Source organism: Triturus cristatus, chromosome 10, assembly GCF_964204655.1.
Source record: "Triturus cristatus chromosome 10, aTriCri1.1, whole genome shotgun sequence".
Lineage (NCBI taxonomy): Eukaryota > Metazoa > Chordata > Amphibia > Caudata > Salamandridae > Triturus > Triturus cristatus.
In genome coordinates, this window is record NC_140593.1 from 471,170,048 (window position 1) to 471,242,136 (window position 72,089).

A 72,089-nucleotide genomic window follows, 5' to 3' on the forward strand; every position below is an offset into this window, starting at 1 on the left:
TTAATCCTCAGTGCACCAGTTAGATAGGCCTCGAGGGAGTACTCGTAGTATTGTTTTGTCCTTTTTTTCCCCCCTGCTCCCTGGCCTAAAAGTAACATTTTAGAGGGGGTCCCCCATTCATGCAGTAGCAAACCCCCCCACCTGGGCCAGTGCAAGACAGGCCTGGAGCAGGAAGGGGGGGAATTGAGAACCGGGAGCAACATTTTGGGTGAAATGAGAGGTTCGGAGGCGCGGCTTGTGGTCAACATTAGAGTGTATGTTAGGTTTCCCTAACAACCTCCCGCCCCCCAAAACAAAATCGAAAAAAAACCACATAGCACACTATGGTCCCCACGCAGGATGTTTGCTTTCCACTGTCCCACAAGTAGCACAAATAACCTTTTGAAGTTGCACTGTTTTCGGTGACCCTACGTGCTTTTCTACCAATGAAGAAAGAAACCCGCAATCTACTCTAAGTAGGTGTCAACCTGTGTCACTGTCGGTGCCTGAAAAGAGAGTCAATCCTGGCATCACCGCGGCCAAACGGTGATATCCTGCGCACCTGACTCCGCCGTGAAATGCTCGGGGATTCTGTTGCCCAACTACAAAAAACTGCCGCAAATTCAGCCATACGGTAAAGCGAAGCAGATATCTGATATACGCATCTCAGCTCGTCAGTTCGCCCTCCCTATGCACTTTAGCACAAGAATCCTAGTGACAGGAAAGGGCTCTGGTGCTCGCTCTATGGTGACCTTGCTATGTACAAATCTGAGTTCTAATCCTGGCTCCAATACTTGTGCAAGACTGTGTGATTCTGAGCAGCTCTCTAAAGCAGCGTGCATCAAGTGACTTAAAAAGAGGGGCGTGGTCCATGTTTCTGTAATCGGTTCTCTGCTGGCCATCCCGCTGTTCTGTGGACAGCGCAACCCCCCGTGTTCAGCTACCCCTAGCAACAGCCGGATGCGCCAGGCCTCTCCCTGGGGAAACTGTAGCCTGCTTCACCGGACAAGACAGACAGACAAGAAACAAAATGTTTTTCCGACTGTATTTATCTGTTAAAACAGTATAAACGGAAAGAGGCAGCCTCAATCACAATGCCCCTAAGCCCTCCATTGACTGCTGTATTACGCAAGACTATTTCTCAATAATAATTACTTCCTGCTTCCCAAGCTGCGGTTTCTGCCCTTAGGCCTTTGTCCTTCAGTTCTTGCATTGGGCAACAGAGGGGTTGTTAATTTTAGTGGCCTCGCCCAAGATCACACCTTTCAGTGGCAAGGGGAGCCAGGACCGGATTCTTTCTCCGACCTGAAGTATAACCAGGACTTTCCACTAGGCATTTCACATTTGACATCCCACATTTTTTCCCCCCCAGACATTGGGTTCTTTGACCGATTTAAAAGGATGAGAGAGTTGTTTGAGTGACATGCGCAGTCTGTCGCCGGATCTCCCCTTTCTGCCCTGGGACTTGAACCAAATCTGCAGACTGCAAGCATCCCGCAAAAGTTGCTACACCAGCTCACCCTCTGCAGAAACTATTGGGGTAGCCCATGTTTAAAAAAATAAGCACACGTCAGGCGGTGAAATCTTGTGCAAAGCAATATCTGTCCAGTATTGAGCATTACTAGCTGTTCCCTTGGGTAGGATGCAAACCACTTTGCCTTTAGGCGCTTTAGGCGCTCTATGTGCTATGAAATCATTCCACCAAAAACATCTGGGAAGCAGAGATAACACAGAAGGCCCTTTAACCCCAGATGGCAACGGAACAAGTTTTACAACAGCTAAGAGGGCGGAGGATGTGGTGTTACAACCCCAGCTGCCGACCCCGGAACAGGGGAAGCAGGTTCGAGTCTTGGCGTCGGCTCAATAACCTGTGATTCTAGACAAATCACTTAATCTCCCGTGCCTCGCCCCCCGCAAAAAAAACAAGCATTAAAAAATGCAATAGGTCCGCCTTCCATTAAGTTGAAGCCATTTGCTTTGTTATACAATACCATTAGCAAAGCAAATGGCTTTAACCTAATCAAATGCGAGACCTATTGCATTATCAATGCTTGTTTAAGTTTGGCAATGAATCATGTCGACTTCGACAGCTTGCCTTATTTATTTAAATGTGATCAGCATATACCTAAAGCAGCTTTTTGGCAGATGAGAAGATTGAGGGTGTTTGAATATAGCTCTCTGTGCCTTGCCTCTCTCCTATGGCTTTCATTGATCGCCCCATTCATTTGAGATCATTGTGCGCTGTGCAGGAAGCTTTCTTAAGAAGGGGGCCACCGTTCCTCAGTGGCAGGTTTTACCACTATAAACCTGTGAGGCAGATGGGCTCCTCTTAGTGCTTCTATCACTGGCTTCAGAAAAGTCAGGTACACTGGAAGGTTCAATCTGTTGTTACCACCTCTCTTTGGTACCTTCTCTCTCATAATTCTTATTTTTTCAGAACTATTCATTGGTTATATATGACCTTTCAGCCAAGGCTTTTTTTGTGGTTAGAGACCTTCAAGTCTACCCATGTTGAACTCAAACATGGCTTGTTTGAGAAGAAGTATAACCAAGCGATGCATTTCCCTGTGGCACTGACATTGACCTTGTATTTCTGTTTTATGATCTATTTTCTAACTTTAACATAATTTGCAAATACTCAGCAGCTAGTTTATTTTGGCTACTTCAGAATTATCCAAGTTACGCATGCACACTTGTGGCTTATATTTTATACAGTGATTATTTAGAATCTTCTGTACATTTAAGGGGCCCCATTATTTGCTTATATATTATATGTACTCATGGCTGGTTGTAAAGGTAGTTTTGCACACCACCTATTTTCTATGTATATGATTGATTTCGCTGTACAGCTCTATGGCGCCCTCAAGTCCTGGGCCACTCTATCAAAACATTTAAATAAAAAAAATGTATATATATATATAAATACTTTTTACATAACATTCCAGCATTTTATACTCACTAACGCCTGTTGGTGGTAATACAGTATCAATCAACTAAGTGGCGGTGAAATGAGAGACACTGCGATTTGCACCTGCCAGAGTGAAAGTACATAAATTACCCTATGCAAGGTAGGAGTTAACTTAAAACTCACCTTTTCAGTGTGATGAGAAAACGCAGAAACACCTGATAAATCATGCCAAAATATGTCAGTTGAATGAATAAGTGGTTAGCATGCTGTCATGTAATTGCTGCGTAGTTCTCCATGGCAAACACACATTTCCAAGAATTCATTTTCCTTTAATTGTTTAGAGAACCGTCTCACTGCACATTGCGTCCTCACACAGCACTGCTGCATGGCAATTGAATAGCAAAGCCCAAGGATAACATGTCAAATCTCTCGAGTAAGATGACATCTCAGTTTGCAAAGGTTTTCGAAGGCACAGTACAAATGAACTGGGGAGCATATTATCAATCTCATCAAAAATACTGCTAGAAAAATAGGGTCTAAGGGAAGAATGTTTATAGACCTGCCCAAATTCTAATCCCCATAACTGAACTATACACACACACAAGAACTGGGGGTCTAATAACAGGCAGCACAGAAGAAAAGAAAGAAGGAAATTGGTGCATGAAATCAATCAAACCCGAACATTCCTAGAGCAGAGCGTGGATTACCATCAACCTCACTCATAGGATGGAGCATGTAATGAGAACAGGGTAGCTCTCTCGATCATTTATATCATCTTGTCATCCAACTTTTTGCAGAGGTGCGTCTCTTGATCATGGAGACTGTCTCGCTAGTTTGAAGCTCTATTGCTCATTCGGGCTGATGAATGTTAGCCAAAAGACAAGTGAAAAAACTGTGGTATCTAGGAAAAGTAATCCTCTAAAGTGCAGTGCAAAGAAAACAGTGAAATCTAAAAAAGGTTGTGTAGAGGGAAAGATCCTAAATATTCAATTCACTCCGCACACCTTGATTAAAAAAGTGTAACAAAATTATAGCAGTACTACCTAGTGGCTGCTATATATAGGTCGACATGTTTCAGCCATCCGGGAATACTACCCACGGCTTTCTTCAGGACCTGTATTTCTCTAGACCATGCTACTGCAATCAATTAGTACACTTCCATTAGTGAAACGTGCCCAATATATGTGAAAATAAACAAGGTTGAAATTAATACGACCTCAAAAAAGTCCTAATCCTCTGAATACCAGGGTGCAATCGTCACCCCACGTGATCCGGGATTGCACCTCACCTACCCTGGAACATGGCTCAGGTGAAGGAGGCCCCGCTCTGTCCGTCGTTGCCCCAAGTCTTACCGAGCAGGGTGGGAGGCCTAACTATTCAGAGGATTAGGACTTTTTTGAGGTCGTATTAATTTCAACCTTGTTTATTTTCACATATATTGGGCACGTTTCACTAATGGAAGTGTACTAATTGATTGCAGTAGCATGGTCTAGAGAAATACAGGTCCTGAAGAAAGCCGTGGGTAGTATTCCCGGATGGCTGAAACATGTCGACCTAGGGTAGTACTGCTATAATTTTGTTACACTTTTTTAATCAACGTGTGCGGAGTGAATTGAATATTTAGGATCTTTCCCTCTACACAACCTTTTTTAGATTTCACTGTTTTCTTTGCACTGCACTTTAGAGGATTACTTTTCCTAGATACCACAGTTTTTTCACTTGTCTTTTGGCTAACATTCATCAGCCCGAATGAGCAATAGAGCTTCAAACTAGCGAGGCAGTCTCCATGATCAAGAGACACACCTCAGCCAAAAGTTGGATGAGCAGATGATATAAATGATCGAGAGAGTTACCCTGTTCTCACTACATGCTCCATCCTATGAGTGAGGTTGATGGTAATCCACGCTCTGCTCTAGGAATGTTCGGGTTTGATTGATTTCATGCACCAATTTCCTTCTTTCTTTTCTTCTGTGCTGCCTGTTATTAGACCCCCAGTTCTTGTGTGTGTGTATAGGGCATATTATCAAGCCAGGCGATAACATTATCGCCGCCTTAGCGGCAGAAAACAGCCGCTAAAATGGCGATAATGGGCTTGATAATATGCTCTATGGAATTCCAATTGAAGCCCATGTTAGATGTGAAGGACGTCTTTACCTATACGCCCTTATGTCCTCGTCCCATTCATTACTCATGATGGGAATCCAACTCCCCGGGACAAACAAAACTGGAAATGCTTGAAAAAAGCGTCCATCCCCATAGGCCATAGCCTATAAGGCTACACTTTAGACTGCATTCCTCCTGTTACGAGTAGTAAGTAAATCTTTATTTACTGATTAATTAAAATCATTGCAAAAAATAAATACATTAATCAGTACAAAATCTTTTTTTTAAAAGTCTACATGAGACCTAGCAAATAAAACACAATTCCATTTATACGGTGTGCATGTAAATAAAGGTTGAACAGTAAAAGGAGAGATGCCCTTGTTGGGGCTAAAGGTCCCCACAGGACTATTGGGCAATAAAATGTCTACTAGCAAAGGTGCTATGTGGCCAAGGCATGGGGTGCGGTACCGTCGACTAGTCTGAGCATCACTAGTCCCACACGGTGTCCCTGCTTCACGGATAGCAGTCTTTTTACTTGTAGTAACATCTTTGTTGCCTGCAGGAGTGCTGGAGTTGATGGATATTCAATAGAGTCATCACAGAGGGGCGACAGGATCTTAACTGGAGGACCCGAAAGACTTGGCCTAGGAGGTTCCGTCTGAGCTGACTGACGGTAAGAGTAATACACTTTCCTCGAAACGTCCAAATAACGGAAGTAAGCGAATGACCAGGTTTGTTTCCAGGCTGGCACCTGTTTTTTGACGGAAAGGCTCCCAGTCAGATTAAAAGCAAGAGGTGCTGAATCAATGGGGCTATGTGACTTGTAAGATAGGGTTGTGGTCCCCACTTGTAGGTTTGAACTGCTTGTTAAGTGCCATCTCCGCTTTATCTCTTGCCCAGGCTTGTAGTTTGGTGGCTATGATAACTATTTTTTTCAATGCTGTGAAACTGATACTTATGCCCCACACTTCGGACAGATCGAGAGTGGTCAGTGCCTGCTGAAGCGCAGCTAGCCGTTTGTCAATTGTTTTTATGATTAAGCTGGCTTTTCATTTCTGTCCAGCACGAGTTGGCCAGTGAATCAGGTAAAGCAGATCTAATTTTCTAGCATAATTTAATGAGTATGGACATCCTTATTGGGGATTGATGGAATAGCCCAAATTCGAGCCAGACACGTGCTTGGGGAATATGAATATAAAAAATGTTTAATTAAGACGGGATGCAATCGATTTAAGGTGGTTGCATCCTTTCCATTTTAAGTGAGTGAGGGAAGAACCTTGGCTCCTATTACATTCCTCCTGTTCTTTTATCTGTTTCTCTTGAGATGGGGACTGAGGACGATCGGCACCCATCGTTTTTGTAGAAAACTCACCAAATGGTGGCCTCTTCCTGGATTAGGCGCCGTAGGTGTGGAATTCAGGATTCAGCATCTCAGGAAACTTTTCATAGGCATAGGGCCTCGCTGGGTGATTGAAGATGGAGCTTCATGGAGAATGCAGAAGAAGCCGGGCTTCTTCAGGTGATTTTCCATGCATGTGCAGACCCTGGGACACAATTGCGTAGGAACATGGCTTCCCTCTCAGGAATCGGGGCAGAGAGAGCATTTCAAGCAGCTGGTCAAGATAAGTCTGCATAGCGGTTTTGTGGATATCTGTTAAGCTGTGGTAAGATATTTTTTGGATTCTCTGTGTTTGGACAGATCATCGATTTCTGCTCTGTGTTCAGGGCAATCTTACTCCCTGAAATGGGTAAGCATTCCCATAAGAGGAGGTTTGTGGATTTCTCCTCCACCAGTAAATAATTGGACTCTCCTCCCCCAAAGCGGACTGCTAGGCAGGGGGAGGATGAGTGTCTCAGGAGGCTTATTATAAAGACACTCTGTTAGCTAAATGTGGCAAAGGTCTCTATTTTGGGGAACGTTCATCTGATGTGTCTTGTCTTTCTGATGAGGAGCAGCCTGCTGTTGTGGGTGAGCTTTATATTAGTGAGGACTTGCTACCCGAGCTGATGGTGCATGTAAAGCAAAATTTGGAGTTTTAGGCAGTGGAGACCCCTGATTCTTCTTCTTCTGGGTGGCCTTTTGCAGAAGTTTCAGCAGTCAGCCCAGATGTATTTCCCAGTGCATATTATGGGGGTTTTGCAGAGAGAATAGAAGGACCAAGATAGGATTTTCAATGCCAGATCCATGGCAAAATTGTATCCCATTACAGATATGACTTGCCAGGTTCAATTTCGAATGACTCTTTTGTTGCCAGTCAGGGGATTACTTCACTGATTGAAGACTCTGTTATTTGTGATCAGACAGATAAGAAAGTTGATTCCACCCCAAAAAAGTATACTCTGGAGCCCGTTTGGCCTTGACTGCCTGCATCTATGGCACTTATGTGTCACAGTCCTTGATCTCTGATTTAAGCAACTTTTTAAGGCAGTGGAAGAGGGGACAGAATGTTCTTCCTTGCTAGAAGGCATTGAACGACAGGTTAAATACATGTCAGACATTTCTTCTGCTGTGGTCCAGCCACTGCTCTATCAGGTGGGGCTTCATTTGTGGCCCACCACAACTTAGTTCTCAAAGATTTGTGCAAAGATGCAGGCCAGAAGTCCTCTGTGCTGTACTTGTCTTTTGAGTGTTCTCACCTGTTTAGAGCAGAATTGGAGGTCAAGTTGCATAAGCTCTTTAATGAGAAAAAGCAGTCCTCTTCTTTCAAGCAGCCATCTTTTCCTCCTCCTGCTAAGTTTTTTTCTCTTTGTCAACCATCTCATCTCCAGTTTGAAGGCCAGCATGGAAGGGTTTGCCCTAGGAAGGAGCAGGAGAAAAAAGCTTAAGCTCCAAAGGAGCAGCGCTCCTAACTATGTGAGGTGTAGCCTTCCCTGTGTGGTCGTAGGCAAGCTGCACTTTTTTCCTGACAACATGGATCAAATCCACTGCAGACTCTTGGGTGCTCCAAAGTCTTTACAGGCAATACAGGGTAGGGTTTGTGACTCTTCCATGAGAGTTGAGAATGAGACCAACCACATAACTGTGCCACAATTCAGCAGAGGGTGCAGCCCAGCGGCAGGAGAATATTTTGGAGGTTGCCCTGATGTCCACAGGTCAGGATTTCTATTCCATAATTTTTCTGGTACAGAAAACCACGGGAGGTTCCTGGATGGTGACAGACCTCAAACATCTGACAACATTTGTACAGACTGTTCCGTTCAAGATGGAGACTCTGTAAAGTATTATTCCATTGGCATGCAGGGATAATTGGATAGTCACCTTGGACCTTCCGGACCCCCACTTCCATGTGCCTATTGGCCCGATCCACCACAAATATCTGTATCTGATTCTGTATCTGTATCAATAACCTTCACTACCAATTCAATGTTCTTCCATTCGGTCTGAAGTCAACTCCTCAGGTGTTCACCAAGGTTGTGGCTGCTCTGGTGGCATCTTGCCATCTACAAGGTATCAGCCTGTATCCCTATTATTAGAAATTTGGTTTCTGTTTGGCAGAGGTATGCACGCTGTCCAAGAAGTAACCACAATCTTAGTCAGGGTAATTCCGAAACACACATTAAATTAACCTCTCCTCACCCTCTGGTAGCTTGTCACAAACCAGTCAGGCTTAACTTAAGAGGCAATGTGTAAAGGATTTGTGCAACACTTCACACAGAAACAAAGTGAAAATACCCCCATAACACTCCACACCAGTTTAGAAAGCATATCTTATATTTGTATGAGTAAAACAAGACCCAAATGACAAACATCCAATTAGTAGAAGTAAAGATATGAATTTTTAAAGTCCTTAGAAACAAATACCGCCAAGCAGGGCTACTTGGTTGCGCTTGACCCGGTCAAATCCAAAGATATGGCTGACCACGATGGTGCGCAGGCCGGAGACAGAGGTCAGCCTTGACAGCTGAACAGTACCTTGGATGCATCAATGTTGAGGGCGATGTGGGGACCAAGGAAGGTGAAGCATTGTAGCAGATGTAGGCGATGTGTCAGTTCCAAGCTGCACACACTTGAGGATGTGTCGAGAGTCAAGATGCAAAGAACACTGGGGTGACTCATCGTTCTTGAACCACTGAGATGAAGGCGATGCGATCAGCATGAAGTGATGCATTGGAGCTGAGCTGTGCAAGATATGAGATGTGTCGGAAACTGTCGAAGCGTTGCACAGAGGCAGCAATGCATCGAAGGAGATGCACCAGTTTTGGTCAGTGCAACATTGTCGATGCATGGGTTTTCAAAGTGTTACTGTTTAAAGTGTTGCACAAATGCTTTACACATTGCCCCTTAATTTAAGCCTGGCTACTCTGTGCCAAGCTACCAGAGGGTGAGCACAGGTTAATTTAAAGAGTGTTTTTTTACTTCCCCTGATTTGGATTATGGTTCCTGCTTGGACAGGGTGCATACCTCTGCCAACCAGAAACCAAGCGCATATTTATGAACGCCTTGTGCCTCCATAGTGTCACTTTTTGCAACGCTCCTGCAGGGCAAATCACAAAATCGTGTTTATGAAGCCACACAAAGCCACTTTGCATGGTTTTGAATGACCTCATAGATATGGAGCAAGGCATGGCAGTGCAAATCACTACATTGCCTTACTCTGGTCTAGCAAGGTGTTCCATGGGCGTTGTGGGGGTTGATCCCACACAATACCCATGGATTTTGATGCTTCCCTAGATTCACATGACCATGTAAACCTGGGAATGTGCCAAAATATTATGCCTCCTGGAAGGAGGCGCAACTAGGAGGGATACATGTATTTCTCCTCATTTTTTCTTCTTTCAATGTACACATTATTTTGCTGCACACATAGAAAAATGAAAAAGCCACCCAGGATTGTTTTTGTGCAGGAAGGGGTCTTTTCTACACAAAAATAATCTTGCAGACAACACAGGCACCCTTGCACCATGGTGCAAGGATGTCTGCATTGGCGCTAGCCTGCCAAAATGGCACAAGCACAGTGGGATAGGACAGGAATGCACCATATAAGATAAATACTTGCCCTATGCCAAATCCCAATAAATCTGCCTTCCAATTATTAACATTGGTGCTCAGTGGTGAGGATCGTACTTGTATTTGATCCCAAAATAATGTGTCTGACTGGAGGATTCGCATCTGCACCTGCAAAAATGGATTTTGAGCTTACCAAACTCGAGCGTTATACTGTGGCCCAGCTCAAAATTTCTGCAAGGAGATAGAGCTTTCTATAAAGAGTTTCACCAGGAAGGTGGAGCTGAAAAAGGCGCTAAGGGCATTGGCAGAAGCTTGTGACACAGTAACTGTTACCCAAGAGGAGGATGAGGAACTGGATGATAATGAGGAGCTAGACCAGGGAGAATCTGGGACTGCCTGTGGGACAGAGGGCCAACATTCTGCCAGGAGCAGTGGTTCCCACCAGGGCAAGGAGCAGTACATCATAAAGAGGACTGTCCCCAGAGGAGCTGGAGGAGGAGGGAAGAGCGAAAGTTAAAATTGGAGATGGCTAAGCTCAAATTGGAGAAAGAAAAAGCTTTGGAGGAGAAAAATTGACCTTAGGAGACAGTAAAATAATGTTGACTTAGTAGCTGAGCCTGAAAGAGCAGGGCAGAAGGCCAGGAGGGCTGAGCCTTGCCAAGATGGTGGCAGCATTTCTTCAGTGTCCTCTTAAAAGATAGTACATATACTCAAGAGTCCAGTGCCTGTCTATTGAGTGAGAGATGACATAGATAGGTTGTTTTAGTCAATGTGATTGATTTACAGATCCCTGAGGAGGATTAGGGAGCAAGTCTTTGGAAGCATATCCCTACTGAGGGTAGGAACACTTTTAGTCCCAGATGGGAATGACAAGATGAAGTATCCTTCCATGAAGAAAGCCCTGATCAGAAACTATATAGAACCCCATAGACGTACAGGCAGAAGCTCAGTGACAGTCTGAAACTATCCCCACAGATGGATTTTGTTGATTGTTTATGCAAGCCACTAGATGTATGGGTTAAGGACAGTGATGTTAAGGATTATCAGGGGCTATATATACTTTGATTGCAAAAGAGCAATTGTTTAGACTTTGTTTTCCAGATCTGCACCAGCACTAAGCTCTCTGACCCCAGGAAGCTTGCTAAGGAGGGGGGCCGCTGGGTCAGCACCAGGATCCACAAGACTTTATCTGGAGATGATCACCTACAGGGTGGACAGGGTCCTCACCAGAAGAAGGAGGGGGGGTACAAAAACAAAAGCCGGGAGTTCTCTAAAGGGCCCCAAACTAGTACTTTGGGTCAGGACTCCCATCCTCCTGCTGAGAAGAAAAATAAATGGTTCCCTGATAGTAAGTCTGCAGGGAAGGCACTCCCTAAGTGTTATGATTGTCACAGGAAGGACACTACAAATGGGACGCCAAGTGTCTCAAGCAGGCACAGCCCTCTACCAGTGGACAGCCACTATGTCTGCCTAGTATAGTGATGGTGAGGAGGTTGCCCCAGCTAGTGGTGGGGTCAGAGTTAAGGTTACCCTAGTGTCCCTGTGTGAAATAGAGATGGTTTAGTGAACCCACATGTCTAGTAATACTATGAAGGACAGGCAGTGGGTCACCCTTAATGGGCAGAGGGTGGAGGCTCTAAGAGACTCAGGATCCAGCATGACTACCACCCGGTGCCATCTGGTGTCTTCAGAGCAGGCAGTTCCTAATGTGTTCAACCATGTTGTTGCAGCTGACCATAAGAGCTACCACCCAGTAGTTTGAGTGAGGGGGGGTCCCAGATTCCCTGAAGGTAGCTGTGAGTCCATCCATGCTTGTGGATTGTCTGCTTGGTAATGACCTGGAGCATACTGCTCGCAAGGAGGTTGAGCTCATGTCACACTTGGAGATGCTAGGTTTGCCAGAGTGGTTGTGCCTGAACACAGCCCATAGATGCCTGAGAGGGTGATTAAGAGGACCTGGAGCCTAGAAGAGTGACCTGGGTGCCTGCCAAAAAGAAAAAGGGTTATGGGTGTGGGAAACACGCTCCTGAAACTCCCTAGGTCCAGGAGGAGGCTGACCATGAGGGGGACACCACAGAACCTACAGGGGAGGTTGTGGCCAAACTGGGGAACCTGCCTGAGTTGTCCAACTGGCAGCAGTGAGGGAGACCCTCATTTGCTATTGTCAAACACCAGATTAACTGGGAGATTGGTCTCCTGTAAAGTGAGCCTAAGGGTCCTGAGTCTTGTGAAACATCTGTGTTGTTGATACCCCAGTGCTTCGGGCCGTTCTACTGGGGCTGGCTCCTGATGTGCCACTGATGGGTGATTAAGAGGACCTGGAGCCTAGAAGAGTGACCTGGGTGCCTGCCAAAAAGAAAAAGGGTTATGGGTGTGGGAAACACGCTCCTGAAACTCCCTAGGTCCAGGAGGAGGCTGACCATGAGGGGGACACCACAGAACCTACTGGGGAGGTTGTGGCCAAACTGGGGAACCTGCCTGAGTTGTCCAACTGGCAGCAGTGAGGGAGACCCTAATTTGCTATTGTCAAACACCAGATTAACTGGGAGATTGGTCTCCTGTAAAGTGAGCCTAAGGGTCCTGAGTCTTGTGAAACATCTGTGTTGTTGATACCCCAGTGCTTCGGGCCTTTCTACTGGGGCTAGCTCCTGATGTGCCACTGATGGGTCATTTTGGGGCAAGACAAGCCCTTTGATAGGCTTGCCACCCACTTTTATTGGCCTCAAATGAGGAAGGCCTCAGATGTGTTCTGTAGATCCTATCCTACCTGTCTGGTGAGTGGCAAGTCATGGGGGAAAGGCCCCCCTGCAACGTTTTCCTATCATTAGCACCCCTTTTGAGAGAGGTCCTTTGTACCACAAGACAACCATGAGCAATAGACTTGTTCTGGTCTTGGTGGACCATGCCAACCGGAACTCAGAAAATATCTCTCTAAGAACTGTGACTGCGCCTACCGTGGCCACTACCGGGGATCTTTACCTGCATGAGTTTTCCCAAGAAGGAAGTATCTGACAGGGGCACCAACTTCATGTCTGGGTACATGAAGGCCATGTGGAAGAAGTGTGGGGTAACCTACAAGTTCTCCACTGCTTACCACACCCAAACCAATGGGTTGGTTGAAAGGTTCAAGCAAGTCCAAAAAGGGCATGATTATTAGTCTTCCAGAACCCATGAGACATAAGTAGGACCTATTTTGTTTACCAACAGGGAGGTACTACAGAAGGCGGTTGGTGTGAACCCCTTTGAACTTCTGCATGGGTACCCTATTAGAGGACCTAAACTCTGTTTAGAGAAGGAAGGCTGGGAGCAAGCTCCCAAGAAACCACTCCAGGATGGAGCTAGCTAAATGCTGCCATTCCACAACCACACAGTGTGCTTCCGGAAATTTGCACAAGAGAATCTGGGAGCCATCCAAGGGCACACGTAACACTGTTATGATCAGTATACTACTCTGATTGAGTTTCAGACTGACCAAAAAGTGTGGGTGATGGAGCCCGTGGAACCCAGGGCCCAGCAAGACAGCTGGTCTGGGCCTTATGAGGTGAAGGAGTGCTAACGTGATGTCACCTATGTGGTGGAACGCAAGACTCCCAGGAACCCTTTAAGGGTCCTTCATGTCAATCGACTCAAGTCCAACTTCGAGAGGTCTGAGAATACCATGCTCTTGGTTCCTGTTGATGGGATGGAAGAGGAGAGTGAACCTCTTCTCAACCTCCTTTCTTCCAAGGAGCAGGATGGGTCAGCGGAGGGTGTCAGCCTCTACCCTACACTGACCCTTGATCAACAGAGAGACTGCCACCAGTTGCTGAGACCGTTTGCATCTGAATTCTCACTTACTTAGGGATCACTACATGGTTTACCCATGATGCTGATACTGGAGACAGCATTCCTGTGAAGAATAAAATGTACAGGCTATCTGATGAGGTGAGAGCCCGAATCAAAAAGGAGGTCCCTAGATGCTGGTGTTAGGGGTTATTGAGCCCCCAAACAGCCCTTGTTCTATCCCAGTGGTGTTGGTTCCCAAGGCTGCCCCTCCAGGTGTCAAACCTAAAGTCTGGTTCTGTGTGGACTCAATGCGGTCACCAAGACTGATGCACTGCCCATCCCCAGAGCTGATGAGCTCATAGATCTGCTTGGAGCTGTCAAGTTCCTCAGCACTTTTGACGTAACGTCTGGGCACTGGTAGATTGCCCAGAGGGAGGATGCTAAAGAGAGGTCTGCATTCTCTTCACCGGAAGGATATTTCCATTTCTGTGTCATGCGCTGTGGGTTGAAGAACACCCCTGCTACCTTTCAGAGTTTGGTCAACCAAGTCCTAATTTGGGTAAAGAACATCAGTGCTGCCTACTTAGATGACATTGCAGTCTCCAGCTCTGACTGGGAGGACCACCTGTGCCACCTTCAGGTAGTGCTTCAGGCACTGTAGACTGCTGGCCTGATTATCAAGTCCAGAAAGTGCCACAGAAGGCAGGGCTTAGTGGTCTACTTGGGGTACCAAGTAGGAGGTGGCAAAGTGCAGCACCTCCAGGCCAAAATTGTAACCATTCTGGCTAGGGAACCCCCCTCCCACCAAGTCCCAGAAAGAAGTGAGAGTCTTCTAAGGCCTCACTGGTTATTAGAGGAGATTTGTCAAGGAGTATTGCAACATCGTTGCCCCCTTGAAAGAGCTGACTTCTAAGAAGCAGCCACGTCAAGTGATCTGGACAGAAGTGTGCTAGAAAGAGTTTGACACCCTGGAGGAAGCCTTACGCACCACACCTGTGTTCAAGGCATCTAACTTCTCCCGAGCATTCATTGTTCAGACAGATGCTTCAGAGCATGGCATAGGAGCTGTGCTCTCACAGCTAAATGAAGAGGGCCTGGATCAACCTGTGGCCTTCATCAGTTGGAGGTTACTTCCCAGGGAACAGAGGTGGAGCGCAATAAAGAGGGAAGTTTTTGCTGTGGTCTGGGTATTGAAGAAGTGTAGGCCATACATGTTTGGTAATCACTTCTGGGTTCAGACAGACCACAGACCCCACAGATGGTTAATGCAAATGAGGGGTGAGAATCCCAAACTGTTGAGGTGGTCCTTCTCCCTGCAGGGAATGAGCTTTATGTTGGAACACTGTCCTTGAACAGACCATGCAATGCTGAAGGTCTCTCCAGGTTCCTTCACCTTAGAGAAGAGAACTCTAAAGGGGTCAGGTAGCTCTCCCCACTTTCTACTGGGGGACACACGCATTAGACCTGGTATACTTGGCGTGATGTCCCCTGACTTTTTGCCTTCTGACCTCCTATTTTGCTGATTTTGTTTTTGATGGCTTTAGTACACTGCAGTTTACCAGTGCTAAAATGTATACACTTTCCACTACAAACATAGAAACACGAGCATCTCCACAATTGGCATATTTAATTAACTTCTACGTCCCTAAAAAAGTGCACTAAAGGTGCCCAGGGCGTGTAAATTAAATGCTGCTATTGGGCCTGCAACACAGATTGTGCCACCCACTTATATAGGCCTTTTAACATGTCTCAGTCTTGCCGTTGCAGAGCCTGTGTGTGCAGTTTTAAACTGCCATGTCGACCAGGCAAGTTAACCCTCTTGCCATGCTCAAACCTTCCTTTTTAATACATATATGTCAGCCCTAACGTAGGCCCTAGACAGCCCAAGGATAGGGTGCAGTGCACTTAAAAATTAGGACATGTACTTTTAAGTTTTATATGTCCTGGTAGTGAAAAACTCTTACCTTTGTGTTTCACTACTGCAATGCCTATCTCTCCCTTAGATTAACATTGGAATTACCTTATTACAGTTTATAAGTGCAATTTCTAGTTTGCATTCTGCTTAACCCTAATTTTTTCATGCATTTCCAGTTCTCTTTTCTGTCTTGGGGGGGGTGGATTCATCTAATGAGAAATTAATGGGACAGGAACAAACAGGATGAGGAGTAACGAAGATTGCTGGTAAGAAAATGAACTGTTTCTTAAAAGCAAGTCTCAAGCCTTCCTTATTTTCTTATTGAAGTAAAGAGGTGCAGACACTGGAGGCGTGGCCAAGAAGGCAGATGGAGCAGACATGCATTGAACAGCTCCACCGCGGCCTGCTAAATAATCCTGCAATTGACCCAACCACAGCAACCTTGCACATTGTAACGTATCCTGTTCCTTGGTGGGGGCTCTGCGGACCTGCCAAGCAGCCTGAAGACTAGCAGAAGCATCTCTCTGACGCCTGACATAACTCGCTCCAATAGGAGGCAGCTTCAGGAGCCAGGGGAGCGGCGTGTCGTGCCCGGCAGGGGGACCCTGAGGCCTTGGGCCACCAAGGCAAAATGTGACCGGGGTAGAGTGGACACCAATGGCGGAGCCCTGACCTGGCTGGCTCTCTGAAGATTTAGCCGGTGCACCGGTATCCCGACTGGAAGAGGAGCCGCTGGAACTCGAGGTAAGCCGCCGACATCAGCAGGCCCGAAGACTGCAGACCTGTGCGCGGCCTCACAGACATCTGGCGCCATATTACTGAACTGCTCCAAGCCCTGGACGGTGTCGCTCCTCTCCGTCCCCCCTCAGGGAACTGCGGGAGCCTCCTCTGGGTGGAAAAGCCACAGGCAGGCCTTTGTACCACCCAACAACTAAGCGCATCAAATTGGAAGAGAGAGAAATCCCTCCACTATGAACTGTGCAGTGGTAGAACTGTCACCGTGTGAAGTGGGGGCCCAACTGGGGGCTGGGGGGGAATCCCTTCACAATTCCATGTGCTTGCCTCATGAAGGACGGTGTGGACCACTCTTGCTGAGACACCACGGCTTCATCGCTAAAGTGAACGGCACTCCATGCTCTCAAGACTGACATCTGCGTGCTCAGTACAATAGCACCACTCAAATTTATATACTGCCATACAAACTAAGGGGGAAAAGGTGGAAAACCGGGGGTGGGAAAAAGGAAAAAGAATGAGAGCGTAATAAACCCAAAACCCGCAACAGAAGTCGTGAGAGAACAGAATGTGAAAAACGCTTTCCAATTTCCAGCCGCCAAAAGGATACAACATGAAGGAAAAACTACATTCTGCACCACTATGGAGACAGCGAAGGATTGGATAGAACAGAATGGCCAGGCCTCCAGCAGCAACACAATGTCTGCACCTCAACAAAACAAAGGTGGCAGACACAAATATGCCCCGTACAGCGGAACAGAAATTACAGGGACCCACCAAGGACCAACCAGCGAGAAAGAGGGCTCAAGCAGTGAGAAATGCTGAAAAAACATGTGGCATCTCGCCCTCCTTCATTATACGGGTCGGAGGTAGAGAACCAGAAAGAGAGCACCCCATCACTGACGGACTCACAATGAGCAGTGGTGATGGAACGAGGTACCACCATCACCCCACCGACTTCTGATGATCTGATGTGATATATCTGATGCAGGTCAGCCGCAAAATTCCATCACAATGTGAGTACAAAATAGGTTGGCTACGGCGCCCCCATCTGAACACTATCGTCTGAGTCGATCCAGGGCCACAAACACTACAGCACACAAACGGGCACTCTGTGATCGCCACACAGCCTTCGCTCCCCACTCACACAGAGTGACTGTTACAGAATTGTTCATTAATATATTTTCTGTGTTTTCTTTTCTACCTTTCTCTTTTCATTTATAAGTATAATCGCATTGCATTATTTTATTTACTGCCCCAAACCCCACTGGTGGATGTGGAGGAGAGGAGTTAACGGGCATGCAATCCATCGGAGATCTCTTGAAGGAGGAGACTACAGCTCCCTTTGCCCCTTGCGCACAGGTCGTGCATAAAGCAGCACCCCCGACCCGCGGCGCAGAATGCGTGTGGGGGCGCACCCAGGCAGCGCCCGGCAAAGCCAGGGCCAAGGGTGGGCCCGTCCATGCCTGTCGGAGCCTGGAGGAGACTGGGCTGGGCCCCCCTCTAACAACTGCGTCTTCAACAAGGTATTGTGCCCAGTCATTTTATTTTTGTCATTACACCTAATCCCAGAGTCCTCTTGACGATAAGCAAACGCAAGGGTCAGAGTGACCAGTTGGACGGAGGCATTGAGGGAACCCTTGATTCCTTCTTAACAAGGACAACGTCAGGCTTAGCACGTGAAATAGAACTGATGGAACACCACCTATCCCTGGAGCCCATCCCTCAAAAAAGATCTCCTTTGGGGGCCGAGACATTACTTATTGCACCTAATCAACCTTCCTCACTAGACCAGAAAGCAGCAAGAGAAATATTTACGGGAACGATACCCCAACACCCAGTACTGACAAGCACCACGAAATGAGTATCCACGAGGGCTGCAGGTGCGAAAAAGCTCCTGGTAGCCAACCCTGAACCCCCAATTAAGAGAAAAAGGGGTGGTGGGCTACAGAGACAGAAACCAGCGAAAGCCCCCAGACTGGCCAAAACAAGGGGGAGTGACAAAACGGAATCTGTACAAGGTGGAGCAAGGCAAACTCCAATCCCAACTGCGTGCCCCCTGACGAACGAGGACAGGGCAGAGACTAGAAATCTTGGCTTCTACCAGGTTGAATCCCATCTCATTAAAGCTAAGCCAGATTGAAGAGAAGTTAGCTGGCTTAGAAGTCCAGCCCACACACAACTTCTGTGCACTAGAGACACTGATTGCTAGGACCGGCTTAAGCACTGGCCCAGAGACCCAAATGCAATTATCATCACGCAGAATAGATTTGACTACGATCTGTCCAAATACTGTGCCCGCACCCACCACTGATGTGGCCAATCCTTCACATCCCAATCCAGATACCCACACTGGTATAACTCCCCCATAGTCAGGCATACCAGCAACTTACAGTGGAGGACATAATAAACCGTCAAAGCCACAACTCCAATACAGCTGCTACATGCCCGGGTATAATCCCGCTAGGGCGGGTCAGACGAGCTGATCACCGGAGGGCTGAAAGACTTAATACCGGATCCACGGTGACTGGAACACAGACTTTACATCTCCCCCCGGCAGCATCCCCATTGGTACTGGTGTTGAGGAACATACCACCTTTGAGGGAGGGCCATTTAGAATCCACAGTCCAACTGATGTCTAAAGCCCTTCATTGGATGACGCAAAAACTGAATGAGGTGGGGGGCAGAGGCAGGATCTTCCCAAGTCAGATGATTATGGCTAGAAGGGTAGCCTGGGTAGGCCCTGCAAGGAAAGAAATGTTGGGAGATTGTGTGGTTTTAAATTTTAAAAATGAATTTGTTGTTAGACCACTACTAGAGTACCTAGGTAAAGTTTCCTCTAAGAGTTCCCAGAATATTGTGTTACCACTGGGATATTTTCATTGACCCTTTCTCCCGCCGGCACTAGGAGGCAATTTACAGCAGAGGGAGGGCCAGGCACGGAGGAACTCATTGGGAAATTCTGGGGCAACGGGCCTGAGGCTGGAAAATAGATTCTTCTCTCTGTCCGACCTAGAAGCATGCGATTGGCTACATCCATCTGAGTTAAATTCTCAAGTTGAATGTGAGAGTCAGGTTATTTCGGCCCCTGTCACCAGAGAAATCTTAGCGTCATCTAAATTAAAACAGTAGGCAAATAAAATGGTGTTTAAGCTAGCCTCATGGAACGTGGCTGGTATTGCCACAAAATTGAGTGATAATAGTTGGCTACAAATTTGGCAAGATCACGATATTGCATGCTTCCAGGAGACCTGGTCTATGGAGCCAATATTTATAAACAGATACCGCTCTTTTCAAACTCTTGCTAAACCCTCTGTCTCGAGGAGGGCAAAGGGGGAAGTCCTGACTTTAATTCCAAATAATTTACCAGTAAAAGTAATAAAGTTCGAATCTTCAAACTCAAATTTCCATATGCTCACACTTGAGGTACATCAGGAAGGCACGTGGCTCCTAGCTAATTTTTATAACAATGAGTTTGGCCCAAATGTGCATTCTATTGTTGGATAGGTCGATAAGGCATTAGACAACTCCTTATGTAATATCAAGAATGAGGCAGTTAATATCATTTGGCTGGGTGATTTTCACATACACCTTTGCAAACACAACGCAGTCCCTGTATGTGGCTTAGAGGACATGGGGCAAATGCCATATATCACTTTACTCAGAATGATAAGGGAACTGTTTAAACAGGATATTATCTTTTTTTAAATATGGTAGTAATCAGCAATTCACACCCCCTAATAGGCAATTTAGTGGGAACCTTCCAGCGAAACAGGTCTGAGTCAACGATTGACTATATATCACTTACTAATCCTCTCAGTATAAGGGCCACTAAGTTAGAAACTCAATTCACGGTTTTTAGTGACCATGCCACTCTATCCCTACAGCTAAAGCTAGGTACTCATAGGGGACCTAGCTTGCCATCAGAACGTTGGAACACCAACGGTGGCAAGGAGAATCAGAGTCCAACTGAGGTGTGCCCATATTCATAAAATAAAGATGATCCCAGAAATCAATTCAAACATACTGGGTAATATATCAATATATCTAGAACCAGAGGCTGACTCAGGGGCAATAGTGTCCACCTTTTGTGGCCTCCTAGAGAAGGTAAAACTGGCCCTTAAACACACAAAAGTGTCAAATACAGCGACTGGTAGAGGCTGGTTTGACTCTCCTTGTTCAAAAGCAAGGAAGGCTTTGATATATGCCCTGAAAACTAGACCCAGAATTCCATACCAAATAAAAGTATTGCAGGCCGCCTATAAATTAGCATGAAGAAACAGAGAAGAGCTATAAAGGAGGAGACTTGAGCGGACCTTGACGAGGCAGCCAGAACCGGTAATAGCCGTGATTTCTGGAAATTAGTAAATGCACCACATTTTAGAAATGCCTGCGATCCCACAATTGACATTAATGTAGATGAGGACGCATGAGTTGCCCACTTTGAAAATATTTTTTCCCCAAGTGCTCACTCCCCAACACCCCTTTTCAACATGGAGTTAAACCCTCACGCTCCCCTCCTCTTCTCACTCACCGAAGTGAAAAAAGGTCTGATGTCATGTAGTACGGGAAAGGCCCCAGGACCGGATGGTGTCGCAATTGATTTTTTTCAGGAAATACTGGACCTATGGGCACCCCTATTAACAAATGTCCTGAACAGTATAGCTCTAGTAGGTCCACCGCCCTTCTGGGGGAAGCGGGTGTCATTGTTCCCATCTATAAAAAAGGGGATAGGGCCAAACCAAAGAACTACAGGCCAATTTCCCTGCTGGATACCACATTGAAGCTCATGGGCCAGCTCCTCCTCACTAAGTTAGAGGGGTGTGCCAAGGAGAATAACATCTTAATCCAGGCCCATTATGGGTTCCAGCAGGGAAGGGGCACCATGGATCTGGACTTGAATTTAGCACTGATAATAGAAAAATATACCAGAGTGAAGGAAAAGATCTACAAGGCATTCATGGACCTGTCAGCAGCGTTCGACTGTGTGGTCTATGCCAAGTTATGAGATGGGGGTTGACCCAGCTATAATAAATGTCATCAGACAGTTGTATGCAAATACCTCGGCATCATTCCGCTATGCCAAAATCAGGGACTGTACACGCCCATTTAAAATCGCCTGGGGAGTAAGGCAGGGCTATGTCCTCGACCCATTTCTCTTCTCCATTTATTTATTTATTTATTTAGGAGCTTATAAAGCGCACTAATACCCGAGGGTGTCCTGGCGCTGTAATGCTGATTAACCCTGAAGACCGAGGATCTAATCCCTGAACAACCAGGTCTTCAGCCCCTTCCTGAAAGGCATAAGTTCATCCTTTCTCCTAAGATGTGGTGGAAGACAATTCCAAGCGGTGGCGGCGCCAAAGGAGAACATCTTTCCACCCCAGCTAGCCTTTTTTATCCTTGGGACCACCACAAGGTTGTTTTCAGCGGAGCGTAGGTCTCTCCCTGGCACATACCGCTTAAAGCAATCCCTCATGAACTCTGGGCCAGAGCCTTTCAGGGCCTTAAAAACCGTACACATGGCCTTAAATTGAGAGCGTCTGTGAATCGGGAGCCAATGGAGTTTCCTTATTCCTTCCCGAATGAAACAAACTTAGGAGCACCAGTCAACAGTCTCGCTGCCGCGTTTTGAACCACCTGTAGTCTGTACAGATGTTTTTTTTTCAGGTTGAGGTACAAACTATTGCAGTAGTTGAGGCGTGACAAGACCAAAGCAGAGACAGCTAACCGTAAACCATCCTTGGGAAGGAATGTTTTTATCTTCCTAAGAATCCTAATGATATGAAAGCATGAGGAAACCACTGCGCTGACCTGACCACGAAAGTCCAATTTCTGATCCATCAAGACACCTAGGTTCCTAGCTTTTGAGGTAGGTACTGGTGGCTTCCCTAGGGCCTCGGGCCACATAGCTGGCGACCAGGTATTTGGGTTGTTTCCAAATATCATGACCTCCGTCTTGCCGGCATTCAGTTTGAGGCAATTAGCGGCCATCCAACCAGCGATATCTTTAAGACAGTCATGACACCTAGTTGTCATGTCCACTTTAGATTCTCTTTGGATTGATAACAAGATTTGCGTGTCATCTGCATATGAAGTAAGTTGGAGGCCATAGGATCTAATCAAGGCTCCCAATGGGCTAACGTAAACGTTAAAGAGAGTAGGGCTGAGGGAAGATCCTTGCGGGACTCCACAGGGGAGGGCAAACGGCTTGGACACCTCAGCGCCCAGCTCCACGGTTTGGGTCCTATCGGTCAAAAAAGACTTCAGGAGGCTCCAGGCCGTGCCTTCCACTCCTGTCTTAGCCAACCGGTCCATCATCACACCATGATGCACCGTGTCAAATGCCGCAGACAGGTCCAGCAGAATCAGGACTGCCTCTCCCCCCTGATCCACAGCCTCTCTCACTTCCTCTGTCGCCTTAATCAGGGCCAGTTCTATGCTATGTCCAGCACGAAACCCGAATTGCGTTGAATCCAGGGCCTTCATTCTCTCCAGGAAAAGGCTAAGTTGCCTATTTATGGCCTTCTCAAATAGTTTTGCAGGCAGAGGGAGCGGCGAGATTGGTCTATAGCTGGTAGGGTCACTTTTGTCTAGAGTTGGTTTTTTAATTAGGGGTAGGATGGAGTCCACTTTGCATCTCCTAGGATAAGTCCCGGACTCAATAATAGCGTTAAATAAAGGGGTCAACGTGGAGGCAATCACATCTGAGCAATTTTTAAGGACTGCCACCGGACACGGATCACTAGGGGCCCCTGAGCGTGCAGCCAGCAAGAGACCAGTGACCTCTTCAGATAACAACGGGGTAAATTCCCTTAGTTTATCCTGTGGCCATACTGACCCAGCATCACCCCTTTGTACTGCAATTCCACCCTCTCCATAGACTTCGGCAAAGGAGGAGAAAATCCCTGCCACTTTAGTCTGAAAGAAGGTGGCTAAGGTCTCACACATATCAGCACTGGTAGCTGAGATAGGCTCCGCCGGAGTTGTAAGTTTGGTTATGGTCTTAAACAACTCTCTAGAGGAAGAACTAGCCCTCTCAATTTGCTCCGTGAAGTATGTTTTTTTAGCTTCATTTATTAGGTTTTTATAAATCGAGAGGCTCCTTTTATAACTTTCTTTATTAGCTGGACTGTACCCGTTCCGCCATTTCCTCTCCAGTTTCTTGCAAGCCGTTTTGGCCGTCTGCAAAGATTCTGAGAACCATGGCGCAGAGGGCAACGCCCTTTTAGGCGGAAAAGATTTTTCAGGTGCAAAAATATTGCAAGCCCTCTCAATCCACTTGGAGTATAAGTTGACAGCATTATTTACGTCCAATGGGATACTGGGGGCATTACGACTTAGGTGGTTCCCCATTTCTACCCTGTCTATATTTTTCTAAGCCCGGCTAACAATCTTAACCCTTGGCTTGGAGCTAGACAGAATCTGAGAGTCAGGGGAAAGTGTAAAAATTATGGCAGCATGATCGGACCAGGGAAGAGGCAGAATGTCGGTGATGGCAAGGTCCGGCATGTTTGAGAAAATGGTTAAAAAAGTGGGGGGAGATTCAATGTGGTATATCAGAGGCTGGAATCTGGACTAACTGTTTACAACATACATTTTGCCTCTGACACCATTGATTACAACAATTGTTTTATCAGCTAGTCTGTTTAATGACTGCGATCTGCAAAACAATTTTTTTGCTTATCAACTTTTTGGTTCGATGAACACTACTCGTTAGACAAACACTTATTAAATACAACAGACAGTGACATATATATTTACATTTGTACAGTGACTTCAAAAATGTGACAAAAAATATATGACAAAAAATATACCATAAAGGCTATCGAATAGATCTATTTTACATAACCATAGTCAATTGTCCGAAACTGTTTGATTTGTGAAACTTGAGCAGTTTGCTCCTATAGTTATAGCTGTTATTGCGGTCCTGAGCAGAGTCGGCTACTTGTGTCTATAAATGATTTAAACAAAAATGCAAGTTGTGGTCTTTCTGTGCATTTGCGTTTGCTTGTGTAGAGGAGCTGGTTCTCGCTTAGTCTTCTACAAAAGGTGTTCGCGATCTCTGCTTGTGTGCCAACGCGTTTCGACCTGTGAAGATGGGGACCTGTGTGGTGTTTGTGAGGTCGTCTTCAGGGCAGGTGTATAGATGGAATCGGACTTCTGTTCCTGTAATTCAATTGTAATGGTATCTAGTTACTACTTGTGCCATATTTAAAGATTGTGGATAATCTAGTGATAGTTCTGTGTCAACTTACGCTCACTCCGAGATGAGGTGGCTTGTCTTCTATGTGATGCCTTATTCCGTGTACTGCCAACTGGTGGAGAGGGACTTGCTTTATATTTGTCTCGTTGATTTCTTTCTGGAAAAATGGGAAGTCAGAGGGGTTGGCATCTACACCCTCTTAATGGCGCCAATGCTATATCATTGTATCTTGCAGGATTCTGATTTACTGTGGTGTTTTTCGCTGTGATTGCTCATGTGGTTTGGTTGATTGGTAACTTTACTGCTGATTGTACGTGGCTCGCACTGCTTATACGTGCCTTAATTGTGCTTTTTTGATTTTGGGGTGTGACCTCTTTTTGTACATGCAGAGGATTTCTGTGAAGGGGCACCGCTTCATTGAGCCTAAGTGAGCACCATGTTAGTTACGATTAGGAGTCGCGATTCTACTCACTGAGTGTGCATGGGCCGGTTCAGCGCGTGATGTTAGTTCGAATTTTTTGAAACGCGGCATGCTGTTCACAAATAGCTCGTGGGGGCATACTGTTCCGTACCTTTTTGATTGTGCGTATTTTAGTCCGCTTCTTCGGTGCTTCGGGATCTCCTCTCTCCTTTGCGGCTGCTGTCACTCTCCTGGCGTTTTCTCAAGGTGGTGGGTAGCGCTATTGCGATTGGTAAATTTATATGGAAATACCACGTATTGGCGCGCTGCGTGCTCCTGGTTGCAGCTGTTTTAACTTGGGGGTGTGTCGTAGTCATGGTGACTATCACTAGATTATCCACAATCTTTAAATATGGCACAAGTAGTAACTAGATACCATTACAATTGAATTACAGGAACAGAAGTCCGATTCCATCTATACACCTGCCCTGAAGACGACCTCACAAACACCACACAGGTCCCCATCTTCACAGGTCGAAACGCGTTGGCACACAAGCAGAGATCGCGAACACCTTTTGTAGAAGACTAAGCGAGAACCAGCTCCTCTACACAAGCAAACGCAAATGCACAGAAAGACCACAACTTGCATTTTTGTTTAAATCACTTATAGACACAAGTAGCCGACTCTGCTCAGGACCGCAATAACAGCTATAACTATAGGAGCCAACTGCTCAAGTTTCACAAATCAAACAGTTTCGGACAATTGACTATGGTTATGTAAAATAGATCTATTCGATAGCCTTTATGGTATATTTTTTGTCATATATTTTTTGTCACATTTTTGAAGTCACTGTACAAATGTAAATATATATGTCACTGTCTGTTGTATTTAATAAGTGTTTGTCTAACGAGTAGTGTTCATCGAACCAAAAAGTTGATAAGCAAAAAAATTGTTTTGCAGATCGCAGTCATTAAACAGACTAGCTGATAAAACAATTGTTGTAATCAATGGTGTCAGAGGCAAAATGTATGTTGTAAACATGTTTGAGAAAATGCCATCTAGGGTGTGCCCTCCAGTATGCGAAGGTCCTGCTACCCTTTGTTCCAGCCCTCCTGCAGCCATAAGTTCCGTAAGTTGCAAATTATCTGGGTCTAAAGGATCCTCCAAATAAAAATTAAAGTCCCCCATGACGGTGAACGAAAGGGCACTAAGACCATCCTCTACCAAAGTACCAAGGGCCTCCAAAAACGTGCTTCTGGGTCCATGGGGACGGTAAATCAGAAGTGCTTTGAACGTATTCTGGGGAGAAAGGTGAACAATGATAGATAGGGCCTCACAAGCATTGTTGGAGGCTGTGGCGAATGAGGGATCCAGGCTATTGTGATAGATCACCGCAAGCCCACCCCCCCTTCCTGATGGTCGGTCTAGCGTAAAGCAGAGGAAATTTGCAGGGAGGGCCTTAACAATATCGGGGCCTGAAGACTTATTGGTCCAAGCCTCCGTAATAAAGGCAAGTTTGATCTGGTGCTGCTCCATAAACAGACTGCATTCCAGGCTGTGCTTAACCAAGGACCTAGCATTCACTAACATGCATTTCCATGTTGGGGCTCTAATCTCTCTAACCTGCGGGCCCGTCCTCTGTCTACTCTGTGCGCTGCCATGGGTGGCAAAGATCTCTTGTAAAGGACATTGACAGTACCTACATTTTTCCCACGACTCATTTTGAATTATCTCAGGACGGAGCCTAGGGCAATCAGCCTTCCCACCATCAGGATTTAGAGATTTGAGATGAGCAGATGAATATCTGCAAACCTCTGATGCTCCTGATCCAGAATAACGCGCCCTGAGCCCTGGCCGAGCGCGGACGGGCGCAGACGGGCTTGCCTTTGGCGCGCCGGCGGTGCGCCCGCTGCACGCGTCCGCTGCGCGGCCGCGTCATGCTGTCAATTTCACTCTCCCGCCCGCTCCAGCGCCCAATCCGAGCCCCGTCCCCACCTCCCTAAGTAAACCAATGAGCAGCCTCTCCCTCTACGTCTCCGGGAGGAGCGGGAGGAGGAGCCAGTTACCCCAGCAACCAAGGGAATTATGTGCAAACAGTGCAATAGCAGCCTACGTTTTGTAAAAACAAACAGATTTATCAGCAGGACGGCACGTTAAAACACAGCTACCAGCAAAGCAATAAAAATGTTTAAAAGCTTAGTCAGTTTAAAAAAGAAGGGAGCTTCGCCTGGCGGGTATTGAACACAACCCAAGCTCCAGGGATCAGCCCCGCGCGAAGAGTCTGCTGTCAATTTCACTCTCCCGCCCGCTCCAGCGCCCAATCCGAGCCCCGTCCCCACCTCCCTAAGTAAACCAATGAGCAGCCTCTCCCTCTACGTCTCCGGGAGGAGCGGGAGGAGGAGCTAGTTACCCCAGTAACCAAGGGAATTATGTGCAAACAGTGCAATAGCAGCCTACGTTTTGTAAAAACAAACAGATTTAGCAGCAGGACGGCACGTTAAAACACAGTTACCAGCAAAGTAATAAAAATGTTTAAAAGCTTAGTCAGTTTAAAAAAGAAGGGAGCTTCGCCTGGCGGGTATTGAACACAACCCGAGCTCCAGGGATCAGCCCCGCGCGAAGAGTCTGCTGTCAATTTCACTCTCCCACCCGCTCCAGCGCCCAATCCGAGCCCCGTCCCCACCTCCCTAAGTAAACCAATGAGCAGCCTCTCTCTCTACGTCTCCGGGAGGAGCGGGAGGAGGAGCCAGTTACCCCAGCAACCAAGGGAATTATGTGGAAACAGTGCAATAGCAGCCTACGTTTTGTAAAAACAAACAGATTTAGCAGCAGGACGGCACGTTAAAACACAGTTACCAGCAAAGCAATAAAAATGTTTAAAAGCTTAGTCAGTTAAAAAAGAAGGGAGCTTCGCCTGGCGGGTATTGAACACAACCCGAGCTCCCGGGATCAGCCCCGCGCGAAGAGTCTGCTGTCAATTTCACTCTCCCGCCCGCTCCAGCGCCCAATCCGAGCCCCGTCCCCACCTCCCTAAGTAAACCAATGAGCAGCCTCTCCCTCTACGTCTCCGGGAGGAGCGGGAGGAGGAGCCAGTTACCCTAGCAACCAAGGGAATTATGTGCAAACAGTGCAATAGCAGCCTACGTTTTGTAAAAACAAACAGATTTAGCAGCAGGACGGCACGTTAAAACACAGTGACCAGCAAAGCAATAAAAATGTTTAAAAGCTTAGTCAGTTTAAAAAGAAGGGAGCTTCGCCTGGCGGGTATTGAACACAACCCGAGCTCCAGGGATCAGCCCCGCGCGAAGAGTCTGCTGTCAATTTCACTCTCCCGCCCGCTCCAGCGCCCAATCCGAGCCCCGTCCCCACCTCCCTAAGTAAACCAATGAGCAGCCTCTCCCTCTACGTCTCCGGGAGGAGCAGGAGGAGGAGCCAGTTCCCCAGCAACCAAGGGAATTATGTGCAAACAGTGCAATAGCAGCCTACGTTTTGTAAAAACAAACAGATTTAGCAGCAGGACGGCACGTTAAAACACAGTTACCAGCAAAGCAATAAAAATGTTTAAAAGCTTAGTCAGTTTAAAAAAGAAGGGAGCTTCGCCTGGCGGGTATTGAACACAACCCGAGCTCCAGGGATCAGCTTTATACAAACGAAGCAGAGGACGCACTCACCGTGGCTACATGGGATGTCCCCGTGTTTGATTCCCAACTGCTACCTATATTGGCTTATGCGGACCACGCGGTGTTGATCACTAAAACAGGGCTTGGTCTACAACGTTTGATAACCGCGTATGTATCCTTTATGGATGCAATAGATCTGAAGTTAAATCAAACTAAGTCCTCTGTAATTATAGCTGGGGCAAGAAAAAAAGATAAAACCCCGTACTTACACGTGGACACTGGAAGAAAAGAGGTGATCGACATCTTTCCCTACCTCGGGGTCCTCTTTGATAAAGATCTATTGTGGTGAAAGTTGGTGGAAGGAAGTTGGCAATGGAGAGAAGTCTCTCGGCCGTAAAATCCTTCGTCCAAAAACTGGATGCGATACCATTACTACCGATAAAAAACATCCATCAGGCCAAAGTAAAGGTAGCAGTAACGTATGGGGCTGTAGTCTGGGGTATAGTAGGGATAAATGCACTTCAAACTATTGAAACTAACTTCTTTAAATCTATAGTGGGTCTTCCTCGCTCTTCCTCTAATTATATCTTACACCTGTAATTGGGCTTGCCCTACATTGCAGATTTAATACACTTAGCCCCAATTCTCCTGTGGCACTCAATTTGGCAGAGGGACACAGTGACATTGACAAAAACTATAATAAGGAATTGCTTAAGCATGGACAACCGCAAAAGGTCTAGGCAACTCGGCTATGTAGAGTCAGTCCTGAAGGACATTGGCCTCCCTGAATTATTTAATGACCCATTGCCATGTAGAAAGGTTTCAAAACAAAAGGTCACCAACATGTTTTTATCGATGGCAGAATATAAGCGAAAGGAATATCACGGAGAGAACAAATAGTCTTCACCTATCGCCAGAGTTCACCATTGATAGAGGGAGGGTACTTCTATTTAGTAAATAATACTAGTCCGCAACATAAATTCATACTATTGAGGTTTCGTATGATTATTATACCATTGATGTTAGGTTATCCGGAAAAAACTTATAACCACTCAGATTTAAGTGTGTGCCCATGTGATAACCTCTCAACACAGACAACACTGCACCTAGTTCTATTCTGCAGGCTCTATGAAAAAAAAAGGAACAACTATCTCAAGCCAATTTTAAAGCGAGTGAATTTTAATCAATGTTGGGTCGCATTATATTTTTCATAATCGTTATCTGACCCCCTGGTATGCTTTGCGGTAGCTACGTTCTTAGGGGCCTGCATGAGAAAGAGGAAGGGGGGGGCTGTCACAAGTATTGAGCTTGCTATGCTGAAATCTTTTCATAACACTATGGGGCTGCTCATGAAACTAGTGTTTTTAGTATGTGGAAAGATTTTGTTGTGGTAGGCTTTTTTATCTAAGATGAACTATAAATCCTTTATTGTTCTTATTATGTATTTATTTGTGCATTTATGATCGTTTCTAACTGGATCGAATAAAGAATTGAATTGAATTGATTTACAGCTCAGTCCCTAATACCAGTCACTATGTGTGCCCGGGGCAAGTGTGCCTGCAGCACTGATTGTGCCACCCACATGAGTAGCCTGCAAATGTATCTCAGACCTGCCACTGCAGTATCTGCGCTATCTTTACTGTCATGTCAACCTGGCAAGTGCAACCACTTCCCAGGCCTTAACCTTTCCTTTGATTACATGTGAGTCACCCCTAAGGCAGGCCCAAGGTACCCCTGTGGGCAGAGTGCAGTGTATGTGAAAGGTAGGGTGTGTACTGATGTGTGTGACATGTCCTGATAGTGAAATACAGTGTATTTCATTTTTCACTATTGAAAGGCTATCTGTCCCATATGATAGAATGGGAGTTTATATATAACATCTTATAGATGTAACTTTCCATTGGGACAAGATAGTAAAATGGAGTTTAGTATGCCTGAACTCATAATATAAAAATGCATCTTTTAGTAAAGTTTATTTTAATATTGTGTGTTTGAAAATACTACTTTTAGAAATTGGATATTTTCTTGCTTAGCCACCCTGTGTGCCTCTGCTGGTTGTGGATTGACTGGCTTTAGAACGACAGGGGCTAGGGATGTGCATTCTCACAGACAGCCAGTGGGGGGGGGGGGTTGATGTGTGTCCTGCCTTTCCTCTCTGAGTCAGGGCTGGGCTGAATAGACCTGGGCTGCATTTAGAGCAGAGCAGAAGGAGATTTCCTTGCACCTGAATGGGCCTGGTCTACCTTACACAATACTGTCCCCACCTCCTGCCGGGAAGCAGGACCAAAGAGGACAGAACTGGTTTTGACTGAGCACAAAGCCTCCCTACCACCAGAGAACAAAGGGAAAATGCGCTATAAATATTGGGGCCCATACCCCAGAACTTTAGATCACTTCTGGGCTCAAGAGGAACTTCTTTCAAGGAGAAGAACTGGGAAAACTGAAGGAGAAGTACGGCCCCTTTGCTGTGTGCTGTCTGGGGTTGGCCTCCAGTGGCTGTTTCTGCCAAGGAGAGAACCAACACTTTGCTGTGTGCGGTGTATTCTGCGTGAAGAAGATCTCCAAGGGTTCGGTGTAGAGCTTGCCTCCTGTTCTGAAGTCTCAGGAACACAAATACTAAATTTCTTCTGTCCTCCTGCATCTGGAACTGCTATTTCAGCTGCCATTTAGGGAAATTGCAACACCGGCAAGCGGCGCAGCGACCTGCAACGAGGCCCGGCTTGTGAAGAGCACAATGCACAGCCCCGACTTGCAGCGCATCCCCGATGCCTGCCGACGACGCACTGTATAGACTCAGATGCCGTCACCGAGGCCACTACCTGCACCGGAGTTGTGGGCACAACTTGTGGCACTCACAGCGCATCGCCCGACTCACACCGCAGCCCCAACCTTACTGACGCCAGTGCTTCCTCATCGCTGAGCCGATACTGGACGTGAGTCATTTCCTGAATCCATTGACACTGCACTGTCATAAGACACCGATGCCTTGCCACCACCGTGACATCACCTCCACGACAACAGTAAGGACCCGAAGCCTCACCGCCCCTGCATTGCAGTAAAAAACCGAGGCCTCACCTCCCCTGGGGTCATAAGGAAACGGTGTCGCCCGGCGCCAACGTACCATCACCTACCCAATGCCATGCACCATCTTTGCTTTCATAGATTGTCTAGGTACTGTCATTTGGGGGTCTGTGTGACTCTGCGTCGGACGCGGCGCACCTCGCGTTCAGCACCATACTTTGGGATTTTCATCTGTGATGATATCGTAATAGCTCCAGGTGGAGTTATTTGTTGCAACACGCTTTATATGTTTGAATAACTTATTTTTGAAGAGATCTTGGTATATGTATTGTGGATTTTTGTCGTTTTGATCTTGTTTGGTTTAGATAAAGATTTTCTTTTTTTTTTTTTAATCTTTTTATTGAAATCAGGACAAGAGATCAAATCAACAGTACATTTAAAAGTACAGAAAAAATTTATACATATTCATATCAATATATCTTGCAGGGCATGGATATAAATGTCAGAATTAAGTTTCATAAACGAAAAGTTCATATTTATTCGATAGCAGGTATAACAAACAGCAAGAAACAACAAAACAAAAAAACAAAAAAAATAAAAATAAAGGGTCAAGTGAATGAGGATCCCCAGATTCTATCTAGCTTCTGTAAAGATTTAGCTCCTCTAATTTTAGCCAGAGAGGATTCCATAGTATAAATTTCTCTAACAAGAGTACACCAATCCATCACATGTGGCGGGTTACTTGCGATCCAAGTTCGAACTAAAGTCAATCTAGCACAACCTATTAAGATATTGAAAAGATCTGAATATGGGTCTACTGGTAAATTGTTATAGATCTGGATACCAAGCAGTACATTAGTTATGTTAAGTGTTACTGGTCTAGACAAAATCAGAGCCATTCCTTGTTTTACCTTAGTCCAAAAATCCGTAAGTCTAGAACAAGTAAACAGCATATGTTCTAAACTTGCAGCAGGGAGGTCGCATTTGGGGCAACTAATCCGTTGGTTATCAGTACTATTACTATACCACTTAAAAAGTCTTTCAGGAGTGTAATATAGCTGACAGATAGTTTTATAATACTGTAACCTCAGGCTGGAAGAATGGATTATACGGTTTTTTATTACAGATAGCAGAAGAAATTTGATTAGCAGTAATATTTAAGCCTAGTCGAGAGCTCCATTTTGCTGCTATTTTCCCACAATCATCAGGTTTATGTGAAGTTAAAACACCGTATCCAAAACTAATAAATGACCTATCCTTGCTAGAGTAGAGACATTCCCAAATATCAGAGTCAAGAATATTTGAAAGCTTCATTTTACGAATGAGATAGTCATGAATCTGTATATATTTAAAGCGTGATGTTTCAGGTAGTTTGTAAAGTCTACTAAGAGTCTCAAAAGTCAGAAAACTGTCATTGCCATATAGATCACCAAGTGTTTTTATTCCAGCATTTTCCCAAATTTTAAATGACCCATCGTGAAATATTGCTGGGAGACCTGGATTCACCCATAAAGATAATTGGGGAAGATAGAGCGTCGTGTTGCATTTGGTCAGGATCGATTGCCAGATTTTATAACTGTCTTTGGCAGTCTTAAATTTAACTCGTTTAAAGTAGTTTGGATCGTTCATTTTGGCAAAGAACATATTAGAATCCTCACCCAACGAAAGTTGATAACAAAAACATGTATTCTTATTACGAATAAACAGGCTACGCAGACGGCTAAGAAAAGCTGAGAAAAAATATAATCTAAAATCAGGAAAGTTAAGACCGCCTTTAGGGCAGTTTGAGTAGGTTAATTGATCTGCGAGCCCTTTTATATCCCCAAATATATCTGCTAAAGATCCCATCTAATCGTTTAAAGTAAGAGTTACTAACATAAAGTGGTATGGACTTAAATAAGTATAGAAATTTGGGTAGTATGCTCATTTTAATTAAGTTAATTCGACCTATGATACTAAGAGGTACCTTATGCCATTTGTTTAGTGTTATAACTGATCATCGTAATTCAAAGTAATTATATCATTAATATTAGAAGAGATTTTAATGCCAAGATAAGTAGCTATTCGACAAGTACCTAAGATCGGGGTGGACGGCTTATAGTTCAAGATAACCTGTATCTTATGAGTGTTGAGTTTGTAGCCAGACACAGACCCGAATTTATTAGCCTCATCAATAATACCCATTAAAGCTTCCGATGCATTAGAAGAGTAGACCGCTATATCGTCGGCATATGCCGTAATTTTTAGCGAAGTCTGGCCATATACAAAAGGAATAATTTTAGGATGAGCTTGTAGAGCTGCTAGAAAAGGTTCCAGAGATAACGTGAAAAGCAGGGGTGATAGTGGGCACCCTTGCCGTGTTCCACGAGAGATTGGAAAACTAAGCGAGGTTAACCCAGCATAGCTAAGCTTAGCCTTTGGGGAGTCATATAGAGCCTGTAACCATTTAAGGTATTGACCATTAAAGCCCATAGTAATCAGTGTTGACCAAAGATAGTCCCACCCCACTCGGTCAAACGCCTTTTTGGCGTCCAAGAGTATCATACCGAGTGGGGTTGAGCTAGTCCCGGCCACATCAAATGCCGTAATAGCCGTATTAATATGGGAAGTAGTATCTCTTCCCATAACAAAGCCATGTTGATAGGGAGTCACCAAATGCGGTATGTATGGAGCTAATCGTGTAGCCAATACCTTGGCAAAGATTTTAGCGTCTACGTTGATTAGAGAAATGGGTCGATATGACCCACATTGGTCGCCGGGTTTACCTATTTTTAGAAAAAAAACAATCCTAGTTGTGTTCCAAGATTCAGGAGCCTTCCCAGTACTACCTATATTACTTACCACGGTAGATAATAGAGGTATAAGTTCCTCTGAACACAATTTATATATTTCAAGTGGAATAGTATCCTCCCCAGTAGCTTTACCTGGGGGGAGTGAATTAATGGCCAGTCTTATCTCTAGCTCGGAGATATTAGCGGAGAGAAGCGCAAATCCTTCAAACTGTTGGTCCTTAACTAAATTTGTATCTAGATATTCTTGGATCTGATTCATAGTCGGATGGTCCTCTGGAGTATATAATGCTCGATAGAATGCAGCAAATTGTTCCAGAACCTGCTCTGGTTGAGTATATACTATATTATTTTGGCCCTTAATTTCTTTTACAAGAGTTTTAGACTTATCGTCCGCTACTTTATACGCAAGAATTTACCTACCCTATCTCCACTCTCATACTGAGAAAGATGGTACTTATGTGAGCTAACCGCATTTTTTTCCATAAGCCTTGTTTTAATATTAAGTTTAGAACTGGCTAATTTTTGGCATATATCTACTATATTTGATGCGCCTTGAGTCAGAGCCAATGAAAGTTGTTTTTCTAATATGATTACTGCATTGACCAAGACATCCAAACTAAGTTTATATTGTGAGTTTTGATTGAGAACATAGTGTTGTGTAAAACCCCGAATACTTGCTTTGACCGTGTCCCACACTGTGCTGGGTGTAGCTGAATTTATATTAAATGAGATAAACTCCACTAAATGTGCTTTTAATTGTGAAATATAGTCCTTATTAGACAGAAGATGCCGTGGAAATGTAAATGACCTTGGTTTTGGGTGACTCTGTTGGATAGTAAACGTTAATATAATAGGATTATGATCCGAGGCGACTCTCTGACAAATTTCCATGGAGCTGTTTAATAGTATATTGTCTGAGACCCAGGCCATGTCAATTCTTGAGCAAAGTTGATGTGGTGCTGAGTAGTAAGTAAAACCAGCGACGGAAGGGTATAGTGTTCGCCACGCATCTTTGATGTTATGGATGCGTCCAAGTTCGATAATAGCCGCTCTAGATCGACGCATCCTCCGAAATGAATGATGGCGGGTAGTGTCAATGTTATAATCCATAATGAGATTAAAGTCACCCATTAAAATAAGTTCTCCTCTACTTTCAAGCAATTCAATATTTAGCCTATCTATGATAGAAGGATCGTCTATATTTGAACCGTATAATACACAAAAAGTATAGGTATTGCCACACCACACTATTTGGGCACTGGCCCAACGCCCAGCTTTATCCACCTTAGTATTAATTATTACTAGATTTAAACCCTTCTGTCTTAAGATTGCCACACCTCTAGTAGGAGTACTACATTCTGAGCAGACCACCACTTCGTATCCTAATTGCTGGAGAAGATTGCGATCAGTATAAGTAATGTGTGTCTCAGAAAGTAAAGCCAGCTGTGGTTTATACATATTTAACTCTTCATTGACAAGTCGTCTTTTATTCCTGCTGTTGAGACCTGCGACATTCCATGCCAAACATCTAATTATATCCGTTATATGTACATATTGCGGCTCCCTGCTCATTCTTTTGCAAATCCATATATCGTTCCAAAAAAAAACCTAAAAAAAAAAAGAAATAATCCCTCTCGTCCTGATCATTTAAACTTTTTTCCCCCCGCCCAACATACCCTCACAAACCCTAAAACCCATCCCAGGGAGGTTCAAACTGAACCCCCACTCCCATTCCCCAAGAGGAGGAAAACCTCTTATACCCTGCCGCCGCTGGAAGGGCAGCTCAAAGGAGTAGCAGCATGAGAGATCAACCTGCAGTAAGCAATACATTTATTTATTCATAAGCTCCAAAAAAACAACAACAAAAAAAAACTCCACATGTTCAAAGACATCCATAAACGCCATGAATAGTATAATACTTAAATCATCGATTCAATAAGTAAATAAGTATCCACATCAATGGTCACTAGGACTATACACTCCTTTCCCTTTCCCCCCTTCTATTCTATTTTCTTTTTTCGTTATCATAGCTTAGCTTAGCTTTTCCCCTGCCCCTTCTAAGATGTTAATTTAGAGAGCACCTGTTCTGCCTCCTTCCCGTCAGTAAATGTATATGTACGCCCCCCATTAATAACCTTTAGGCGGGCAGGTTCCTGTAAAAAAGCCTGACATCCCAGAGCCTTAAAGGGATCTATGAGCTGGCGCAGCCGCCAACGCCTGACCATGGTGCTTTTACTTAAATCAGATCGTACGAAAAAAGACAAAGAATCTATCAATACCGGGGAATTTGGCCTGGCTTTGAGTGAGACCGCCTGTCTGAGCAGAAAATTGCCAAAATAAATCAAAAAAGGGCGAGGAAATTTACTACCCTTATTCAATGCATAGAGTGGCAGTCTGTGAACTCTATGGAGCTGGGAGTCCCAATCCCAATCGGAGAGATCAGGAAAGGCCTTCTGGAATAATGACACCATATAAGCCCTCGGGTCGCCCCCTTCAGACCCCTCGGGTATACCAAAGAGTCTAAGGTTGAGTCGCCTTTGCCTGTTTTCCATATCTTCCAGCTTATTTTGTAGTTGCCCAATTTGCTCCTGTTGTCTGTCGGCAACACCTTGATTGGAGGCCCATGTTTCCTCAACCGATGAGACCCTTTGCTGTAGAGTCTCCAGGTCCTGAACAACCCCTCCAAGTTTATTATTTAGTTCCTGCATAAAATTCTGGATCTTGGTATTATCTTCCCTCAGCTGAAGGAAATGTTGTTGAGTTTCCTTATGCTGATCAGAGAGAGTCTGTAGAATGATGTTAAAAGGTAGATGTTGTTTTTCGGAGCTATTAAAATTGGAAACGGGGTGGATAATTGGAGAATCTAATGTAGGAGCAGAGTCAACTGTAACAGCTGGAGTTAACTTGAGAGCTTGGTCATTACGTGAGAATATTTGCCCCTCGGTGGAGACCTCAATCGTAGAGTCAGACCCAGTCAGTGGATTGAGATCTACAGACAGAGGATTAGTAGGAGCATCAATGGAAGAAGATATAAGCGGTGTCGTTGTATCCATTGTATCCACTATATCCACTTGTGCTAGGGGATGAATTGGGGACGTGTCTTTTGTCTGATCTCCCAATGTTATGATATTACCAGAGAGACGTAGAGCCATTTTCTTGACTCTCCCACTAGCCTGGATCCATTTATGGAGCGGGCTTTTATCTATGACAGAGCGCCCGTGTAGATCTGAAGTAATTATACCGGATTTGGATAGAGCTGGAGATTTACCCTTCTTAGGCCTATTCTTGGCCTTGGATTTCCCTTTTATTTTGGGTATATTTTCCTTAGCAGAGTCTACTGGCAGGTTCAGGGGATCTGGCATCTCATTGTTAGATTCCAACTCCTCGTTATTACAGTTTAGGCCAGTGTTATCCAAACCAGAAACAGTATCGGCATCCGCATCAACTGCCCCACCATCGGGGGGCTCACTGACCCGTAACAAGGAAGTCCGAGAAACCTGACTGAGGCCGTTTAGTGGAGGGGGGACAAGAACAACAGAGTCCATCACGTCTTCTCCATTAGTTACATTAGTCAGGCCAGAGCCCGGAGTCTCCGAGTAGAGGGTACCAGTTATCTCATTTGATACATATTCAAGCCCAACTGCATCCAAATTTTTCCACGCCAGTGCTTCCTCATCGCTGAGCCGATACTGGACGCGAGTCATTTCCTGAATCCATTGACACTGCACTGTCATAAGACACCGATGCCTTGCCACCACCGTGACATCACCTCCACGACAACAGTAAGGACCCGAAGCCTCACCGCCCCTGCATCGCAGTAAAAAACCGAGGCCTCACCTCCCCTGGGGTCATAAGGAAACGGTGTCGCCCGGCGCCAACGTACCATCACCTACCCAATGCCATGCACCATCTTTGCTTTCATAGATTGTCTAGGTACTGTCATTTGGGGGTCTGTGTGACTCCGTGTCAGACGCGGCGCACCTCGCGTTCAGCACCATACTTTGGGATTTTCGTCTGTGATGATATCGTAATAGCTCCAGGTGGAGTTATTTGTTGCAACACGCTTTATTTGTGTGAATAACTTATTTTTGAAGAGATCTTGGTATATGTATTGTGGATTTTTGTCGTTTTGATCTTGTTTGGTTTAGATAAAGATTTTCTAAACTAGTGTAGTGTTTTCCCCGGTATTTATATATGTGTGCACAAATACTTTACACACTGCCTCTGAGATAAGCTTGTCTGCTTGTGCCAAGCTACCAAGGGGGTGAGCAGGGGTTTCTAAGGGTCTAACTCCCTTACCCTGACTGGCAGCAAGGGTCCCTACTCCCTTACCCTGACTGGCAGCAAGGGTCCCTACTTGGACAAAGGTGCAAACCATTGCTAACTAGAGACCCTAATTTCTAACAATACTCAAATAAGATTATTCCATGTTCTGTGCAACATGCCTAAGGATGGAATTGTGATGTCCTTCTGTTGGTGGGCTAGTGCTTCTGCTTTTTCCTTCAAGCTCACATTCCTCATTGCCGTTTGCATTCTTATTTTTCCTGTCAGAAATTGAGGTCTGGATTACCCTGGGCACTTTGCCCTGTTCGGCTAGGATTTTGAAGTGTTGCAGCTTTCCGGTCTGGTGGGTAGTCTTAGATTAGATTCAAATTCCACTTTCTTAATAGTGTCATCCTCCAGTCTATTGCTGCAGTCTGGATTGCTAATTCTTGCTTTATAATTACTTGAATATCCATTTTAGAGGATTGCTATTTTATTGCTTTTGCTAGTGACAGTACTAGATGAGCAGGAGGAGTCTCCTTAGATGTTTCAGATTTTAGGCTTCTATCCGTGGAATGAGTCTTTGACACATTCTGCCTTACGGACCTTATTTGGAAATATGCAGACCCTAAAAAAGTGATTTCATCATGACTGAGTCCAACTGTATCATTTTACTTTTTTTTTTTTTGCTTGTTCTTCTCATCCCCTAAATCCTGTGGCATTGCATTACACTGTGACAGGACATTTAAACTCATGTAGTCCTAGACGCTTGTTTCAAGCAAATCAGAGGTATATAGGGTAATAAGTGGCAAGGTTTTGAGTACCTCGTGTTTTTCTACCACAAGACAATTGCATTACCTACTGTCCTTGGAGTTATCCCAATCCGGAGATGTGAGTGCTAATGCTACATGCTGTGTAGCCCTTGGGGACTTCTTTGGCCCATGATCTAATGTGGTTTGTGCTTTCATTTAGGGTTGTGTCTGGATCCAGGGTGGGATTTGAACAGGGAGCCTTTAAAGAAGCAAAGCTTTTATTGAAAGTACACAGCAACTTGGGTTTTCCACGCAGCTTTTGTTATTGATGCTGCAAGAAGCGTTCTCCATCGCTTTAGTCCCAAAAGTGACATCCTGAGGCTTCCTTTTTACAGCTTCAACCAATTATAACTCCACATTGAAAGTGAAGAAAAAATAACACATTTAAATCTTAATCTTTCACACAATTGTGTATGTTCTTTAATGAACCCTCTACGCCAAGCAACAGTACATCATTCCTGTAGAGTGTATGATGGAAATGCACTGCTTAGAAGTAGAACTCTGCTTACAAACGGGTTTTGTTCCCCCATGGTAATGTAGGACCTCTTTTGGGTACCCATTAGGTTTCGCTGAACTGGGGCTGCAAACTGTAAGGTTCACAGAACAGATATTTTACAAACTCCATTAGGCTTTTTAATAGGCCGTTCCAAACTATACAAATATTGTCAGTGTTCCTACCCTAATACTAAAGGTACTCAGTTCATTTGGATCTGGTCTGTATATATGTACAACTCTTTAAAGCAGTCGGTATATAGGTCCACATATGAAGAGGCAAATCTTGAGCCCTTAGCATTGCTCTCTTTTTAAACCTATAAATTATCCTGAAAAAGGAAAAAAACGTTACTCTATAATTTCTGTAATTTCAAGTAGCAAAGTTTGTTCATGAAAGGTAACAGCTCTACTGATGGGAAATTGTCATTCCTTTCAGACCCTATTCGGTGGGTATACTAACACATGGAGATTAAACATCCAAAAAAGCTTGAACCATAACTGCCACACAGGTAATTCACTGAGTTTATACACCCCTTTTGTCAGCCCCTGTGTTAGCTTATCCATAGAAGCATTAAAGTTGGTGCACTGTCTGATTGCAGAAGCCGGAAATCCTCGACTAGGGATTGATAGAAGTAGTATTGCAGGGAAGACACCCTCTAACAGTTGGTATGTAGGGGTAGTGCTAAAGAGATCCTCAGACAAGCAAACTAAATACAGTTGCTACAGTGCATACAGCTTCATGTTACAAATATGTTTGATATATGGCAAAAATGTTCTCAGTTAATTTAATAGGGTGTAAAAAGAATATACATTGTGGTGGTGTGAGTGTGTACCTTAGTTGTGTATTCTGGTGCCACAGGACTGAGACACGCCGCAAATAACTGACACTGAGACTCAAGAAGGCCTGTCAGAGGTAGCCCTCGAGCGGTCTACCCCCCCCCCTTCAATTAGTACCCCTCTGACCACACCTGGCCAACGGATGACATGCTTGTACAACCGGTATTTCTACCTAGCAGCAGCACCGCTGACCTGCTACAGACATTATGTGTGTTAAGTTTAGTGGATGGGATACTCCATCAAAACGTGGTGAATATCTCATCTGCGTATTACAAGTGTCACATGCTCTAATGCACTTATAATATGGTAGACAGGATATCTGCCACATTTGCGATGGAGTATCCCATCCTCCAAACTTTAAATAAGGCTCTCTCTTTCTTAAGAATATTGCTGTTCTGCTCAGGAATGGTACACATCACATTTCAACTTTCCTTGTTGCTACGTTAAATATACTACACGACTGCGATCCTTTAAGAGATGCTCAGCGTGTCACCATAGTCCCCACATCTCATTCTGATGGGACCTTTACATTTATTTATCTATCACTTTTCTAATCCCAGTCTTGTAATTATGTCTGGCATATGAAGAAATGCATGAATGGAGAAAGGGAGGATACACTAAACGTCTAATGGGGGTCTTATGGACGTTTTTTGCAACTTACACAGTCCTCCTCTACATAAAAAATAGTTAGCAAAAAACGTCACATGAGTCAAAAAAACAAGCTTTTACATTTTTTCTCAATTGTAACATTGTGTTGAAGCACACATTAAGTCCTCTCATAACGAGGGCTTCACGTTTACATTGTGTTTTTTTGTGCATTTCAACATGGTAAAAGATCTGAGCCACACTGATGTACCAGATGAATGCTTAGTTTTCCTTCATCCGAACAAATGTTAGTTCTAGCATCTGATTTGACTTTGCAGGTTATTCGAATCAAGGATGTAGAGGTGGTTCGACAGGGAATTAATGCGCTCCTATTAGTCTACAAGGACAACATGTATGTTTTAATCAACCGTTGTGTCTTTCTGTATCACATCTATTGTCACCATTAATGTTTTAAATGTTCTTTTTTGTCTATAAAAACGTTACATGTTGAAATTAATGATCACGGAGAAGTCTTTTCTTATTTTATACCATGATGAAAGTAGTCACACGGTCCCTTTTGTTGTGTAGTTTATTCCCCTGAGGCATTTTATTTCTGTGTGCAATTTTCTGTGCTGACATCCTACAAATGTACTATACCTTTCGCGCATGCCACCATGGGAAGCCTTGGCCGCCATCCAGACCTCTTCATCGTGGATTCGAAGAATGACTGGTTTGCCAGATGCCTGTGTTTACATTCTAGGAACGCAATACTTCTACCGCCAAGGTCGCGAAGTATGTTTTCAAGTTTACAATGAATATGGTGCATTTCCCCGGAACTTCTTCGTATTTTGAGGAATCCTGTGTGTATTTTTATACTGCGAAGTTGGAGTTTCGCTTTTTTTTAATAATCTTCAGTGCTATGCTATTCTTCCAAATAATATGCTATTCTTCTAAATAATAATCTTAATTACAACACAAACTCAGGTTTCCATACACAAAAAGCAGTCGAGCATGAGCATTTTATTTATTCTTGTAGGTGTTTCAGGTAATTCTGTCCGCAGGTCTCAATTCGCAAAATAAAAGACCTTTATGGAGGAGGGCGGCCAGGCTGTCAGTTTTACTGCTCTCTGTTACTGTTCCTGGTGAACAGCTTCAAAAATGTTAAACAGAAGCAGGGGCGGAACTAGACCCAAACTGAGGGGGGCGGAGTGGGAGGGCTGACGCGTGAAGCAGTGGGGGCAGAGACATCATTATAGCCATTTTACCTGTGAGGGACTCCCTTTGCTGTTGTGGAACAAGGTATAACACACGGGGGGCGGGTCATTCTTCTGGACTACATGTGGCAAGTAATCATTTTAAAGCACACTGGGTACAAACAATTACTTTTAGCATTACAAGGTTTAATGTCATCTTTAGGGGTTGTAGGGTTCTCAATAAATTGCAGCACAATAAATTGCAAATGTTCTAATGTCTTATATATTTGTATATTAGACGTAGTCCGATGTAGAATGCCAGGTTATACTGTATACGTCAGTCTTTGACAAATTATACTTTCAAAACACACTGGTCCACTTGCATCAACCTAATAGGACCTAAAAACCACATTTGACAAGATATTTGAGTATCTTTCCCCAAAGGAAGCTTTATAAAAGTGGTAGGAAATAGCGAAGTTTAAGCTCATTTGAGTTTTTGTTCTGTTAATGCTGCATGTATCTATCTGCACACAATACTTTTATGCAATTGGCAGAATAGGATGCAAGTATAATAAACCCATCTCTTGTTGTCTGGTGGGAATGCCTCCTGTCCAACCTCTGTAACACAGAGAATTTTGTAAATGTATTTATTGGTACTGATATAGCTCCCATAACATTTTCTTGGTTTGAAATGTTCAGCAGGTATATAGACTGAGATGCAACCGATGTTTGGATAGTGTATGGGTAGAAACTATGCGTTGTAATTGTATGCGTTGTAATGGTATGCGTTGTAGTGACATGCGTTGTAGTGACATGCGATGTAATGGCTGCGTTGTGATGGCATGCGATGTAAAGGATGTTGCGTTGTAATGACTATGTTGTAAAGGTAGTGGGATGTAATAACTGTGTTGTAATGGTTGTTTCCCGTTTGGATATGTTTACTGTTTTAGCATGCCCAAAAGATTAACCATGCAGCCTTACGAGGTGTAGCAATTGCTGTCCAATTTTACCATCCATGGTACTGGTTTTCCTACAAATTGTCTCAGGAGTCATGAGGACAGTGACAGAATCAAAAAGTAAACAGAACTCTAAAATCCCTGATTCGTTATAATATTTAGTTAATATGCTTTCCCCTGTACCTAGAGACTGGGCAGCAAATGCCTAGATGTTCAAGAACAATGTGTATGTCAAATGGCCAACGTGTGCTGCCAATGGCGATGATAGTGGGTGAAGTCACTTTAACTACTTCTGGCATTCTCGTGAATGAACGCCCATTGAAGTGTAGAATTTACACCCAAACCTGGAACACACCCATAAATATTAGTCAGATCAAATTGTTAGGTAGCAATACCTTTCATGAAAATATTAAGCAATAGTTGCATGCAAATTTAATCCCACCCTCATTTTATTTTCAGAGGTATAGTAATGGCTTATCTGATAAGGAAGCAATTACTCAAAGACAGAAAATACCTACACTTAGTAATCTCCATTTCAAGCATTTCCTCTCCTGCAAGCCCAGCCTTTCGACCCCCACCCTCTTAAAATAATAGTGACATTTCTAACCCTATTGGCATCAAAGGAGCCATCCTCTCCCTCCCACTTTTTCTCCTGATACCACTTCAGCTAAACATAACTTTTGTGAGATGTTTGCCTTTAGATTCCATGGAGTGAATAGTCAGTTCAGACTTCCCTTGGGCTCCCTTTAGCCTCTTCGGATATTTCTGCCCTTATTTCTAAATCTCTCTTTCTGCCATCCCCAATAGTCTTATTGTCTCCCTTTATCATTAATCTACACTTTTCCTTGTCCCAATCTGTCCTGCCCTCTTCATTTAGGATTTGCCCATTGCTCTCTACTTTTTGGCAAGATGCCTATGGCCGGCTTCATGCTGTGCCTAGGACAATAACAATGTTTAGGGGAAGGCCAAAGCCAGCCCTAGGGTGCTTCTTTAACGTTTCAGAGAGGGCTGGACTGTTCCGATTGGAGCCGGGTCAAGGCTGATTTGCATATGACTGGGTCCAAACTGAGGGGGCACGGTGAGTGAAAAATGATGGATTGGGATGCTGCCCAAAGAATTACCAGTGGCTGAGATTAATTCAAGCATTCCAACCATCACCTTGCTGTTGGTGCAGTTGCCGCTCTAAGTGCGACATGTATACCCTGATGTGGGTCCTCTACTCACTGTGCCACTGGAATCAAGCTAAATGTGGCTGATGAGCCCACGTGCGAAACCGGTCCTAGTTTGCTTGTTTTTTGGGCCAGGGAGCACCAGACTTTGCAATTTGGGCTGGACTGTGCTGATTGGAGCAGGGGTCAAGGCTGATTTGCATATGGCTGGGTCCAACCTGAAGTGGCATGGTGGGTGAAAAATTATGGATTAGCATTCAGCTCTGAGCAAATGCCAGTGGCTGAGATTAATTCAATAATTTCATCCATCACATTGTTGTTGCTGCAATAGGACAATAACAACGTCTTGTGGACGACGTACTCTATCTGCAAGATGAACTCAGCTGGCCACACTCTGGATGTAATCATTTCCCCACCAGGACTCTACATGGCGACTGGAAATTAAATGTTCCTGTTATCCGAAGAGACCACCAATTGAGCTCTTTCAATGTTAGCCTGCCCACCTGTACCAGTTTTACAATATTAAAGACCAACAATAACCTCCACAGACATTCGAAAACATGTAGTTTCCCCACACTCAACTATCACCTACCTGCTTCCTTGATATCTCAGTTGAATAAGAGAATAGAATGCTATCTGACTCCTCCAATAGAAGTGAACAGACTGCAGTGATAAGCTCTGCTTCCAGATTTACAAAAGGATTGGCCAGGAAAAAAAGCAAAAGAGCTTCCCCTCCAATCGAAGCTCCAAAGCATAATGCCCCCAGAAAGAACTTTGTAGGTGTCAGGAATATGAAGCAGGGTCAGGTTAACATCACAGGAAGGGATGATAGGAACCATAAGTGGAGAAAGCAGATGTAGCAGGTAAGAGATAGGTTAGACTACAGTTCTGAGTTGCACCCACAGTACCATCATTAGAGCCTTTAAGGTAGGCTGGAAATGGTGGAGAACAGCACACTGGAAGTTGGGAGTAAGAACTAGACCACAACCTCGATCATTTATTCACTTCAAGGTTGGGTTCACCACTTCTGGGGCAGTCTAGGCAGTAGCAGTATTAAAGTTCATGTGGCAGAAAGTGCCTCAAAACTCTCCATTTGGCTTTATGGCTTCGCAATTCAATCAGTTCATCACCATTACTGATTCCTTCACTTTTCTTGTTTAACCTCTTAAGAAATTGGAGAATTAATTGAAGGGAGGCTACATACTCACCATAAGGTTCAGTCTTCTTCTGATTTTCCTCATGCCCAGTAGTGTTTTGAGAAGAGTACTGTGGGTGCCACATTTATGTCTGGTGCTAGTCTGCGTGTAAGGTTGACTCTTAGCCCCTCCCTAAACAATAGGGTAACATTTCAGAAGGTAATCCTACCCACTTTTGCAGCATTTCCTCTGTGCCCTAGAACAAACATTCCAACAATGCTCCTCTCTGCCTAAATCCAAGATGGTAAAACCCTTCTTCCCTTGTGTAGAGCCTGTGTGCCCTCCCCAGAGGAATGTCCTGGGAAATTAGCAACTGCTCCTTTGTGGTCACTTCAAAACAGTGAGTTAGATCTTTTAATCAATATTACAACGTGTCCAACAATAACATTTCTACATGTTACCTAGCCGGAGATAACTTTATTAAATGTAATATTGCATCCTAGTATTTTCTTATGAAAAAGCCAGCCGTGCTACAGTGAAAATAGCTTTTTGGCCTTTTGTTTTTACTGTAGGCGTTGTTTAACAGTACATTTCTACATGTTCTAGTTTTAATTACCTTGCATCTTATCTTATGGACAATAAGGCCAACTTAGGAGAAACTTGTTAATATTGAACAGGAAAGTGTAGACCCGTCCAATGGGTATATTGTGACAAGTCGAATTGCAACTTAAAATCTGCTTTAATCATGCAAAATTGGAATGCCTGAAGCCATGTTTTATACTGTCAATGTAGCGGATGGCACAATAGGTGCTGGGGTCCGCTTATGACATTTGACTTACAGGCCCTGGGTACACTGTATAGCATATACTAGAGACTTGTAGGCAAGTTAAAATGCCATTTGGGGTATACTAATGTCATCATGTTGAAAAGAGAAGCACAGGCACTTTACCACTGGTTAGCAGGTGTAAAGGGCACAGAGTTCTACTGTCAGCAAAAACAGACTGGGTAAAAGTCTGGGGGTTCACCACTCAAAAGATTGTCATTTTCTACAGATCTTTTTCTGTTACCTCATGTTAGCACAGTTAGACAGGGTCATTGCTATTACACGGTGCTTCCTTATCTTTAACACTTCCTTTAACTATCATGGCACCAAGGGGTCCCACGCCTGTACCATGGTCGATGTGGAGCACATTGCAATGCATCCACCATGGAGTTAGGTAAGAAAGATTCACTACTTAGTTGGGTTATTCGTCTGTCATTGCTGCACATCAGACATATATATATATATATATATATATATATATATATATATATTTCTTTGTGACTATGAATCATATTTACTACCTAGCTTGTCAACCTCCTTGCTGAACCCAAGAAGCAGACAATTGATGCTGGAGTCTCTCTACCTTCTTCCGCTTTTTCCCTCATTTTACCTGGTTGATGTGTGTACTCTACCTATCGACAGAGAAGTACTGGGATTCTTGTCAGCACCACAGTATTTTGCCCAAATCTTGACAACAGGTTCCTCTTAGAAGCTCATAACACGGTGTACACCACTACTGTGAACACTCTATCATCCTGTGTGAGGCCCTTAAAGACCATCTTGTCGTGAAAACTGAATGCTTGGAATACTATCTCAGAAGTAAGTCCCCCAGCAACATCCATCCTGAGACCACATGACCATCTCTTCTTTCAGATAACACTTTGTGCAACCATCAAGTAACAAGTGACATCCATACTGCAAGCAGTACTGCACCCTAACAGTCCCAAAGAGCTAATTCAGTCATCTAGACACATATGGTAGGTATTAGCATATCTCACTCGTCTTGGCTTCAAATCAAGCTTAAGAGTATCTGCAATATTGCTGCAAGATGATAAGTGCACCCCTCTGCTTACCATGCGCCACATCAAACCATCTCCCCACAGGTCACACTATAAACCCACCAACATGCACAACATTGGCATGTATAGTGTTAGTGACTACTTTACTCAACCATCTTTGATTCACTCCAAACATAAGCTCAGCTGCATATATGCTGTATTATGACATAATCAGCCCATTACTACACAGGGCTGACAGCAATACTTTTTCCATTAAGGTTACCCTATAAACATTCACACTTCCAGCAAAGTAAAACCATTGGATTTGCTTGTTACCCATCCTCAAAGAAGTGCTCCAGAGCCCCAGCAAAGGTATACGATTATTTTTTTTAAAGCAACCACAACACAATGCAAATTGTTACAAGTCCAACTCAGTCTAGTCAAATGTTAATTTGCTCAAATGAATTTACAATGAGAAAAGAGAATGTAGATTTGTCATAAACCATGAAAATGTTGACAACCAAAGAAATTTGAGCCTATCAATGTACAACTGCACAAAAGAATATACCTTTTGATCAGTGAATTTCTATTCACAGAAGACAATGTGCATTCTTACTATATTGGCCCTTCATCCCATTTACATCAGGCAACTAAACACATATGAAGTAAACACACCATCAAAAACCAAGGGGCATTCAGGAAAAGCAATATTGTATGCTCATATCCTCTCCTGAACAAACATGGAAAACGACACATATTCAGACTCTACTTATGTTCTGACTCTGAATACCCTGGATGAAAATGCCTCCTACCATTTGACAAAATCTGAGCCCATAGGAATCTGAATTTATTGTGTTTGATAAAAAGCACCAATTATGAGTTTTGCCCAAAACAATGTGGCATAATATGCAGATTGTAGTGTTCTGCATACCATATCAGCATTTCCCCCCTAGTAATCTCAACAGTGTTCCCAGCCAATGTTTACCTATAGAAAATATTGAGATTCTGATGATTGATGCAAAAAATATAACTCCGATATATGCCATAAAAGGAGTTAACAAATATATCCAAATTAACTTGTGCAATTCAATCTGGGCTCTATTCATTGAAAGTCACTTATTGTAAAGCTTTAAACAAGATTTAAAGGTACAATAGTGTAGACTACAGCACATGATAAGTATATATTGTGAACATTTTGAAGTGTATCAATTAAGGTACTTTTGAATAAAAACATAGAACCCTTTATTTAATTCTGAATTTCCACCATTACTCCAAACACATTACAGAATTCTATCCATTATTTATGGAGAGTTAAGATAATGTGAGAGGGCTTCGATTTTTAAGAGCAATGGAACTGATTCCATTTAGCACCTTTGAGGCTTTTTATTTATAGCTGTTTTAGTATGCTGCCTTAAATTATCTTGAAAACTCTTTTTTAATTTTATGAACAAATCATTTGTATTTTGCATAGCATTTAGGCCATGAGCCAGGACCCCAAACGTAGGCCATTGGAACCACTCGGGTAGATGGGTTCTAACATGATTGTTTTGCAAGGTATGAATGCCTAGAGATGGAAAATATATGATAGGAAGTCATCATTGTTTACCTTTTGTCTGACAGCATTGGACTCACAACCATAGCCGGAAAAAATTATTGGTTTCATATTTTTTATAAATAGCATAATTATTCATCATAATACGTGGAAAAATAAATCTAATTCCACCAGATTCGTTAAATTCAACATTATTTAAAAAATCATTATGATTATTACTTGTATTAATAACAATATAGTCCTTAAAATAATAATAATACATCTTCATTGTATTCCTCATGCATTGATTAAGATTATATGCATAATTTTCACTTTCAATGACAAATAATAATAGGTACATCTTACATCGGCAGTGTTTGTCATGAGTGAACATGAACACAATTTTAGCATTCTCATTCATTGTCATCATCTTCTTCTTCTGGATAGGTGTCATCATTCTATGTGTCTGTTAGATTTTCACAGGTGCGATGTTTCCACGTCAGTGCACTTGAGGTCATTTAGACAGCAGGCACATGTTGGCAGTTTGCAGTTCCTAATACAGTTGCAAGATTGTAGATCTAACACAGCCTGAGGTGCTGGCTGCCCCTCCATCCAATCCTCTACCAATTGCTTTGCTCCCTCATATTTTTCCAACTTCCACCCTCTCCCAATTGGACTAGTTGTCTGTGGATCATTCAGAAGACTTCTCTTGCCTATAGCTGCTTGATAGTTCACATGTTTGGCATGTTTCTTCAGTCCCTGCAAGGTAGAAGTTAATGACTGTCTATCTCAGCCATCTTGGCACAGAATAGGTGATATCTCAAGTCATTCATGTGATGAACCAAATAGTTTAGTTCATACAGCGAGTATGAGAATTGCTCCAATCTGTCCATTAGTTCTTCAGAGAGATCCCATTCATCTCTGAGGTGTGAAAATATTTCCTGTATATGTCTTTTGGCAGACATAATTTTGAATGCACGTATATTTCCTTTTCCCACAAATGCGCTTACTGTGTCACATCTGGTGAACGTATGGAGACCTGCAATCGTTCAAAAAACATTTTCACCAAGAGATTACGCTATTTCCCCAATATCAAGGACTCGCATGCGTATTTTAGTACCACATTTCAGAAACAATTTAGGCATGATTCTGTCATGGAATCCCCAAAACATAATAAATACATTGGTGTGGTCTGAGCTTATCATTACAGCCTCGTAACCCTCATTAGCAGCGTGTGCTGCAAGCAGCAACAAACGACCATCTGCTTCTTCATGTGTATTGTTAAGATTGGGCACTTTGTGGCTTCCTTCAGATGTGATTTTGTAGCATTTATCTTCACAGTTCACGAACAGTGTTTTATTCTTGTTTTATTCTCAAGAATTACAAAATATTCTGGTTTCCTCCATTCATTAACAAGAAATGTGATGAGAGTTGTTTTATTCTTTAGTTGGCTTAGGAATTTCCTCCACTCTCTGACAATCTGGGAAAATAACAAGATGTACGACAATTGGGTTCTGCAGCCACTGTGTCCCTATTAAAAACTGCTAAGATCTTCCAATCACAATTACTGGTTGCACACTCTCGAAGCCTTTTGTCAACTCTAAGCTCTATGGCCTTGATTCATTTCTTACGTGTTGATGTAGCATTTTATCTTTCCACAAAATATACATTCTTCAACATACACGTTTGACTTTAACGATGTTCTTCCGTTTAAGTGTTCATGCACTCACTCATACCAGCATCATCACTGACACTTGCTTCAGCATTTCGCTTAATAGTCTGTAAATCTCTCTTCATTGTAAACAGGATACAGCACTTCCTATGGGAAAATACTTGGCGAACCATAGTGCTTTCCACATTTCTTGCAATTTCTAACAGTGGAACGTGATTCTTTGCTTGAGCTGCCTCTAACAAAGTTTTCCATGATGAGTCGTCCTGCGGGTTGTCAGCGTAACTTCATGTTGGACATTTGACCATAAATGATTTATACACTGGTGATCAGAGGGGCAAGATGTGCTTATTTCAGTCTTTTTCATGATTCTGCATGGTCACTGACCACCAGCTCCGGAATTTTTTTTATTAAAACACTTGTAAATTTCACTTGGTGTACTTAAAATGAATAAAATTACATCTATCTTCTTTTTTTAAAGTTTTTATGTTATGCTTCTTATTTTAATATTGTATAATGTAATTTATTAGGAAGATTGTTGTTTACAATCTTGTGAATGATCTCTATTTTGATCAAATAAAGAACTACTACTACTACTAATCAAAATGACAATTATAATTATAATCAATTTATATAATCACAGTTACTGTAATTTTTAATAATACATTTCACGATAATAAAAATTATGAAGAAAATTCCATTTACATTAAAGCAGGCAAGGGAGTGGAGATGTAACACAGTAAAAGCACCGAGTTATGAATTGCTGTCACATATTTTCCATCTCTAGGCATCCATCTATACATTGCCTATAAATCATATCATAACCCATCCCCCAAGTGGTACTGATAACATGATTGGCTCAAGGGCTAATTTGCAACAGGATATTTTACAATTTTGCAAGACTGTAAATGGTCCTGAGTCTTACCCATAGTTTTAGTACTTGAAGGATGAAAGGCAGAGATGCCAGTGCTGGAATTGTAGCTGGAACTTTAGTTCCCTGTAGAAGGCAGATATGCCTACCTTTAAACACATGCATATTTGTGCATGTTTTGATGTTGCATTTATATAGTGCTTCAAACTCATTACGTCAGGATGCTGTATTTTTCCATTTATTGCACTTGGGAGTGTTTAACTCACAAGTAAAAAACAAAACAATGTGCTTCTAACTTCAGTGTTTTAATGTCATGCACTGTTCTAATTTCAATCCTTTTTTTAAACCATATCATTGACTCTGTATTTTGTTAGCCCTGTGATGGGGATTATTGCCTCCCTCTTGTTGCTCTGGAGTCTTACAGAGGAACCCTGCTGTCTATTTGGGGTTGGGGCAGTGTTCAATTTGAGCCGTTGATTTCCGGTGCTTGGCACCTGCACTTAATTCTTGGCACTGGTGCTTGTGACTGTCTGCCACCGGTGGCCCTGTCTGTCAGATTTGGGTAGGAGTAGAACAAACTTTAACAATCACTAATACATGCCACCCAAGCCATTCTTATAGCTTGGGGGCCTTGAATAATATGAATCGTAGCACTTCTAGGAGTGTGATGGTTAGTATTTGTGTTGGTACTGAAATTGGCAGCTTTGACAGGGACTATGGATAAAGCAAGCTGCTACGTTCTACTGACGAGGAACCTAGAACCTATCGTTTTGCAATTAACCACTAGGTTGGGGTGAGATTTGATAACAGCTTTCGCCTCCTGCTGCTGTGTTCAAGCCTGTGCCACGGGCAGATAGGTGGAGGCTTTCCTACAGGACTGGAGAGGTCTAAGGCCATATGCCTTCCCCCCATTTGTCATGCTACCCAGATTCCTCTTACATACACACAGACTCAGGGAAACAGTAGTAGTGGTAACTCCTTTTTGGAGATCTCAGGCATGGTTTCCTGTAATCCTAGATATGTCTATAGACTTCCCTTTACTAATCCCCCACTTCCAGACCCTAGTTCTGGGCCCTCAAGGGGAAATACATCCTCTGATAGAAGAAGGCTCCCTCACACTGATGGCATGGAAGATTTCCGGAGACAATGGGAAATCCCTGGCCTTTTGCCAGATGCTTTCAGACTCCTATCTGAGTCATGGGCTTCTGGAACAAGAAAGGCATATAGACTGACATGGAATAAATGGATTTGCTGGTGTATTCAATGGGATATCAATCCCATTTCAACTGATGTAGTCCATCTAATCAATTACCTAACAGAATTATTCGAATCTGGTTTATCTTATAGGACAGTAAACATCTATAGATCAGCTATCTCTGCTGGTCATTCCTTGATAGACGGACTTCCTGTTGGTCAAAATATTTTGACAAGGAGGATTATGAGAAGCATTAGGGTCCTTAAACCACCGATACCTAAGTACACCTCACTTTGGGATGTTAAACTGATCCTTCAAGTTTTAGACAACTGGGGTGATAATCACTTTTTGTCGCTTAAAAAACTCTCTTATAAACTCACAACCCTCCTTTGTCTCGTTTCATTTAGACATACATCTGATGTTAGAGCTTTAGATGTCACCAGTAAAGCTTATCAACCTGAAGGAGTTTGCTTCTATATTAAAAGAAGAACTAAAACACTTTCCTCAACCATTTTCTACCCTTACTTCTCTAGTAAACCTAGACTGTGTGTAGTGCAATGTTTGAAAGAATATGAAAGGAGAACCCTTAACTTGAGGAACGATGTCACACAACTTCTTATATCTCACAAAAGACCTCACAAAGCCGTTTCCGCCCCTACCTTAGCTAGATGGGTGAAAGACGTCATGACTGAAGGGTGTGTAGACATATCTGTTTTTGGAGCTCATTCACTTAGAGGTGCCTCAGCCTCCAAAACTTTCACCTTAGGAGGGAGTTTACAGGATATTTTAAGAGCAGCCGATTTGTCTAACGAAAGCATGTTTAAAAGCTGCTAATTTAAACCATTGTCTAATGTATTGATAATGTATTGAATGCACTTTAAATTTGCATAATATTGGTCTCCGTGTTATGCCATAAAATGCAGATTTTCCACAGCCTGCTGAAAAGAAAATCTGGATTTTATTAAGGACACAGAGGCTAAGATTATCGCCCCTTTAATACCCGCCCGGGTAGATTAACGTATTATTTACTTTCTTTCAGAGTGACGAGATTTGGTCATGGAACCCTTCTTCTCCTGGAGTTATTCATGAGGAATATGTCTGGATTAAAGTTTATACCATTCGCAGCGCAGAATAAAAGAAGGAAGATGGTTGCCTGTTACTAGACTATATACATGTTCAGAATGTTTTGAAAGTTCTAAATTATTACAAATTTTTGCTGCTGTGTGTGAGCCGGCAATAAAAGGAGATTGCATAATCTTAGACTCTGTGTCCTTAATAAAATCCAGATTTTCTTTTCAGCAGGCTGTGGAAAATCTACATTTTCCTTGCAAGGGAAATGATTAGGCAGGGAGGCGCGAACACCAGGGGCAATTTAAGAGATGATACAAAAAAACGAAGCTGTCCTACTGAAAACATGTTTAGGATGAGAGCAGAACACTTTACCGTAACTGACCCGGCCAGGTCAAGCTCGTTGCTCCAACCCAGCAATCCCATCCCAGCCAGCTGCAACTGATGGCGGGGTGGGAGCTAAAGACCTTTTAGCCCAGTTAAAGTTTGGTGCTTGAACAGAAGACAGTGCTCACGTAAACATTCCTTTGCATACATTAGGAGCGGGAATGTAATCAGGTACAACAGTTCTAATGGTTAGCATGAGTTGTGGTGTGCAGACACTTGCAGAGCAAACAGAAAGAATACTGTGGCCCTCATTTCTTCACCGAGTTCCCCACTTCCACAATCCTGCATCTGGTGAGGAAAGGCCTAAAAAACAGAAGCTACGGAGGAGCATATCTATTAGAGATGACCGAAGGTTCATGCTTTGTCTGAAAAGTCTGGCTCTTCACCTGGCCATCTTCCGGTCTTGCAGGGGCATCCTGCATTAGGAAATCCAAATAGACTGCAACCCTCCAGGCATTCTTCTCTTGCAAGTACAAGGAGTGGGTTCTGACACTGAGGGATTCAGGAGTCAGGATGGCCAAAGCATGGTAGAGCACAGTGAGCGGAGGCAGGGCTTCAGAGGTAAGGGAAAGACATTGAGCGGTGTGGGTGGCAGGGCTTGGCCAGTGTTTAATTTGTAAATAAATAAATGCCAGGGCTCTTATCAGGAGGCCACTGCAGCTTGCACCATACATTGCCCCTGCCATGCTGCCAATGATAGTAACAACACAACTACTAACCATCACACTCCTACAAGTGTGACAATTCAGACTATTTCAGGCCCCCAAAGCTATAATAATGGCCTAGGCAGCACAGCTAATAGTCTTTTTTCAATGCATATTGACTTGATAATAAACGTTTGTTGTGGTCATCTCTAAATTAGCCAGACAGCGTCACCATGTGGCAGACTGTCACAGGCATCGGTGTTGACAATTAGGTGTGGAGCACTGGAAACCACCAGCTCAAATTAAGCACTGGCTGGTCGGTCTTTGAGTTGCAGTTTAGTAGTACTGAGTGCAGAAAACTTGATTCCTGCTGGAGCACAGGGTCCCTAAAACTGGCCTTTTATGTTTAAAGTTGCAGCTTAGCACATCATTGGCTTAAGAAGTTTGTGAAATAAATTTCCCACGGTTACAAGTGGGCAGACCAGAACTTTAAACGCTCATAATATTTATGCAAACTCCTCAATAAATAATGCATACACCTAGATACGTGCCTGGCCCCCATTATGGTGGACCAAAAGTTGAAATAATTATACAAGGGCAGATCAAGTTGCACAGCTATTTCCATACAAACATCTTTTTTGCAATTTCAAATATATTTTGTGGATTTCCTTATGTGATTACATACTTCCTTCCCCCCTGCAATAGTGCAACTCAGGGACAAAATATCAAATTGGACCTTAATATGTAAATGCTGTCATTATAAATATGTGTGACCAGCAGCGGCTGTCGCAGGTAAGCACAGTGAGGTTTTCTTTGAAGCAATCGTATAGATGAAGGATTACAATGTTGCATTCCTTTAAAATTCCCAAAGTTTAAGATAGGCATTATGAAAAGTTGCGGAAATGTATTTATTACAATGAGCCTTCACAGTATATGTAGTTTTCATTCATGGAATTATTGACAGCTGTCTATAGTCCTTCTGTTTTAATCTTGACACTGTCACCTAGAAGCCATGCAAAGGTTAGGAGATCAAATCTGCACTTGTCGAAGTGGGAGAGGGTTTGTACATAGTACCATGGGATTCTCGCTGGGGAGGAATCCCACTGTGTCCATGGCTTTGAACAAACCAGGACTTGTGCTTTCTGTAGCTGCACAATAAAGCAAGAGGAAGACCACTGGTAAGTGCAGGCTCCTGGCTGGCTGACATTGCTCATGTAGGGGTGGGTTCATAGGACAGCAGCAGTTGCCCCTCAGAGGAGATCGGTGATGTAGACAGTTGGTGGTGCCCAAAGGAGGAAGAAATTCCATCTACTGGAGCCAGAAGGAGGAGGGAGTCATGCTGATATAAACCTTCATGATCTGCCAAAGTCTGAAGCACCTCCCCCATGCTGCAAATGAAGGGAAACACTATTTGGGAGTTGTTCTCCAGCACCCTTTGCGCAGATGCTTTCCTGGACTAATTAGTCAATCACCATAGCAAAAGACAAATGTGCGGTGTTCCTTAGGAATCTTCGGGAAAGTGAAAAACTCTTCAAATACGTGATGGTTCATGAGAGCTAACTCCAAGTAACCAATGGTTCAAGGTGGCTCACCAAAAGCCACTCTCTGAGTTTGGGCTGCCACCCATCCCACTGCAGCTATGGCCCTTATATTAGGCTGGGCACTTATATTACTGCTCTTCTGTCCTTAAAATCACTGGCTGAAAGATTTACCTTGGCAATATTTATTCCTACATTTATGCATCTCTGAATACATAATATCCCTTGCAGCACATATGCTAGTACAAGGCCAACAAACTATGCAATTCCAATACAATTAAAATACAGTGCACAGTCCTTGGAAGTAGTGTACTCTGCTGCAAATTCCATATATTGGGTTTTAGTCAGGGTATGCCAGTCAGTTTAGCATTTTGTGTAATTAATGAGCTATACGATGTGCAGATGGTGTTTGTGCCTTTTACGCCACCCAGAATTATCCCCAGCTGATAATACAGTTGGGTTATATGCATTGCATTATTGATTAAGCAATCCTCCCCTGGTGACTGATCAGTTTTTCATCAGAACTATCACTAAAAGACAGCTAAAAAAATGTTGTTTGTATGTGGTAAACTCAGCCTTGCACCACCTGGTTTTGAACTGGCTGATCATGGCGAATGGCAGTGAGAAATTGCTCAGTCACTGTTGCAAAGTATGCTATCTAGTCCCAAGTAGTAAATTAAAATGTGAAAAGGTTACTGTAATTGCATTAGTTTAGCACTTACTACTCTTGCAAAGGAGTTGAAGCTCTTCGTGGTTAGTAGCACGCTACATAGTAACTCAAGCCGATTAATCTACTGGTTGTTATTGGAATTAGTCTTGTGTTTCCCGGAAACCAAGCTCATGCATTTACACAAGTTTATTTGTGCGAGATATAGATAGCTGTCCTCGGGGGGGGGGGATATATTGGTTCATGCGAATGGTTTTGGTGCGAGTAATAGCTGGGGAGAGAGGCGATTATATATTGCTTGGATGAAGGGAATAGTTTCAAAGAAGGTGATGTTTTGATCTACGAAGAAGAGGTATGGGCAATTTTCTCAAATACTATAACAGAATAATGCAGGCAGTTACGTGACTTACAGAAACTATACTCAGAAACGCGGAGAGGGTAGCGGGTAAGTAGAGGGTGATTTGATAGAAAAAAAGAGAGCGAAAGAATCATTAGCGATAAATAATGTATTGTATTGTAAGCATTCCTTTTGCAGAATTCATTAAGCGTATAGTGCCACTCTGTAGGGCACTAAAAAGCTTATTTGTATGGACAAACAGTGTGTATGGGAGTGTAGGCAGAGGGAGTGTCACCAGGGGTGTGTTGTCTTTGCTTTGAGCCTATGTGGGATATTTTTCCATGTTTTGTGAGATAACTGGTGACGTTTAGTTATTGTCTAGCATGGAAGCACTTGGCGGTGAGATGGGAGAAAAAGATGAGGAATGCCACCAAATCCAATCTTCAGAAGTGAGTATTTTGTTTTTTTAGGCAATTATATTGAGATCGTTTCCACTGACCTAATGGTCTACCGCTGTGAGGCAATTATTTTATATCCATAAGGGATTCCAGTCTGAGAATTATATTTGTGTCATCAATATAAGTATAGCAGATTATTTCAAAGCTTCTGACTGCTTCTGTTAGTTGTTTTATTTAAATGTTGAAAAGAAGAGGTGAGGTGATAGATCCCTATGGAACTCCTGTATTTCAGCTGTATGGTTTTGATGTAAAGGGATGGGTGTGATCAGGAAACACGAAACATGAAATTCAGACAAGATAGTTTCTTTATACTGATTTCTCTGGATCTGAGAGTTAAAGCATCATGGTGGACTTTGTCAAAAGTTGCTGAGTGGTCTAAAAGAAATAGTATGCGGCTATACCATTTTTGTCAACAGTGGTTTTCAAGTTGTTCCAAATTGTGAATAAATCTAACTCAGTAATTGAGGGGTTGGGCGTGCGCAGGTGATTAAGTCCAAGGAGTCAATATTTCGTTTTTCAAATGAGTCTTTATTTTCAATCAGTTAGTTCTCACAGAATTGGAGATTTTACGGTCAGCCAACGCGTTTCGTTCTCATGATGAGAACTTCGTCAGGTCTCAGTAGGTGGCTATCATTTCTTTGAAGTAAAGAGTAAATATTGAGAATTACGCACTTAACAGGTATACTAGGTCAATGTGGCCTAGCTCCAACGTGTCCTTTCGTGTAGAATTCGAATAAGCGATCCCTTAACCAAGTCGGTGTTCCAGGTAAATATTCTGGAAACACTCAGGATATCGCAGAGCCTCAGTCGGCCTATGTAGCAAATCTCAGAATAGGAGTTCTCCTGCCAAAATGAGCGAGAGAAATTCAGTGCCTACACTGGGAATGTTTCTGGTTTGGCGGTATGAAAGTACACGTTTTTTCCATGTATTCCAATATCTAGAGGAAGGCATTTCTTTCCATTAGTTTGTCAAGGAGAGGTCCATTAGCTGTTGGTCTGCAATTGTTTGCCATGGAGAGGTCCATTAGTTATTGATCAGTGATTGATAGGGTCCTGTGGGTACATATTGTTAGTCCTGAGTACTGGGTGTATGAATGTTTTCTTTAGATCCTCTGGAAGAAAAAAAACTGTTTTTGTTAAGCAGATGGTAATTATGTTTCTCACAGGGATAGCTGAAGATTTGTTGCAGAATCTTTTTGAAGATTTATAGGGTGATAGGGTCAGATGGACAGCCTGTTGTCCTGCTGATTTTTGACAAGGTTAGAAAATGTGGCCAATGAGACTTCTTTTGGAGCAGTTAACTTTCTTGAGCACTAAACATGACTCCAACATGCCCACTTTATTAGTGCAATGAGTCTCTAGCTTACTGCTGAAATCTTGAGAGTTGGAAGTGGCAACTTGACTTGCTTGATTGTGAAATTCTGATGGAAATTCTGATGGAATGAAAAGTTATTTTGTTGGACATCTTGAATTAAGACAAATCTTGTGGATAGGGTTCTTTGACTCATACCTCGTGCTTTAGAGTGCTGGGATTTTTCTTTTTCTTTTTCTAAATTCTTCATTCGTCCACCGAGTTTTTGTTTTCTTATTGATTTCCTCTAATGCATCAAATGTTGAGGTCAAACTTTCATATAGCATGTCTTCTGTATTTTTCCCAAGTCAGCGTTTCGGGTTCATTGAGTTTCAAGGTCCTCCATGTTCAATGTATTCCATACTATGTGAGAAGATGGGGGTTAGCTCACTTTTTGTGAGAACCTCTGTGAGAAGGCTATGATGTGAGGATCACTTCATGTGTCTGGAGTGAAACATTGTATGGCAGTTAGTTCTGGTTTGCGAAAGATGACATCTAAGGTATGACTTGCCATATGGGAAGAGGCAATGACAATTTGTGTAAATTGTAAGCTTCAAGGGCTGTTAAAATAGCATGTGTTTGAGATCTATTACATTTGCCAAACCAAATGTTTAGATCACCAAGGATACATAGATTGGAGTAAAAGATTGATATATTTGATACTGCATCCAGAATAGCATCCAGAACAATATCCCTAATTGTTTTTTATTTTGTGGGAGCGCTGTTCAATAAAAGACAATTACAGGTGAATGTATGATTGGGATTGCATCTTCTTAGAAGGGTTTAATAACTGTGGCCCTAATTAGAATGTCGGTCAGAAAGCCTCCAACCACTTGTCGGAGGCTTACCGACAACACCCTTGGTCTGAATTCTGACTGCTGTATTACAATTACGGCAGTCAGAATTCAAACCGGCTGGTCAATCCAACTGGCTTCCGACGGGCTCAAGGAAACAGAACATATTCCCTTACGGACGGTGTTTCCCCCATCGGGATTATGATGTTTGTGTCCGACAGGCTTTCCATGTCTGGCTTTCCGACATTGAAAGCCTGTCGGAAAGTGACTTTGAGGGCCCCTAGCAGGGCCCGTCTTCTTCCACGGCCTCCGGTTGGGCGCTGAGGGGGCATCTATGGTGCCCCCTGTGAATCTCTGCATTGTGTGGCAGGCACCATGAGGTGCCTGCTACACGGTGCAGGGATTTACAGTGACTCCTATTTCTCTATGGGTGCTGTGGCCGGTTTCAAGGTCGGTCGGTTCTGAAACCGCAGGGATGTCGGTCAGAGGCAACTCCGACCGACATCCTAATTGGGGCCCTAGTATGGTGATGTCTTCTGACTTTAAGAGCATAATGGAACATTTGAAAATAGTGGCCAGTTGTCTCCTTTCTTTCCTTGTGGTTTGTGGGGGATAGGTTTATGATGTGTTGGCACCTTATCCTCTCCCAGCCATGTTCCTGGTATGAATAAAATGTCTGATTACCTACCCAATAGTAAATGTAGTGTTTGTGGATATAGATTTTGTTGAGTGTGCACTTATTGTCATATAGTTTAGGTAAAATGGGTTGATTTTGGGCGAGGGATGTATTATTTGGTATTGTTTATTAAGCTTTTTATTGCTCTGTAATTGCTGCTGAGTTGGAGTATTTTCTTTTGTGCCTTAGGTGATGCTGCTGTTGGCAAAGAGAGAGAGAGAACTAAGGGGCATATTATCAAGCACGGCGATAAAATTATCGCCTCTTTAGCGGCAGAAAACTGCCGCTAAAGCGGCGATAATGGGCTTGATAATATGCTGCAGAGAATTCCAATAGAAGCCCATGTTGACACCAGAACATGGGCTTCTATTGGAATGCCCAAGGGCATATTATCAAGCCCATTATCGCCGCTTTAGCGGCAGTTTTCTGCTGCTAAAGCGGCGATAATTTTAACGCCGTTTGTTGATAATATGCCCCCAAGTGTTGTGACTCGGTTTCCTGGTCAATCACGGTCCTCTTAAAACAGGCTTCAATGCAATTTAGTAGAGTGTTTGTGGAGTTGGGGAGGTGTTGGAGTGTCTCTGTTTGAAAATGTAACAGTGGAGGTGTGATTGATTGAGATTTTGTTTTGTGCTGAGTCCTGTGGAACTGTAACAATGGGGAAGAATGAATTGTAGCTGATATAGTGTTTGTGTATTTTCAGTGTTTGTTAAAGATGAAGTGTGTAAGAGGAATTGGAGGAGCTCCAGTGTCTATCTCTAGGGCCCTATATTGGGCAAGTAAAGAAAGGTGTGAATGCATGTGTGTTGGAGTATTGTGTGGTGCAATGTCTGCTGGCTGGAGTGAGTAAGGTAAGCAAATGTGAAGGGCATTTGGTCTGTTTTTGATCAGAATACATGCTATATAGAAGAGAGAAGTGTGACAGTTCTGTTTAGTGTGAATGAAATGAGGCATTGGAGCCGTGTGAGGAGAGGATGTTGGAGGAGTGAGAACTTGATACTGTGGATTGACTATCTTTGCTATTGGTTGTTGATTAGTCAGAGAGAGTGGTGGAGGTGGATGCATTTCTTTTGTTGTAGAGGTTATAATTTGACATATAGGAGAGTGTAATGGGGAAAAGAGATGAGGAATGTAAGGAAACAATAGGGGTAACATGTGGAGGGTTACTGAGCTAATAGGATAGGAAGGGGACAGAGGGAAGGGCTTGGGTGGCTGAGGTGTCCAGTGTAGATGTAGCAGGAGTGAGAGAGGGTGGGCAGCGGCAGTGTAGTAGAATAAAATATATCATAACGATAGGGTATTTAAGGAACATTTGTTTTTTGAGGAGTATTCGGAATTTGTAGGAGCAGAGAAAGGGATCGGGACAGAGCTTTGGGATGAAATAAATATTTTTTTTATGAGCGAGTAAGATGAATATGGGTGTGTAAAAGATGAGATGCACATAATTACAAGTTGAGAGAAGGGGAGTGAACTGCTGTGTGTGTGGATGCATGTATATTGCAGTTGAAGAAACAATGACTGTTCTAGTCTGTTGGGGGTGAGTGTACTCTATGGGATTAAAGCAAAAAAGGTGCCGATTAAACCAAGGTAAATTCCCTCCGCACGTAAACGAGGGGTTATATTCTGGGACAGTTTATCATCATAATTGTTGCAGGAGCTAGAGGATTACATGATTGTAGAAGGAAATTTTGGGCCTTGCTTCATAGGGAAAGGAATGTGCCATTTTTTTATATAATACAGCCCATCTTGTCCTTTTCCCTTGTGGTGATGCTGTTTTGGCAGCCTGATGCCAACGCTGGTGCCTTTACACCATTATCATTATATCACGCAGTGCAGCAAGTCATGGGGAAAGGGAAGGAATGCACAGTACTTAACTTTGTATGGTGCATTCCTGGCTTTTCCCTGCACTGGCACACAATGTCCCGCCCAGCGCCAATGTGATCATACTTGCCCCATGGTACAAGAGTGCCTGCCTTGTAAGCAGTTTGAATTTTGTGCAGGAAGGGGCACCTTCCTGCACAAAAACAATTCTGAGAGCCATTTTCCTCTTTCTATGTGTAATGCAGAATGCATCACACATAGAAAGAGGACGTACAGAGGAGAAATAAAGATGGGAGGTGAATCTTTTGGGCTCATTTCCAGATTCACCAGGTTAGCTAAATGTAGGAAAGCATCAAAAACCATGAGAGGTATTTGCGAACAAACATGCAACACCGATAGAGTGCTTCATTGCATTACTCCAGATTTATGAAGTCATTAAAAAGCCATGCAAATCGGCTTTGCATGGCTTCCTAAATCAAACTTAGAGGTTTGCGTTATGCATGTACCACATTGAGTGAACTTGAAGACAAGAGATGGCTCCAATTCTCACTCTTGGCTAACACACAAGTCCTTTCTAGTAGTGTGTAAATGAATGGGTGGGCAAGAGAGCAAGACAGCCCAGGTGGGAAAATTGAACAGAATACTGGGCATGAAAAACTTGCTCAAAGGCAGTCAGTGATGCAAATTAAGTAAATCTTTACTTCACTCTCCATAGAATTGCAGTGAGTTTAGTTAACACTTGGGCTAATTTCTCATCATAACAACAAGAGGAGGCAGCACAGACTTTAAGATTCAATATGAGTGAATTAAGTAAGGTGTGCAGCAAGGCTTTTTGTATCTAACAAACTGGTAATGTTACCTTAATGGTGGAGAAAAAGAAAGAGAGGGCACTTGTTCTTGAATGAATTTGCCATGAAAGAGATTTGAGCCTGGGTAGTCAGTGTAGAGCAAAATATGAATTAGGTACTTTAGATCAAGGTTAATCACCTACTCTAGATGTTCTTATAAACGGGTGTGAAGGATAAAAGCAGGTTATTTGCTGTGATCAGGAATCACTAGTTAAGGCAGAGGGTGCAGTCTGGAAGGAAGTGATTGAGAAAGTGATGTCTACTTAGACGAAATGCAATAGAGATAGTTTAATGAGAAACTTTAATAATGTGCGATCATACTGCATGAGGATTAACTGCAGAAAGGGCAGATATGGCCAGTGAATTTAATCAGAGGCCCCAATTGGTGCAGAGAGTGCTGGAACAAAAGGCGGTGAGCGGAGAGTGAAAAACTTCTCAGTTAGCATGCAGTAAAGATGAATGTTAGATCTCAGTTGGTGGATATGGACAGTGCATAATTTGAGCCGGAGGCTGCAAGTGAACACCCAGCACTAATTTATGGGAACTGACAATTTTTTTTCCTTTTCAGATTTTGACCCAGAGCAAGAGAGTGAAAAGCACACAAAGGGAACAAGCATTGGCAAAGCCAATAGGTCGTGTCCATGCAAGAGCTATTTTCTTTGCCAATAGGTTTTAGCCATGTTGCACACCAGTGTGGTTGGTGTTCAGCATGGCAAAACGTTAGTGGGATAAAGGAGAGTGGCATAAATGGAGTGTAGTAAAGTCAAGTACAGTGGAGTGTTATGGAGTTATGAGCTGAACTGGCCCTTGCCATCGTCCCTCGGAGCTGCAAAACCAGGACCGGAGGAAGATCCTTCTCCTACCTTGCTTCTAAAACCTGGAACATCCTGCCTCTCCACTTCAGGCTATCCCCTTCGCTAACCCAGATCAGGAAGGATCTCAAGACCTGGTTCTTTGACAGAACCTCAGCACCCAGTAGGACCCCCACCCCTTCTCTCACCCCTAGAAGCTTGAGACCCTTGATTGATTGATTGGTTGCTCAAGTGATGTAGAGTGGTGTAGAGTAGAGTGGGATGGAGTGAAGTTTCATGTAGTGATTTGAAGTGCCAGAGTGTGTTCTAGAGTGAGTAGACTGTGCACTAGATTGAAAGGACATAGAGTGGAGTAGAGTTGAGCAGAGTGCCAGAGTGGAGTAGAGTGTCATAGAGTGGGGTGGCATAGAATGTTGTGGAGTGGTGTAGAGCAAAGTGGAGTGCCGTAGAAGGTGTTGAATAGAGTGTTGTAGAGTGGAGTAGTGTTGTAGAGTTGCATACAGTGTAGCAGAATGTTGTAGATTGGAGTAGCATAGAGTGGAGTATAGTGTCAAAGTATAGAGTTTAATGGATTTAATGGAGTAGAGCACCATAGAGTGGAGTATCATAGAGTATAGTGTTTTGGAGTGTCGAAGAGTAGAGTAGAATGGCTTATAGTGAAGTGGCATAATGTTCAGTGGTAAGGAGTAGATTGGTGTAGGTTGTGGTGCCATAGATTGAATTGGTTTTGAGTAAAGTGGTGTAGAGTGCCCTTGTGTAGAGTGCAGTGACGTAAAGTAGAGTGGCGTAGAGTGCAGTGTCATAGAGTAGAGTGGTGCAGAGTAGACTGCAGTGGTGTAGAGTGCAGTGGCATAAAGTAGCTTGTCTCAGAGAAGAGTGATGTGGTGTAGAGTGGAGTGGTGCAGGGTAAAGTACAGAGGTGTAGAGTAGAGTGGGGTAGAGTGCAGTGGCAAAGAGTAGAGTGGTGCAGAGTGCAGTGGCATGAAGTGCAGTGGTGCAGAATAGATTAGAGTGGTGTGGAGTAATGCAGAGTGTAGTTGTGTAAGGTTGTTGCGTGCATTGGTGAAGAGTACAGTTGAGTGGTGTAGAGTTTACTGATGCAGAGTAGATTACAGTGGCATGGAGTGCATTGTGGTAGAGCAGTGCAGATTAGAGTGGTGCAGAGAGAAATGGCATAGAATACAGTGGTGCAGAGTACAATAGAGTGGCGTAGAGTGCAGTGACGTACATCTCAATGGTGTATAGTGGTGTAGGATGTAGTATACAAAAGTGCAGTCTTGCAGAGCAGAGTGTCGTAGAGTGCAGTGGTGCAAAGTGGATGGGTGCAGAATAGAGTGGCACAGAGTAGAGTGGTGCAGAGAGCAGTGGCGCAGAGTACAGTGGTACAGAGCAGACTAGAGTGGCATAGAGTGCAGTCACATAGAGGGCAATGGTGTAGAGTATTGCAGAGCAAATTATAGTGGGGTAGAGTAGTTGGCATTGAGTGCTTGTTTTTTAGTAAAGTGGTGTTGAGTGCATTGGTGTAGAGTGCAGGGATTTATAGTAGAGTGATGTAGATTACAGTGATGCAGAGTAGAGTGGTATTGAATAGAGTGGCATAGCATACAGTGCAGTGGTGTACAGTGGAGTGGTACAGTGTGAAGTAGAGTGGCACAGAGTAGATTATTTCAGAGTATAGTGAAGTCGCATAAAGTGGAGTGGTGTAGGATAGAGTGGAGTGGTGTAGGATAGAGTGGAGTGGTGCAGAGTAGAGTGCAGTGGACTAGAGTAGTGGCATAGAGTAGAGTGATAAAGAGTAATAGAATGCAGTGGTGTAAAATAGAGAAGCGTGAAGTTTAGTAGTGCTGGGCAGATTGCAGTGGAGTTGAGTGGCATAGAGTGGAATGGTGCGGAGTGGAAAAGAGTGGCGTCGAATGCAGTGGAGTAGATCATTTTAGAGTAGAGTACAGTGGCATAGTGCAGTGGCATAGAGTGCAGTAGCATAGAGTGTAGTGGTGGAGGCTAGATTAGAATGGCTTATAGTGGGTTGGCATTGAGTTCAGTGGCGTAGAGTGGAGCATTATATAGTGTAGTGGCATACAGTGCATTGGCTTAGATTGCAGTAGGATAGAGTGGTGAAGAGTAGAGTGCGGTGTCATAGAATGCAGTGGTACAGTGAAGAGTTGTGTAGAGTTAAGTGGTGCAGAGTGCTGTGTTACAGAGTAAAGTGGAGTGGAGCAGATTAGAGTGAAGTGGTGCAGTATAGAGTGAAGTGTTGTACAGTGGAGTGATGCAGAGGGTAGTGGCACAGAGGGTCGTGATGTAGAATGCACTGGCGTAAACTGCACTGGCGTAGATTAGAGTGGTGTAAAGTTCAGCGTGGAGAGTGCAGTGTTCCAGAGTAGACTGTTATAGAGTGCGGGGATGTATGGTAGAGTGCAGTGGCATGGAGAGCAGTGGTGTACAGTGGTGCAGAGTTGAATGGCATAGATAGCAGTAGCAGAGATTACAGTGGTGCAGAGTAGAATAGAGTGGCATAGAATATAGTGACATAGAGTACAATGGTGTAGAGTGCAGTGGCGTATAGTGGGCTAGTGTAAAGCGTTGCAGAGAAGCATATAGTAATGTAGAGTGCAGTGGTGCAGAGTAGATTAGTGTGCAGTGCAGTGACACACAGATTGCATTGGTTTTGAGTAAAGTGGTGAAGAGTGCATTGGCATAGAGTGCAGTAATGCAGAGTAGAGTGCAGTGGTGCACAGTAGAGTGGAGTGGTACAGAGTAGAGTAGAGAGGTGCAGAGTGGAGTGAAGCTGAGAGCAGTGGCATCGAGTGCAGTGGTGCTGAGTGCAGTGGCATAGAGTAGATTGTTTCAGGATAGAGGAGTGGTGCATGGTAGAGTATATTGGTGTAGAGTACAGTGGCATAGAGTGAAAAGTATATTAGAGTGGCATAAAGTGCACTGGCATAGAGTGGAGTGGTACAGAGAAGAGTGCATTGGCTTAGAGTGTAGTGGCACAGAGTGCAGTTTTGCAGAATAGAGTGGCATAGAGTGCAGTGTCGCAGAGTTGAGTGACACAGAGTGGAGTGGCACAGAATGGGTTGGCACAGAGTGGAGTGGTGTAGAGTGCAGTGGTGAAGAGTGCAGTGCTGCATAGTAGAGTAGTGAGCGGTAGAGTGCATTGGCATAGAGTAGAGTGGTGTAGAGTAGAGAGGCATAGAGTCACGTGGCTTAGAGTGAAGTGGTGCAGAGTATAGTCCAGTGATGCAGTGTGGAGTTGCATGGAGTGGAGAGTTGTGGGTGGAGTTGTGAAGAGTACACTGCAGTGGTGTGGAGTGGTGTAGAGTAGAGGGAAATGGGGTAAAGTGGAGAATGCATGATGTGGTAATGTACTGCCATTAGAGACAATGCATCGTCAATTGAAATACCCATTACATTTGCACAGACATACAGCTTTACTGATAAAAGTATACAACACGTCAACAATAATATGTGGAAATGTCATCATCTAGTGTATTGATTTGTTTTGATCATATTAAAATATTAGTTTCCACCACACCTCAGTTACCAAAAAATGTGCTTCATTTGGCCTTTTCTAATTTTGATATATTTTGAATATCTGCAAGGTTCATATACATACATATACATTTTGTTGTGTTCTAGAAAAAAAATAGCATCCTACAGTCTTCCTTAATCAAAGCCCTAGCAACCAGCATGATTGTCACATAAATCTTCTTACTTTAAAGTTTGAGAAAGAAAAGTAAACACCAAGCTCCCTAGAATAAAGAGCCTGACATTTGGCCTCTGTCTTTAAATTCACAACAAATGTTACGAGATAATATCAAGTTTTAAAGACCTATTTACAGAAATCGAGGACTGGTGAAAGAATACAGTAAATAGGGCATCGGAAGGACGAAGTCAAGCTAGAAAGCCTAAAACAAATAGAGCCAACAAATAGAAAGCACTCAAATGTGAATTACAAATCCCAAAGTCAATGGTAAGCTGTCAGTATGTCCCAAGATGTCATTAGCAAACCAATCAGCTGCTCTGTCTGGTAGGAAGAGACGGTTAAAATGTGGTAAAAACAGAAAGAAAGAACCTGCAAGAGTTAAAGAGGCAGGGGGTGTCTGTCTTGTAATGAATTAAAAAGGCATGAGGTGGAATAAAGGCTAGGCAGCCCTGGTATTTAGCACACCTAAATACAATAGCACTAACCACAGGCTTCTGAGCAAATCTTTGGGCCCAGCACTTTCCCTTTAACAAATGAAGCACTGGACGTGGACACGAAAGGTGATGACACAGAAAGTGAAATGCGCCTCAGATTGACAGTCGGCTTAAAGGCTGAGTAGGCAGACAGAAAAGAGATAGATGATGTATATGTTGCCCCAGGTACTGAGGCAAAGAATCGTTAAAAACAGCGGGTGAGAGGGCAGGAGGTAACGCACAAAAATCACTCCGGCTGCTGACAACACGTATTACTTTGGCGAGGTGTGGAAAAAGACCGAAAAACTTTCTTTGAGAATGGATTTCGTGTAGACGATTAGAGAAAGGTTGGAAATCAGAAGGAATTAGGGCTCAACAAGCATCGCGTAAAAACAAGGTACTAAAACCTTTGCAACGGCAGTTACAATGCACAAAAATGTCTAAATAAGATCTAACGTTTTTGTGTTTACAATCATCATTTTAAATAGTTCCATACTTACAGTTTCCACAAGTGCAGAACGCTCTGGTGCCAGCACTATGAAATCTGTCGTTTCCAATGATTCAAAGGATACATCTGAAAAAGTGAGAAATATAATAAAATCCCGAATTGAAAGTGTAGTGAGTCGCGTTTTGAGATCAGTCAGTTGGACTGGCATTAGATGTAGGCACAAACAGCGTGGAGTGTGAGCCAGGCTACCTATTGGACCACTGGAATGGGAAGGTTTGCCCTAAGGGGTGGCTACTGCGTTTCGGGAAACAATGGTAGCTCGCGTGTACAAACATTTGCATTGGGAATGCATATTAAATCAATCAGAGTTTGATGTTAACTCCAGGAAGAATATCTTAAAACTGTCACTACATTCAAGGGCCTGAAATAAAACCCTGCATTTACAAAGAAAGGGCAGCCCTAAAATGTCCAGTAAAACATTTTAACACCGTTCACTTGTAAATTGTACTCAGGGCCGGCTTTAGCCCTGGTGGCGCCCTGTGCGACAATGTTTGTTGGCACCCCCCCCCACCAATGACCACCTTTACCACAGATTCCCTCACTACCACCATTTGACAGTGCCCCTCAAGTCTCCATAACCGCTGTCTCTTAGATTCATTTCATTTTATAGCGCCACTCATGCCAGTTTAAGATGTCAAAAAACCTTACATCACACATGCATTGCACAGAGACAATCAATCATCGCTGTGAAAATCAGTATATAGGAAATGTTACATAAGACAGAGGCCTACAAGGGTTGGGAGACACATGCCATCCATACTGGTAGGCAGTATAGTTTAAGAGTCCTTGGACTGGAAAAGCACAAATTCAGAATTTAAAATTTAACACCGCTGTTAGGGGTTTTCTTTAATAAAAAGAATTGATTTCTACCCAAATGAACCCCTTTTGCATTATTAGGACAACTAAAGTCAGGGCAAAAAATATATTGCTTTAATATTTTCCTTGCAGTTTGCATGCAGCTTGTGACGGCAGTTAATAGCTCACTGCTCTATATTAAGATTTTAACTTATAAACTGCAAGTAAGAAAAGGATCTCAGACAAAACCGGTAACCCATTGACCTATTTATGTTATATGCACTTTGTGATGTTAATGGGATACACTCTTTGTTAACCCTTTGCCCTATGATCAGTCAAAACGTTCAGTAGACAAAGCTCCGGACTCTCTCCAGGAAGAGCATTAATCACTGGAGTTGTCATTTGTATTGGGGGGACAAAGTACGCGGCATCCGGTGCTTTTAAAGCATGAACATGGTGCCCCCACCCCAAGTCAGCGCCCGGTGCGGTGGCACCGATCGCACCGCCCTAGAGCCGGCCCTGATTGTACTGAGGCAGAATGCAAATAATGGAACACTTTGTTAGTGCCTGTGTACCTACCACGACTGTTGTGTGAGATGTTAGTGCTTCGTTGAGAGTCCTCTCGTGGAATTCTGAACACAAAAAGTACCAGATGGCTAGGATGTGCAGCAGCAGTTGCAGTGATATTAATGTGATTTAGGAATAACCTGTGGTTTGCAGTATATTTGGTGTATTTCTATCATATTAAGTATTAATTGACTTGCTTAACGCTTGCAGTTTCCCCCAGGGGTCAGCCTGGGACAGAAAATATAGCACATTCCTGCCCTTTCCCTTTCAAGGTGGCGTGCTGCATTGCTCTGCATAAAAGATTGATAAACATGCTCCCTAATTTGTGAAAACTCAAAAATGTTAAACTTTCGCAAAAGAGTACGTTCATATTTGTGAATTAAGCCCATGCGGTATAAAGGGGAGTACTTGAGAGCTCCTTGCGCCTCCAGAGTGTCACTTTTTATGACGCTCCAGTGGAGCAAACCACAAAATCATATTTATGAGGCCACGCAAAGCCACTTTGCGTGGCTTTGAATGACCTCATAGATATGGAGTAAGGCAAGGCAACGCCAATCACTGTGTTGTCTTACTCTGCGCTAGGGAGGTGTTTCATGGGCGTTGCAGTGGGTGTTCCCCACAACACCCATGGATTTTGACGCTTCCCCAGATTTACAAGACCATGTAAACCTGGGGATGAGCCAAAATCTTAAGCCTCCCAGGGGAGGTGCAACGAGGAGAAATAACTTAATTTCTACCTGTTTTTTCTTCTTTCTTCATTCTGCAGCAGACAAAGAAAGAGGAAAAAGCCTCCCAGGATTGTTTTTGTGCAGGATGGTATCACTTCCCTCACAAAAAAAATCATGCTGATAACACACACACCCTTGCATCATGGTGCGAGGGTCATGCATTGGTGCTAAGCTGCCAAAGCGGCCCCGCTACAGGCTGAAACAGTTAGATAAATATGGTGCACTCCTGTCCTTTCACTTTGATGTAGGGCAATGCAGCAAGATGAATTGCTGTGATGCCCTACGCCAAATCCCCATAAATCTACCTCTAAGTATTTTTAAAGGTATAGAAGACTGCATGGATTTGAGCTTGTTTTCGGAAACTCAATAGTAAAAACCAGCGTAGCAGAACACAAAACAGGCCCTCAAATGGCCAACAATTAGCCCAAAAAAAAGAAATGCCACACACTGACCTATCAGACCAGCACATCGAGCACTGCCTGGTTGTCCTATAGGCTGGTCCAACTGTGTGTTTACCCTGTTAAGTGCTGCTATATATGGGTGACATCGTATATGGGCTTTTACTGAGGATGATGTAAAAATGGCATTGTACTGAAGGCTATTTACCACTGCACTACACCATGCGTTAAGAACCTGGGCATGTCTATCAATAATCATAGCATCAAGTTGCAACAACATGTACACAGAAAATATGCTGATTTATGAAACACTGGATCGAAACGTGAGAATGTGCTCTTCAGCGCACCACCCTTTTACAATAATGACATCAAGAAAAAATATTTCCTGAAGCAATCTGTGCTCAAACTGTGACATCAGTGTCAGCTAAACACAGATATGCCACACTGAGATGCTGACAATAAAGATGACGCCCCAATAATCAGCTTCAGCCAAAATGAAAAAGGTGAGCCAAGGATGACGAAGAAAGTTTTCAAGTGATCAGCAGCATAAAATAGATCTCCAGACATCTAAGACAGTCACTTTCATATCACTT